The sequence below is a fragment of the Acomys russatus genome, chromosome 20, assembly GCF_903995435.1.
Source record: "Acomys russatus chromosome 20, mAcoRus1.1, whole genome shotgun sequence".
NCBI classification, from domain to species: Eukaryota; Metazoa; Chordata; class Mammalia; order Rodentia; family Muridae; genus Acomys; species Acomys russatus.
This window is the reverse complement of record NC_067156.1, coordinates 34291752-34363840: the sequence shown is the minus strand read 5'-3', so window position 1 is coordinate 34363840 and position 72089 is coordinate 34291752. Positions and strand designations below refer to the sequence as shown.

The window sequence follows — 72089 nt, the reverse complement described above, 5'->3', positions numbered from 1 at the left end:
GGGTTTGGTTTTGTATAGGGTCTCAGTATGTAGCCCTGGCTGGCTTGAAACTTGCTCTGTAGACCAGGTTGGCATCAAATTCACAGATCCACCTACCTCTGCCCTGAACAGTGCTGGGATTAAAGGTATGCTCCACCACACCCAGCTACTCAGGTTTTTTAAAGCTATGTATTTTTATAGGAACCTGTGAACAAAGATCTTTCTCCTAGTTTGGGTGTCCTCCGATTCTCGCTTCTCTGAATCCCAGGCTGCTACTGTTCATTTCCTTACAGCCACAAGCGACTGTGACCCAAAAGGGTCCCACAAGTCAGTTAGATCTTGTGTTCAAGTCCCAGGATAGGTAATTGCTTTCATGCTGTTTTTTCAACCTTCTGTGTCATGGTAACTTACTACTTACTTTTTAGTTTTAGTTAGTATCTCTTTATTTTTATTATTATTATTATTATCATCATCGTCGTCGTCATCGTCATCATCATCACCACAGTGTTTTCTATATCTCAAGTGTCATGTAATAAGAAAACATTAGCCACCTGCCCTTCACATACCTGCCAAACTCAAATTAATACTGGATGGCATTTCTTAAATAAATGTTTTTATTCTTTATGGTTAACTAAACATCATTCTCATTTCCAGTGAAGCCTATGGAAAAGTGTTCTGAGAAATCTGTGCTTCTTAGCATGGCATGGTGTCCCAGGCAACCTGGAGTTCAGCCTTTTTTTAATGATGAATAAATAAATGTTGGGTGCCGAGTGATTGTAGGTAACGAAACCAGCAAGAAATGATCATCACAATAACTAATGATAAAAAGAGGTAGGGACATGGGCCTTCCCTTGGGTCTGTGTTTATGCACATCCATAGCTTTAGGTATACACACCAACCATTCTGAGACACTTTGCCACATGCCAATGAGTTGTCACCCACATGGAGCTGCTGTAGAAGGAACTGAGGATGCCTAAGCAAACAATTCCCTGTGATCTAAACAGGTATAGTTTCACTAACTCAACAAGGCATCCCAGAAGGTATGGTGGCTTAACCAGGTCACCTAAAGCCCACCTTCTTTCATGCAGTGGGATATTATACAGACTTTAAAAATAATAAAAGTTTGACATATCCTAAAACATGAATGAACATTCTGTTTTTTAAAAAAAAAATAAATATTGAGCTGGGCACAGTGGCACACATGTGTAATCCTAGCATTCAGGGAGGCAGAGGCTGGAGGATCTCTGTGTGTTTGAGGCTAGCCTGGTCTACAAAGCAAGTCCAGGACAGCTAAGGCTACACAGAGAAACCCTGTCTCTAAAAAAATAAAAAATAAATTAAAAAAACAGATAAATATTGAATTATTTCACATGTATGAGGTACATTCATAGAGACAGTGTAGCTTGGCAGTGATGGTGCACACCTTTAATCCCAGCACTGGGGAGGCAGAGGCAAGCAAATCTCTCTGAGTTTGAGGTCAGCCTGGTCTACAGATTAAGTTCTAGAGTTCCAGGACAGCTAAGGTTACATAGAGAAACCTTGTCTCCAAAAACCAAAAAATATAAATATATAAATTAATTAATTTTAATTAAATTAAATAAAGAGAGACAGAGTAATATAAGTTGCCAGGAGCTACAAAGGAAGAAATAGCATGGAAATTTTTCAGTAGCTAAAGAGTTTGATTTGGATAATGAGCAAGTTCTGGAAAAGCCCTGGCTGTATACATTGTGAATGTACCTAATGCCCTGAAATTGTACACTTAAAAATGACTAAAACAGTATACTCCCCAGTGTGCATTTTGCCATAGTAGCTTTAAAAAGCAAAAACAAAAGGAAACAAAACAAACAAAGACACCTCCCCCAAACCAACCAACCATAAGCCCAAGGCCTTCATATCTTTTTAGCTTGGCAGGTCTCCTTTTTTTCTGTTGTGTTTCAGTTTCCCTCTGAGGGTGCTGTGGCTGCTCCAAGTAAGACCCACAGGTAGACATGACAGGACTGGCCTACTAAGTCCATGGGAGTGATCTACCCAAGGAGGAAGAATGTTTCATTACTGTGTTATTAAAAGCTGATAATATGTAGTGATATAGAAGATCTATTCTCACTTCTGGCTGATTTTATTGGTACCTTTAAATGCTTTCAACTTCTCACTGGACAAACTCTCCCTGCTATGTATCTACCTCAGCACACCCTGGGATACTGCCATGAAGTCAGACTCCCTGATCTGAATCCCAAATTGGTCCTCTAGTAATTATTTTTTTTCCCAGAAATAGCTTTATTTTAAAACAACACCTCCCCTAGTATTTTTTTAAATAAAATTTGGAACTGCAGTCATTATCAAAATGCTGCAGTTAGCAGAGCTTTGCTAAAACTAACATTAAAACATGAGTGAGGGCCAAGAAAGCTACACAGAGGACCACTGCTGGGTCCCTGGGCCACTGTAGCAGAACTCCTCAGACAGGACAGTCTGTACAGAAGAGAGCGCTCACTCTTCTGAAGCCTAAGAAGTCCAAGGTGATGGCACTAACAGATCTGGTGTCTGGTGAGGACTAGTTGGCCAGAGACAGCACCTTTTCACTGTATCCTCACATGGAGGAAGAGGAAACAGGTTCCTGAAAGCATCTTTAGTCAGGGTGAGTCCTATTCTTGAAGGCAGAGCTCCCTTCCCCAGTACTCTCTCAGGCCTGACCTCCTAACACCATCACACTGTGGGTTAAGCCTACATATTGGACTTTGGGGTGTGCATACATATAGTCAGCCATCTATAAACCTCGCTGAATCTCAATGTTCTTCTCTAAATGTAAAGATTAAAAAAAAAAAGTTACTCTGAGCATTATGAGTGGCTCACACATTGCCCTAGCTGGCTTTCTGTCGCTGTGATAAAGCACTGACTAAAGCCAACTTGAGTTTATTTCATCTTATGACTCCAAGATCAGTCCATTGCTGAGAGACATTAGGACAGGAATCCAGTGCGGAACCCTGGAGGCGGAAACTGAAGCAGAACCGCGGAGGAGCACTGCCTATGCTCTCTAGGCTCCTGTTCAGCTACTTTTCTTAGATCTCCCAGGACCACGTGCCCGGGGTGGCACCGCCCTGAGTGGGCTGGGCCCTCCCACACCAATCATTCACCAAGAAAATAATCGACAGATTTCCCTACAGGCATTTCTCAGTTGAGATTCCCTCTTCCCATATGACACTATTTGTGTCAAGTTGACAAACAAACAAACAAACAAAAACCAAACTAACCAACACACACACATACACACACACCCTTGCTACTAGCACTATCATTATTTAGCACATTTAATCGTCGACATGGGGTGGGACGAAGGAAAGAGTGTGTTCATACCTACCCAGACCCCTCTCTTGGAACCACTGTGCTTGCAGGGAACAGATTTAAAAAGAAAAGGAAGACACAGGCCCTGCTTGCAGTGAAGTATATATAGCTGCACTAGAAAGAGAGAAACCGGGAGCTGCGGGCAGTGTAGAAGCTGTTCTGATAATTAGGGGTGGCATTGTGCATGGAGGAAGTTGATGGCAAGGAGAGTGCCTCAGCAGGATCCCACATCTCTAACAAATTGGGAAAATTGGCTCATAAACTACAAAAGAGGAGAAATGGGGTATAGGAGTGCCAGCCTTGAGACCCCTGGGGGAAGAGTAGCTCAGTGGGATGCCTTAGCTCTGCCCTGTGGGTTAATTCTGCATTTGGGGAGATGGGCTATCACCTATGTGATTTAGCCTTTTATGGAGCCCAGCCCAGAGGATGTTGTCTGATTTAGGAATGGGCTGAAGTTGGACTGTTTTCAACTTCTTGTGGGAGAGCAGTGATTGGGGGTGTCCCAGAGCAAGGCAGTGCTGTTTACCTCAGCCCTTGACTTTGTCTTTACAAATCCCAAGGCCTTGGGGTGAAGCTGGACCCCTGACTGCATGGGGCTTGATGCTTCTACTTTTAAAAACAGCTTCCTTGGGCCCTTGCACAGTCTCACTGCAGTTCCAAGCCTAAACTCTGAGCCTGTTTGTTGGTGGTAGTGGTGGCCATTGTTTCAAAGCCTAAAAGAGCACAGTTGTCTCCTAGTAGCAAATTGTGGTAGCTTAATAATGGTTTAAATGGCCGTAGTCTTGGCCATTTAAATACTTGGTCCCTTGTTGATACCACTGTCTGGGGAGGCTTGGGAGATGTGACCTTGTTGGAGGATGTATGTCACTGGAACTGGGCTTTGAGAATTTAAAGACTCATACCATTTCCAGCTTGATCTCCACTCTTTTTCTTCTTCTTCTTCTTCTTCTTCTTCTTCTTCTTCTTCTTCTTTCTTCTTCTTCTTCTTCTTCTTCTTCTTCTTCTTTTTAGTTTTTCGAGACAGGGTTTCTCTGTGTAGCCTTGGCTGTCTTAGACTCACTTTGTAGACCAGGCTAGGCTTGAACTCAGTGATCTGCCTGCCTCTGCCTCCCAAGTGCTGGGATTAAAGGCATGTGCCACCACTGCCCAGCCCACACCCCCCTCTTTATGCTTGTGGCTTGAAGACGTGAGTTGTCAGTTTTCTGCTGCAGCCACCACGCCTCTGCTCTGCCCTCACGAACACTCTCTGGAACCATAAACCAAAATAAGCTCTTTCTTCCGTAAGTTGCCTTTGATGTGGTGTTTTATCACAGCAACCCAAGAGTAACTAAGACACAAATATAGGGCTTACCTGTAGACAAGATCTTGCCGAGCCATCTCCCTGCCTAAGAGTGAGTAAACTGATTTGAAGGTACTCATTGTGGAGAAGAGACCCAGAGCTGGAGGTAAAAACAATAACAAAGCTTCGTGTGGTTAATGGAATAGCAAACCACACCACTGATCTAGGCTAACCCAAGTCCAGCTTTGGGTGAAACCAGGTGACCTATGACTGAATGGGGCTTGCCCTGGGGTGTGGAGGGAGCTGTTGCCATGACTTTCTGGGAGGTGGGACCCAGTGTGTTGGCCTTGGCAGTCAATGCAGCCTCTGTGGCTCTCCTCCTCATCACAGTTGCAGGTCACCTATTGCACTAATACAACACATGACTACACCTGTCCCATGGTAGTTCAAAGAGCAAAAAGGAAACTTCAAAGTTGCCAAGTACCTGACGTCCTTAAACCAATGACCAAGGTCATAGCTAATGTTGCCCATGAACCTGGTGTTTCTTTTTATCTTATTTATTTTTTCTTTTTCTCTTCTTTCTTTTCTTTCTTTCTTTCTTTTTAGACAGGGTTAGGATTTCTCTGTGTGTAGCTTTGGCTGTCCTGGAACTCACTCTGTAGACCTGGCTGAACTCGAACTCACAGAGATCCTCCTGCCTTTGCCTCCCAAGTGCTGGGATTAAAGGTATATACCACCCCCACCCAGCAAGCCTGGTGTTTCTTATAAGAGCCAAATAAAAAGTTTATTAGATTTTGACCATTAATTTGACCACTAATTTCTGGGTAAGAACACCGCTTTACACACACACACACACACACACATTTACACACATATACACAGACATTTACACACACATATACACACATTTACACACATACACATACACACACACACACACACACACACACACACACAAGTTGTATTTGGCAACCCCTACTGCCAACTAACACATTGAGTTTAAATTCAGGCAAATACCATTTAAAGAAGCCATTAATTAATAATGTGGGTCATGAAAAATCACTGGACTAAACTCCAGTAGGTTACCTTGTGAAAGCACAAAAACAGATTGCTGCTCTCTGCTTTCCTCTGCAGTCTACGCGCTTCACAGCTGTGTGCTCCCATATCCGGACTCCTTCACACCTCCATCCTTTCTGTCCTGGGGAGAACTGTCTTCCCTTTACTTACCACAGCACTTCTGCTCTCTTCAGATACAGGGAGTTCTAAGTCATTTTACTTCAGAGTATAGGGATGCTTATTAGCAAATAACAGGAATCTGTAGGTTCCTGGACACTTAGCTTCTTAGCTGTGTTGTGAGTGAGCGCATCTAGATGTACAAAACCCTGAGTTTAATTCCCAATACAACATGGACATGGTGTTGCATGCCTGTAATCACACACTTGGGAAGTGGAGGCTGAACGATAAGACTTTCAAGGTCATTCTTGCCTATACAGCAAGTTCAGGTCCAGCCTGCGATACAAGAGACCCTGTAGAAAAGGAAGGAAGAAAAAATGTTTATGCAATTTCATATTATTACTTTTATTTTATACATTATGTATGTGACATATGTGTGCATGTGTGCAGGTATGTGACATGACACACATGTGGGAGTCAGTTGACAACTTTCAGAAGTTGGTTCTCAACTTTCATTGTGGGTTCCAGGGGGATCCATCTGGACTCATCAGGTTTGCACATCAAGTGCCGTCTTGACAGCCCAGTAGTTTCATAATCTACTTAGGACTGCTCTTCCCAGCTATTTATTCAAATTATAGGTTTAAAAATAAGGAAATTTCAATAAATCTTTCCCAGAGGATTTTTATGGATATATTGTAAAGACACAAGTCCAACTTTACATCTGTCTGTCTGTCTGTCTCTGTCTCTCTGTATGTGTATGTGATACAGTATATGCTTGTGTGTGTGCACGTGTGTGTGGAGGCCAGAGGTTGATGTCTAGTCTCTTCTTCTATCTGTCGCTACCTTAACTTTTGAGACAGGGTCTTTCACTGCACCTGAAGCTCACTGATTAGGCAAGACAATGTAGCCAGAAAATTCCAGGAATCTTCCTATGTCTGCCTCCCCAGTGCTAGGCTTACAGATAAACACCATCACGCTTGCCTTTTCACATGGGTGCTGGGGAGCCAAATACAGGACCCCATGCTTGCAGAGCAAGCACTTTACTGACTGACTGACTGCCGAGCCCTCAGCACGTTATGTGTTTGTGAATAGCACTATGACATGAAAATATTCTAAAATTAGACTGAAGTGAAATCATAACTCCACAAATACACCCAAACAATTGAGCTGTCTGCATACACAGTGAATTTTATGCTCATAATTTATATCTCAAGACAAAATCTAAGGCAGAGGATGTAGCTCAGTGGTGGAGCATTTGGTTGGCATGCCTGAAGCTATGATTTAAACCATCACTGCCACAAAAATAACATAGATTAATAACTGAGAAGATAAAAACCCCAAAGAGGACATGCTGGGTTATAACATGCATACAGAATTCATATAAATAGTCCATAAATATTGCATAATTTACATTCCTGCCAGCATATTATCACCTATTTTCCCATATTTTTCCAAATGAGAGTCCTCAAACTTTAATTCTTGGTAACCTTAATAGCCAAAAAGCAGTAAGTTGAAAAACACACACATGCACACCATTAGATGTGTGGTTTTCTTGAGACAGACACCATAACCCAAGATTTCCTGGAATTTGCTATGCAGTCCAGCCTGGTTTCAAACTCAAGCAGAGCCAGGCATGGTGGTACACGCCTTTAATCCTAGCACTTGGGAGGCAGAGGCAGGCAGATCTCTGTGAGTTCAAGGCCAGCCTGGCATACAAAAAGTCCAGGATAACCAGAGCTCTGTGTAACAGAGAAACAAAAACAAAATAAAAAGAAAAAAATCAAACTCAAGCAGAGATGAAATTGTCTCTGCCTCCCGAGTGCTAGGCTCACAGGTATGTGCCCCCATGTCTAGCTTGCCTTAAGCCTTCAGTCAGGATGTTTTAAAGTGAGATTGAAGCTTCCATGTGTGTTAGGGTCTTTGGCATTATCTTTTCCGTGAACTACTTGTGTATATTCTTTGCTTGGGGTCTGTTGGTTTCTGGTTGGTCTGTTCATACTGAAGAGCAGCAGACATAGTTATTTAAATGTTGGCTATATTGGTCTTAGTTGTTGTGTGATATGAGTTGTAAATATTCTTCTCTGGATAGATTGTGACTTTTCTTACAGTATTTTCCCATGTAGGTATTTTTCATTTTCAATTAGTAGACTTTATCAGTTTATGTTTCTCTTTCTCCCTCCTTTCTTTCCATCTTTCTTTTTTTCCGAGGGTTTCCCCCACACACACTTCTTTGTATTTTCAAGGAAGACTCATCCATGTAAAGATTATCCAGAAAGTACTCTCAGGTTTTTTTTTTCTAGGAATTTTGTGACTTTCTTGTTTCTATAAACAAACTCACATGAGATTTATTGGGCTCGTGACCAGAGATAATGATATAAAACTTTATTTTTTACTGAATATTCTAAAATCTTTTTGTGATAGAGTATCTTCCTATTAATTTAAGATTTCCCACTATTATCAGCTAAGTGTTCACAAATCTATTTTGGGTCTGCTTCTGAACTCTATATCTTTTCTATTAATCTGCCAATGTATTCTGGCATCACTCACACACACTGTGGGAATCACTGTCTTTAAGATCTTTAATATCTGAGAAAGCTAATCTTTCCTTATTGCTATTCATTTTCATAATTCTACTCTATTATACTTGTCTTTTTACTATGGCATGTGAATGCCATTAATCTAAATATAGTAATATTAAAATATGCTGATATTGCTACAAAAATACCTATATGCAGGAGCTAGAGAGATTGGCTAAGTGGTTAAGAGCTCTTGTTGCTCTTGCAGAGCATTCACAGTACCTATACAAACTATCAATCTGTCTGTAACTCCAGTCCCAAGGGATCCAGAACCATCTTCTGGCCTCTGCAGACGCTGCACGCACACGATGTACAGACATACAGACACACAGGCAAACCATCCACACAATAAAATAAAAATAAATAAAAGCTAAGGAAATAAATTAGAAAGATGTTAGATGGAGCCAGGTTTGGTGGTGCTTTCTCTTAATCCCAACACTTTGGGAGGCAGAGGCAAGAGGATCTCTGTGAGTTCAAAGCCAGTCTGGTCTACATGGTGATTTCCATACAACAGAGCCTGGCACTGTCATTTAGATGTAACTTGTCTCTTTAATCAGTACCACAGTTCAATAAAATAGGAGGCCCAACATTCCTTTCTAAATAAGGAATCAGGTCAAGGTTGAAGAGACACAGCTGGGAAAACTGGACTTGGGGTCTGAGCCCTTTGGGTGTGGATTCAACAGAGCTGAATCTCTATAGTGGCCCCTCACAGTCTGTTAGTAAAATGCTGACCCTCTGAAAGTGGCAGCGTTCTTTTTAGTGGAGGAGGGGAATAGAAATATACCTGTGAGTGATGCTGTCTGCTTCTTCCCTGATAGCTGTCCTTCTTTTCCTTCCTTACTCAAAAAGCCCACCAACTGTTACAGCAGCAGATTCCAGACCCTGATGCTCGCAGCTGACCTTGTGGCAACACAAGGCTTAGTCCTGGCCACTGGATCCCAGAGAGAGGAGCATTTCTGTTACAGGGAGAATCAGTAGGAAGAGAGACTGGAAATCCTTTTCCCTTATACAAGCTGCTCTGACACCTGATGCTATTGATCTGAAAGGACTATGTCCTGGACACTGAGGGTGGCTTCCAGAAGACAGGATTGACTGAGCTGGGATACATCGCAGAATTTGAAATGGTACATTTTCTTACTTTTAAAATCACTTTTAATCAGCCATGGAGTCACTCCTCTAGAGACCACAGATATATTACTAAGCTTGAAATTAAACTTATGGAGCATTTAGTAAGGTACTAGCTAACAGGAAGTACCTAAAAGTATGATATTGTCATCTTCATCAATGATGTCTGTGCATAATTTTTTAGTTTGTAGCTTTTGGTCATTAGAAAGGCATAGGGGTTTTTGTTCTTTTTCAAATAATCTCTTCTTACCAGGTGTGGTGGTGCATGCCTGTAATACCAGCACTCAGCAGAGAGAGGCAGGCAGAGCTCTGTGAGTTCGAGGCCAGCCTGGTCTACAAAGTGAGTCCAGGACAGCAAAGGCTACTCTGTCTCAGGAAAAAAAGTCTTCTCTTGGGCTAGAGAGTCGGTCCAAGTGTTGCTGTTCTTGGAGAGGGCTAAAATTTAAGGACCCACATCAGGAGACTAAAAAATGCTTGTAACTTTAGCTGGAGGCCCTCTTCTTGCCTCCCTGGGTACTTGCTGATGGGTGGCAAACATACACATAAGTAAAAACAAGTTACATGTAAAATAAAATAATCTAAATTTACCAAATCAAAACACTTAAGTACAGCCATGGCCCATACACTGTTAAAGGAATTGTTAGGGTCAAAGCCTGGGCCCTGACAGCCCTAAGGAGCCACGTTTAACCACTCATCTTCAACATGGCAACTATAGAGACAAGTGGTAGTGAAATGTAAAGTGATGGAGATTCAGTGCTGCCGCTCTGGGAAGAGGAGTAAATAAAGCAGTCCAGTGGCCCTGACACAAGGCCAACTTTTAGGGTCTTACTTAGCATGAGGGTTAGGTCTCAAGAGATAGCAAGATGTATGAATAATTAAGCGGTTCTGGTCAAAGTGTACACCTAGCTGTCATTGACCCATCATTGTCTCAGCTCTAATTTCTCCTTGTCGACTGTGAAATCTCTTCTCGGGAGACTCTATCTGGCACCAAGCTGCAGAGTTTTCCTTCTTCTAGCATGAGATTCCTGGGAAAATTCCAGTTCCACGGGAACCATTGTTTCAATAGTCTGATAGCTCAAGGGAGGGGTACAGTGTCTCTTTAGAATATCTCCACTCCTATCAGAAAAGTTAAAGAGTAACTTAATTTATGTAGTGATAGTGAGCCCAGAGGTAATAACAGAGGGCCAGTGAGAGGGCAAGGCAGGTGAAGGTGCTTGCTGAGCAAGCCTGACAACCTGAGTTCAAGCTCCAGAACCCTTGTGACAGGCATAAGGAGAAAACTGAGTCCACAAAGTCATATGTCACACAATCACCATGTTATGTTTGTACACACACACACACACACACACACACACACACACACACACACACACACACTTAATTAGTTAATGCAAAAGATTTGTAGTGGAACTGACAAATTCTTATTGCCTTGTGGTATGGGTTTTGTTTTTGGTTTTTTGGGTTTTGTTTATTTTTGTTTTTATTCTTGTCTGGTTTGGTTTTGTTTGGTTTTTCAAGACACGGTCTCTCTATATAGCCTTGACTATCCTAGACTCACTTTGTTGACCAGGCTGGCCTTGAACTCACAGCAATCCACCTGCCTTTGCCTCCCTGAGTGATGGAGTAAGATGTGCGCCACCATGCCCAGCTGTTTTTCAAAGAATATAACTTATTTATTTTATGTACAATAGTGTTTTTCCTGTATGTATATCTGTGTAAGGGCATCTGGTCCTCAGGAACTGGAGTTATAGACAGTTGTGAGTCACCATTTTGTTGCTGGGAATTGAATCTGGGTCCTCTAGAAGAACAGTCAGAGCTCTCAACCACTGAGCCATCTCTCCAGTTTATGTGGTATGGGGTTTTTAATACAAAGTGTCTTCCAAAAGCTCATGTGCTTCCCTGGGTAGCATTTTCAGAGATATGGCTCTGGGGAGGTCATTGGTTTGTGAGGGTTCCAATTTCATCACTAGATCAATCCATTAATGGATTCATTGCTGAATTGGCCATAGGATAGTAACAGAAATTTTAAGGAGGATTAGAGGCAGTATGTCATAGTTGCTATGAACTTAGTCTTGCTTGTCAATTTGATGGGATTTAGAATTACTATGGAAATAAACCTCTGGCCATGTCTGTAAGGAAGTTTCCAGATCAGGTTGGTTGAGAGGTAAGAAGAGACATCTTGAGTAAACATGGCACCATTCCATGGGGTAGGATCCTGGACTGAGTTTTTTTTTAAAAAGAAGCAAGCTGAATGGGAGTGCTATTGCTCTCTGCTTCCCAGAGCCTTCAATCATAGCTTCTCCAACACAGTGGGTCAGCATGCTTTTGAAGAGTCTATTTTATCTTTGGCTCCTGTCTTTATCTCCTGGTCTTCATGAGGTGAGATGTTTTCTCTCTCACATGCTTCTGCCATGACCTACTGCTTGGTCTTAAAGCAACCTGACCAAATAACTATGTACTAAACCTCTAAAACCAGGAGTCAAAATAAGTCTTTGTTGTTGTTTCAAGACTGGGTCTCATTATGCAGCTCTGGCTGTTCTGGAACACACTATGTATATCAGGCTGGCCTAGAACTCACAGAGGTCCATCTACCTCAGCTTCCTAAATGCTGGGATTAAAGGCATGAACCACTATGCCCTGCTTCATAGATTTTTAACTTTCTTTAAATTGTTCTTCTCTGGCCTCTTGTTACAGTGGGAGAAAGAGAACACACCTAGTGACATTGTGGTCATCATTGTGCAGCAACTTCTCATGCTCAGTGATGACACTGGTGAAGCCACATTTACTCTTGGGCCGGCAGCACACACAGTTACGTATGGCACGTGCTGCTTGATGGTAAGAAGCACCCATGCTATGGGTTTTGTATGCACTTATACTCCACTGTACACTCTGTGATGCTTGCACGCAGACAAAGTCACCTAATGGTTCATTCTCAGACTGTAGCTCTATCATTAACAATGTATGGCTGTGGTATATAAACCAAAGCATAACTGTTGTTTGACTCTCTAGAAAAGTCAGACATGCCAAGTAACAAAAGCTCTGCTAGCACAGGATTCAACGGTTAGATGAGCTGCTGGATCAGGCATTCATTGTCCACATCCGCTCAAGTTATTCAAGCTTTTCCGCTTCTATTAAACAATTACGAGCATCTTACATGAAAAAGGTACTCAGTCTTTGACATTGTGCTTGTAGCCTGGCAGTGGTGGTGACACACCTATAGGCAGAGGCCTGTCTTCAGAGTGAGTTCCGGATTGCCAGGACTACACAGAGAAACCTTGTCTTAAAAACAACAACAACAACAAAACAGCAGCCAGGTGCAGTGGTGCACACCTGTAAACCCAGCACTTTTGGAGGCAGAGGCAGGGGGATCCCTGTGAGTTTGAGGCCAGCCTGGTCTACAAAGCAAGTTCAAAAGAGCCAATGTTACACAGAGAAACCCTGTCTCAAGCAAAACAAAATGAAAACAAAAAACAAAACAAACAAAAAAATATGCCTATAATGGAACAAAATTGGTTTATAACTCATTGCAAGAAGGAACACACAGCATATCAGAGAAAGGGAATTAGAAAGAGCCTACTACAGGTTTAGCTGGGTCTAAGGAAACTTATTCTAGATCATCCTGGGGCTTCTTCTAGGTCATCCTAGTGCTTGTTCTAGATTATCCTAGGGCTTCTTCTAGGTCATCCTAGTGCTTGTTCTAGATTATCCTAGGGCTTCTTCTATGTCATCCTAGGGCTTGTTCTAGATCACCCTGGGGCTTATTCTAGGTCATCTGGTTTGATCCAGATTGGAAGCAGTAAGATAGCATGGATTGTTCCATGCTTGGATGGCTCAGTAAATATTATCTACAGGGAGAAGAGACTAGAAAGAGAACACATTGTTTACTAGTATACTTAGATAAAGTCATGCAAAATCACTCTTTTCTCTCTCTCTCTTTTTTCATGGTCTTGTAATCTCGTGTAAGTTGATATTCTCTTAGATAGCCTATGTCTAAAGTGAGACACTACAGCTAGCACAAAATGCGCTGACTACCACGGGCTGCCATCTTGTCTAAGTCCCATGAAGCCCCACTTAAAGCATTCAACTACTTTTCTAGTCCAAAGTCCCAAAGGCTTCCACATTCCTTTAACAAATGACATGCTCAGGCCTGTCACAGCAGTACCCAGGGGCTGGTATCAAATTTTATCTTAGTCACTGTTTATTGCTGTGAAAAACACCATAACCAAGGCAACTCTCACAAAAGAAAGCATTAAATTGAGATCTTGCTTACAGTTTCAGAGATTTATTTCATTATTATCATAATGGGGGGACATGGAGGGGCAGGGAGGGATAGAGGGATGAGGGAAGCAGGGAGAGAGAGGGAGGGAGGGGGGGAGAGAGAGAGATTGAATTAGCTTTTCAAATCTCAAAGCCCACTCCCAGTGACACACTTCTTCCTATTTCTTTTAATTCTTTCATATAGTGCCACTCCCTGTTAACTAAGTATTCAAATACTCAAATTTATGAGCCTATGCAGGCCTTTCCAACCACCACAAAGACCTTGGGTTGAAAGCTTTCATTATTACAACCCTGAATTTTAAGTCTTCAATACAAAACCTCCAATTTAGCCTTTAATCTCAGTGCTCAGGAGGCAGGAGGATCTCTGAGTTTGAGGCCAGCCTGGTCTACAAAATAAGTCCAGGACAACCAGGGCTGTTACACAGAGAAACACTGTCTCGAAAAAACAAAACCAAACAAACAAATAAAAAACCTCCAATTTCAGTTAAGTCCTCACATTGTTAACTTTTTCACGTTATTTACAGATGGACTGCTTAAAAATATAATGTAGAAACACAAACAAACAAAAAACCTCAATAGGATAATGGTAAGAACAGAGCGAGCAAAAGCTCTTGCTTCTATTGATAGTTGATTTGATTTGGTTGCAAAAATGTTTTCTTCATTCAGAAAATCCACACAAACACCCACCCACATTCTAAAACCATTTTGTCTTTCTTCTGCGAGGCCTCAATGTTCAGGTTAGAATCTCCTGCTTGGTTTGTTTGTTTGTTTGTTTGTTTTCTTTTGAATCAGGATTTAGCAAATTGCTTATAATTTATTTTCTCCTCTTCTGGGTCATATTCCACTGGGACTTGTTCCCTCAGTAATACTTTATAATCTATTTTAACCACGAATCTTAAATTCTTATTAATATATGCAACTCAGAAGTGACTTGCTAGGACACTCCTGGGATGAGAGCCAAGGTATGCAGAGCTTCAAAACTCAAGGCTGTTGCTCTAGTGGCAGGTCCTGTTTGGGAAGGCTCCCATGTGGCAATAGAGGAAGCTGGATCTTAGGGAACCTCATGACTCTGTGGCTCTCATAATGTTGATTGTCAAGTGGTTAAGTGTGAAAACACTATTTCTGTGGTTCTCAAACACTGCATAGGAAAATGACCAGGGAGGCATGTTAAAACAGTGGTTACTAAGCCACACCCTCATGGGGATTTGACACTCTAGGGCTCAGGGATTTGCCTTCCTAAGCTCCCAAGTGCTGCTGGGACAGCTAGAACTGTAACCACACTCGAGGAACTATTATGTAATAGAAAAGACATTCCTTCTTTTCTATCTGTTGAAGCCACCTAAGCTGTGTTGTATGATTCTCATCTCAAGGCTGATCTTTGAACACTCTGACATCAGCTTGCGGTGGCTAGCTGCAAGCCCTCTCTTGGGAAAGGTCATGGAAAAGAGATGTTTACTGTGCAGCACACATTCAACGTATCTTGAGGATCCATAGCACTCACACAGGAATACATAATACAGTGCAAAGCATAATATAAACCAACATTTATAAAGTCAATGAAACAGCATCTTGTTTTTTGAGCATGATAATGTTAGTCACCATATGCCACATTATGAGTAAGTCCCTTGGTCGTTGCCACAGCAGTGCTTTTATACCCATAAGAGATGACTCCCTGAGGTTTGCAACATTGGATGGCGATGATGATCTAATAGATAATTATATCAAGAAACAACTATGAGGAAAATCAGAGAACTGAAAAAAAAAATACTTAAAATAAATGTTTTAAACAAATCCTATCGGCATTTCTTTAAATCAATGTTTCTCTAGAATACTCAATCTCCTTAACAAAAATCTCAATTGCATTACCTGTCAGTTTCTAACAAGAGGAATAAGAGACTCTCCAAGTCCTGATCAAAGCACGCTGTCTAGACCGTGTAAGAGTCATCTGGGAGGTGTCAAGTCATTCAGCCTTGGAAAGTGCATCTGTGCAAGGCTCTCCCGGGTGGGCCCTGTGGCAAATTCTTGAGAAGACTGACCTGAATGAAACGGAGAGAGGGTCTTTAATGAACTGTGCCAGATGGGCAACCAAAACGTAGGACAAGCTTATGTGTCTGACTCTGATTCAAAGACAGCCTTTCAGACTTCTGAGTGGAGAGAGCAGAAGGTTAATATTGTTGGAACAGCAAGCGAGATATAACCTTGGCAATAGAACAGTAAATTGACCAGACCAGGATAATAACAAGAGACAAGGGGAGAAATTACATAATAATGTGGACATTTTGTTTTTCACACGTTAAAACAATGGTTCTGGCCTGATGTCAGCACAGAGTGTGCTCTGGGGACATTTGTGAATGGCAGTCATGGGTTTGTGCTGATGCTGTCACCATTTCTTGTTCAGACTTGCTCGTAAGCAAAAGCAAAGAATACAGTGCGCTATTGTTACAGTTACTGTCCTGGACAGGGTTGTGTACAAAGCAGATGTGTGGCAGAAGACGCACACACATTTATTGGGCATATACAGAATAAAAATGCTAGCATCTGGCCTCATTCGATAATTAGATAGGAAAGACATATTGCCTATTGCATGTTAGATGCTGTGTTTTAAGAATGTTATCTCACCCAGTTCTCAAGGCAGTCTTTTGGCAATTTGAACTTTTAACCTCATCTTAAGGTTGAGGAAGTGGGGCATCTGAGAGATGTCTTCCTGAGAGCAATTAGTAGGAAAGATGTTGTGGTCTCTGTAGCACTCTGTACTTCTCTCATGACTTACATATTAAAGTGAGTTTGTTGGGTGGGGTTGTAGCTCAGTTGGTACAGTATTGCTTGCCCAACATGTGTGAAGCTTTGGGCATGGTCCCCAGCCCATTGCTAAATACATCTTTCCTTGTATAAGTTGCCCTGGTCTTGGTGTTTTATCACAACAATGGAAATCCCAATTAAGACATAAGTCATGGCAATAGTGAGGAGCACGGGGTTGTAAGAATAGGCAGGGACCCTCCTAGATTTTCAGAGTGGTGGCAAACATCCCTGTAGAGCCCTGAGGCAGCATGGTTAGCTGGGAGTGAGCCAACGAGAGTCATGTGGGAAAGCCTGACCCTGGAGCAGAATGAGGGGACATGGAGGAGGAGAGAAAAAGAAAACAAAGTGTAGAGCAGGTTCAATCCATAGTACCACACACAAAAGTTTAAAAAGGAGCAAACAAACAAATAAACCCACATTTTTCTTAGTGCACTTATTGTAGAAGAACAGGATCTAGGAAAGAGTCAGTTCTCAACAATGATGGTGATTGGAGGACTGGAGTTCAGAATCCTAGCATCTACGTTAAAGTCTGAGCACAGGGAAGCCACCTTGAAATCACAGCACTCCTCCAGGGCACACTAGCCAGCTAGACACTCCTCCAGGATTTAGCAAGAGACTCTGCCTCAGTAAAATAAAGTAGAGCGTAATATCAGAAGACACTTGACATCAACTTCAGGCTTCCATGTGAGCACTTACATCCACCTACACCCACACACCTACACCCACACCTACCTACCTACCTACACACAGACACACACACACACACACACACACACACACACACACACACAGTGTTACCACCATCATAACTATTGCCATCGTATCATGTTGGTGATGGGAACAGTCGAATCTGAAGATTGTTGACAGGAAGTTGTAAGCAGTAAAAGCAGGGCTTCACCACTGTGCTCTCCAAGGACACGGAAGAGGGGAGCACGACTGTAGATAGTGTGGGATCCACCGGAGACTCTGGCTCTCAGCTGAAATCTTCTCATGCAAAGGAAGATTTTTGTACTTACCCAATGTATCTATCATTTCACCCAGGACTGTAGCAGCTTCGTACTTTCCCAGGAAGAGTAGGTGGGGATTTCACAGTGCAAAACAAAGGGACCCAAGCTGGTGATCTTACTAAATCAAACACCCCCTGAGCACTGCTGCTTAGCCCAGTGTCAAGATGAAGGACTGCAGCAGGCAGGGCTCTTCTAGTCAGGACAGACAGGCTGCCACTGCCACGACCTGCTTGATCCACACACTGGATTAGCTGGGTGTGTGCAGTATTGTCTTTGTCTTCTTCTTAACTTTGGAGAGGGACATTAATAATGGCAGATTACATTTTTTAAACTCTCTGACCAAAGGCAAACTTTAACACCCAGAGAAGCCTTGTGCCCTGGTGGCGGTACAGCCCAGGGCTTAGCTAGGTAGATTCCAGCATTGTGTCTTTAAGCATTGTGTCTTTAGACGAATTCCTAAGATGTTTCCTGGCCAACCTGTTTCAAAGCTCTGCCTCCAACTCCAACGACTTCCCTGGTACATTGTATTATCTAGGCAAGAGTAGCATCTCAGCTCTGGGTCTTCATTTTTGTTGTGGTTACGTGTGTGTGTGTGTGTGTGTGTGTGTGTGTGTGTGCTTTTCTATTTGAAGCAGGGTTTCGTGTGTGTGTATGTGTGCATGTGTGCATTCTTATGCATGTTTGTATGTGTTATATGTAAATGCTCTCATGTGTGCGTGTATGCTTATACCATGTATGTGTTATGTAGTTCTGTACATGTTCATGTATGTATGTGTATGTCTTATATGGTGCAGGTACATGTTCTTGGGAGCATCCGCATGTGTGTTATGTGGTACATATACATGTTCATGTGTGTATTTGTATGTGTACGCATATGTGTTATAAGGTGTATGTTGGGGGATGGTCTGATGTATTTTGATGTTAATTACAGCTTGCTGTCTCTGTGACCCAACTTTTGCTTAATAAAAAGCCATCCCACCTGTGCAGGGAGGAGATAGGTGGGGCTTAGAGAGGAAGGAATTCTGGGAAGAAGGACTGCCAAGAGGAGAAAGAAGAGAGACCCAAAGTGAAGAGAGGAAGGCCACCATGGGTTAGCTGGAGGAGAAGCACCTGGCTGGTGGTGTGGATGGAGAATCCAGGCCAGATAAAGAACATTAGCAAGTATTTGGGATTATAGATGGGAGGTAGCCTGATAGAAGTTATTGGAAACAGATGGCATGGGATTGAGACAGGGATCCCATGCCTGCCCCACTATGGGAGGTAGTTTAGAGGATTGATATCTGCCCTGCCCCAGGTTAATTAAGGCTATCTTAAAATATAACAAGTGTCAGTGTCTTAATTGATTGCTAGCTGGGCCTACAGGTAATACAGATACTTTTATAAACAATAGGTTTATGTACATGCTTTCATGTGTGTATGTCTACACTACATGTATATTATGTGGCTTATAAGTATGTTTGTATGTGTGCATGTATGTAGCCCCGAATGATCTCAAACTTAATTATGTAGGTGAGGATGGCCTGGAGGTCCTCATCCTCCTGACTCCACCTCCCAGTACTGGGCTTGCAGATGGGTGCTAATACATATGCTGAGGCTTCTTTAAATTCTTAACAGCCAGGCCCTCTCTTTCCTTGGAGTACCTCCCCTACTTCTTCATATCTCTTCCTTCTCTGTGAAAGCATCCACTTGCCCTTCAGCTTCTGCTTAGTCATCATGCTTCTGGAAGCCGTCCTCCCCTGCCCTTTGCCCAACCCATATGCAATGCTTCGAATGCCCCAGTCGAACATGCGCAACATCATCATCTTGCTCATATACGCTGTATTCCCAGGTCCCTCACTGGGTGGTACACAGAGTCAGCCATTCTGTCAATATCTATTGACTGAATGAAGTTGGGTGTGGTAGCATAGGGCTGTAATCACAGCTACTCAGGAAGCTGAGGCAAAAGGGTCACAAGTTCAAGGCCTACCTAGAATATAGTTTAGGTTTAATAGGCTTAGTATGGGCAACTTAAATCCTGTCTTAAAATAAATGTGAAAGGAGGACTGGCATTATAGTGTACTAGTAGAATACTTGCCTGCTATGTGCAAGGCACTGGGTTCAACCCTTAACACCACACACACACACACACACACACACACACACACACACACACACATGTACACAACTGCCTGACTGAATGAGTGAACAGCAAGATGCCTGACTTCCACAATGATGGATCAGAGGGCTATTTTTAATAGGGACTCAAAAGAAAAGAGGCATTTCCGGCTCTTAGATTGGCTGTCTAAAGGAAATGGAACAGTGCTTACTATTTAGAATGGCAAGAATAGTAAGCTGACTTAACCAAAATAAATCATGATAATATGATTGGACCGCGTCAAAGTAGGATGTACGCACAGCAACCCTCAGTTTCAAAGACACATCGTCCAGCCTGCTCCTGAGGATGTGATTTAGGCTTCAGGAAGGGAGACCCTTAGGACTGAATATTAGATCTCTGTAATGTCACTCTTTAGATGGCTCCTTGAGAGGCTGCACAGAGAACTGCACTCACAAGATTGACTCTCCAAATAGGAACTGGGATTTGAGACTGGACTGGAAGTATGAGAGGTTACTCTGGGCAGGAAGCAAAGCCAAGATTCGGCATGTAGTCGAGAACAGTGGGAGAACCCAGCAGGAACCAGAGCCACGGCAGCCTCAGTCTGAAAACAAATGAGAAGGGATTTTCCAATCAGAAATCATGGGATTCAAAAGATGTATTCGTGCTTGGCTTTAGCAGAGAATCAAAAGGGAGTTCTATACTATGAGGGTTGAGGTCAGGCCTGGGGTAAGAACAGGAGAAAGAAACCAGAAGCAGGTAGGATTTGGGGTGGGGGTGGAAGTGGGGGAGGGAAAGAGACCCTGATAAAGTCTTATGAGTGGTAAGCAGCAAAGCATGCTGGGTCTATGTAGGAAAAACCTAAGATGGAGTGGGAGGCACAGAGTCAGTGACTATAGTCTCTAGATCAGTGCTTTTCAACCTGTGGGCCATGACTCTCTTAGGGGGGTTGAATAACACTTTCACAAGGGTAACCTACGACCATCAGGAAACACAGATATTTACAGCTGCACAACAGTAGCAGATGTAGCAATGAAATTAATTTTATGGTTGGGGGTCACCACAACATGAGGAAGTACATTAAAGGGTCACGGCATTAGGAAGGCTGAGAAGCACTGGGGTAGATGCTCAGGAAGTCAGAGGGATTAGGGATGAGGTGGAACCGATCCAAGGTTAGAACGATCTCACCGAACTCCACACCAGGGATGCAGTGGATTCCATGGTGAGGATGGATGGCAGGGTGATCCTAGAAGCTGTGAGCACTGAGGGCACTGAAGTAGCTCTGGAATCTGGGCTAGTCATCTTGTAGGGCGCACATTGTCACTAAGGATGCATCCTAACCACATGGTGAGAAGAAGGCTTTCAAGCTGAGTACATGAGGAGGTGGCCAGGAGCTCCTGTGTGGGCATCGCATTAGTGATATGTGGGAAGACAGCTCTGTTTTTTGTCTCTTGCCTTTCTGCTTTGCCTGTCTTTGTTTCTTTCAGTGCTAGAGATGGTACCCAGGGTTTTGCCCATGTTAGGCAAGTGCTCTCCCCACACTGAGCACGTCTGCAGTTTGGGTAAGCAGCTTTGAAACTGAGTACAGTATAAACTAGTTTGTTGCAAGACGAGTTGCTCTAGAGGGCTCTGAAAGAAGCACCAGAGTCCTCCAAACATTTAGGGAATGGCAACAGGGCCTCTGCAGCAGGCACTCTCCCCAGGGTCTGAACAAGGCCTAGAGGTGCCCAAGACGCAGGTGGGGGTGGAAGGGGGGGCCGTGTAAGAATTCCCTGCTCCATGTACGACCTGATAGACTTCTGCTTATAGGAGACCTCACTCTTCTTTAACAGTCTGCTTGCAACTGATAGTAACTTGGCCCCATCTGACACCATCTGGGTAGTGATAGAAAATGCACTACCAGAGTACTGCATTTAGGGTGTCTCATCAGGCCATAGCTAACAAGCTCACTGTCTTAGTCACTGTTCTATTGTTGTAAAGAGACATGGGGGTGGGGTGGGTGGGGGGGAGAGAGAGAGAGAGAGAGAGAGAGAGAGAGAGAGAGAGAGAGAGAGAGAGAGGAGAGAGAGAGAGAGGAGAGAGGAGAGAAGAGGAGAGAGAGAGCGGGGAGGGGGAGAGAGAGAGAGAGAGAGAGAGAGAGAGAGAGAGACTGAGTCTGGCTTGGGCCTATCCCAGCGACATGCCTCCTCCAGGAAGGCCACACCTCCTAATCCTCCTTAGCTTATCACATAGTTCCACTCCATGGTGACTAATTATTCAAATATATGAACCAGCACACTCACCACACTCTCACGGGCAATCTCGAAACATTGACGGGGAAGTCTGTGAGCCATAAAACCGTGTGTCTCTGAGGACAGATCAATGAACTCCATAGCAGTCCCACATTTCCTTCTGTCAGGGTCAGGTACTAGCCTAATGAGCAGGAATCAGGACGGACACTCACAGCAGCCAGCCAGGGGCCGGGATTCACAGAAGTGATGCCTCCTCTTTAGGGAAATGGGAATAGTGATCTTACATAGGCCGTGGGACTCAAACTTAGCAGACCTAAGAATCATCTCTAGAATTTACTGATAAGGCACACTTGAACTGGTTTTATCTTATTAAAATAAGACTATTAAAATGCACATTTAGAACAAATGAGTGAATTTCCAGGGAGCAGTAAGACAGAGGCCACTTCTGCTGCAGAAAGTGGAGGCAGCTTTCACTTTATGAGGACTTGGCAAAACATCAGAAATGTGATTATAAAGAATTTGTGAGCGATGTGGTCAGTCATATATGATTAATACTTACTGAGACTAGACAATTACTTGTTCTATCTTGCCGGCTAGAATGGAACTGAGGCTATAGAATTAGCGGTAAGGTTGGGGCTAGCCCTGGTGATGGGCTAGACTTTCACATAGGCACAGAGGGTGGGTCAGGGTCACCGCAAGAGCTCAGGGTAGGAGGAAGGACTGAAGCTCCCACTGCAGCCAAGGTCATCAACGCCCAGAAATCTTTTCCTGCAGCTCTCAATGTGCTGGCAGAAGTCTGATACTGATAGTAACTTTGTACCAGCTCTGGCTGGCTCTCTCCCTGGACCTCTGCTCCCACCCCGGGTTCACTAGGCAACTCGGTTAAGCTTTGCAGGACCACAAGAACAGATCCCAGCCACCAAGTGCACCCTCGGCCCTCGGAAAAAACTTGAACTCCCACAGCAGAAAGGCTGAACAACCTTGGGGCAGGCTGCACTGAAGCTGAAGCTGACTTTTAAGACTCTTTAGATCCTTTCTAACTGCTAGAATTGGAGCTGTGACAGACTCCGTCAGTAAGACAGCAAAGGAAAGAAGCAGATACTTCTACAATGATTGAAGCTTCCTATCCTGTGATAATCAGAAAATGGTAACACTATACCAATGATAGAGTCAGTGCCAAGAAAAATTGTCAGAATTTGGTGACAATCCTGTTACCTATTTGTCTTATGTCACTTGGGGAATTAGAGAGAAAACCAAGATATAAAAGGGGAACTCAGGTTTCTCACTTTTGGTTTTTTTTTTTTTGGTTTTTCCAGACAGGGTTTCTCTGTGTAGCCTTGGCTGTCCTGAACTCGCTTTGTAGTCCAGGCTGGCCTTGAACTAACAGTGATCCACCTGCCTCTGCCTCCCGAGTGCTGGAATTAAAGGCATGTGCCATCACCACGCGGCAGATTTCTCACTTTTAAAAGAATTCTGCTCTGTATATTTCTATAATTTTAAGGTAAATTTGGGGTTCATAAGTTCATTAACCAGACTACGTTCTTAAAAGCTGCAAGGGACTCTTTTGCTGTGGTCTGGTTGTTTGTATTTAACTGCTGCACTGAAATGTTTGTTGGACCCAAATATGTGAGCACCCAAGATACGGGGAGACACAAAGCCTGTGCAGTGTGGGCCGCTGGCCATCAGCACCCCAGGCCTGTGGTGAAGGCTAACGCACTGGCCATGGCCATGCTAATACTGTATTTGATTGCGCCATGCTGAGGACTGCCACCCTGGGTTGCATGGTAATGCCTGGATTCATTGCTGCTGTTGGATGGTGGAGATGTGTTAAGGTACTGTTAAAAGTAACAGTGGCTGAGATCTTTCCAGACACCTTACAGGAAATCTTCACATTTAAATCTTCGAATTGGTATTGTGACTATTAGAACACCACTGTTTCCAATACAGTCCTGAGTTTTAGTTCATAGGTTTTTTTTTTAATAATACCAAATAAAAATTGGTTGGTGTGTAATAAAAAAAAAAAAAAAAAAAAAAAAAAAAAAACCACTTCAAGAGCGGCAGCATGGAGAGAACTGAGTCCCGGTTAAGCTGCAGAGACAAGAGATAGGTCATTAGGATGCATTTGAAGGAGGGGAGTAGGGACTTCGGTGCATGCAGAAGGCAGCTTGGGGTACCACTGTATAGAGAAGAAGTAGAGAAGGGGCCGTCTCAGGGGTTCGCTTGCACTCTGCTCTCAGAATTGTGTTTCTTTACTTCTCCTCCTGCCTTTCAGCTGGGTCTGTTCCTGCTGGTCATTTATGGTTTAGCTTAACCCTCATCTCCTTCCTAGATTTGCCTCAGTATGGTTGGAAGCTTTGTCCTTTGGACTCTCACTGTTGTTTCTGCACATGTTTTGCACTGAATAATTGTTTTATTTATTTACTCCCCCTCTCACACACACAACAGGGTATCTCTGTGTGGCCTTGGCTGTCCTGGAACTTACTATGTAGGCCAGGCTGGCCTTGAACTCACAGAGATTCTGTGGATTTTTCCTATGTTCGTTTTCTGTCAACTGGTGGCTTGCTCTACCTCTTGATTTAGGCTTAACTTTATTTAACCCTGTTTACAATTCTCAAGCAGAAAAGTCTTAGATTAAAGGTGTATGCTAGGGATGAACCACACCAAAACTAGAAACAGGTTTTTTCCCCCAGCAAACAACACAATCTCAGGTTCACAGTAGGATCAAATATTCTGTAACAGGCATGTGCTACTATGCCTAGCTTGCATCGATTTGTTTATATCTAGAAATAGCCCACAGTCTTCCCCTCTTTCCCAGCACTGTGGCTCAAAGCCAGGGCCGCATGCACGCCAGGCACACTGTTCTAGCCCTAATCTTACCCTTGGAACAATCTCAGCCTTCAAACAACCACTTTCTTGAAATCAGGAAAGTAGGCTCCTTTTATGTTTTTTTAAAAATTGGTCTGTTGCCCAGTTAGTCACTAAGAACTAAACATATTTTTGATTCATTCTATCCTTTCCTCAAACTATCCCTCCTTAAAAAGTTTACCAAGAGCATGCAGGTTGCTTCATTAAGGCTCGTGGCTCAAACAAAACCTGCTGGGGGATTGAATAAACCCCAGAATAATGTAGAAGGAATTTGCTACCAATTACAGATCATACAGACAAAAAACAAACAAACAAACAAAAAAATCAAAAGGATGATGGGTAAATTTGAGAAACTTTGTTGCATCATTTTGTGCATGATGTGATTGTAAGAATTAAAAGAAAAAAAAAAAGAATTAAAAGAAAACAAAACAAAAACATTAAGTGAAGTTTTGCTGAAGGCAGCATTCCCTTGCTGTGGTATGGCACACTGGATCTCTCTAAAGAGCAGTGTGAATACCCATTTCCTGCAGTTTATAGCATATCTTGTTGAAAGCAATTATTTGCATGTCATTTAGCAAGACAACTTATTATCCAGTTAGTAGGCATTTTCTCAGTTCAGCTCAATACTTTCAATTGATAAAAAGTGGATATAGTTCCTTGAGGTTCTTGCACTTCAAAATAATGCATCACATTATGATTCTTGGTGAGTAAAAGGTATGATTGTCTTTTTAAAAAAAATGAACTGGGAAAGATGAAGCTATTGGAAAAGAGTTGGGACTTGAACTAGCATGGTGTCGAATGCATTTCTCCAATAGGACAAAGGTTTTAGGAAAAAGTATACACATAATTGAAGGTTCAGAAATCTGAGCTGGCCTTAAACTAAGAGTATGCTTATCTCATAGGAATCCTACGGAGGCTGGGTGGCAGTGGCCCAGCACTCAGGAGGCAGAGGCAGGAGGGTCTGAGTTTGAGTCGAGCCTGGTCTATAGAGTGAGTTTCAGTACAGCCAAAGGTACACAGAGAGACCCTGTCTCAACAAACCAAAACAAAACAAAAGAACCCTATGGAAGATACGAACTCAGCAACTAGGTAAAATTTTACACTTTTGCATCATCCTATTGAATCACGCAAGAGAGGCTATTTCAAGTTAACCTTCATCCGGTGGTTGTACCCAAGACTACAAAACTGTGACCCCCTCCTCTCAATTTTTACAGGTGGATCCTTCGCTTCTCTTCTTAGTAGTATTAACCACACTTGATTGTTTTTGAGATAAGGTCTCATCTTGTAGCTCTGGCTGGCCAGGGACTTTCAATGGAGACCAGGTTGCAACTCACAGAGGTCCACCTGTATCTGCTTCCCCAGCTCTGGGCTTACAGGCCAGCACCACCAAGCTCAGCTAACTTCACACTTGAGGATCTAGTGGTAAAATCAGATTACATACTGATTCCCTGGGACAATGTGTCCCTCTTCAAAATTATAACTAAGACAGCAAAAACAAGACAAGGCATAGAACTGAATGAATCAGGAGTTGTAGGTCATCCTTAGCTATATGGGGAGTATGAGCCTGGGCTACATGAGCTCCAGTCTTACACACACACACACACACACTGTATACTCTTAGGTCCCCAAACCCAGGACAAGTCTTACTCAGTACCTGTGGCTCCTACCAGGACTTCTTACCTCACCCCTACTCTAAACTTCTCCAGCCCAGGGGCTGGGCTCGCCTTCTCGCAGCCTCTGACACCTATATAACTTACTGCATTTGGGCCACATGCTGTCTTAGTTCTTCTATCTTGGCTCCCTCTTGGCCTCTTGGTCCTCAGTTCCTCTCTTGGTCTACTTATCTTCTCTCCTCTTCTCTTCTCTTATGGCCCCCTCTACCCACCATGGCCAGGTTCAGTCTGGACTCTTCCAGATGTCTCTAGCTGTGTTCTACCTCATATTGATAATAAAATCACTCTCCCCAACCATACTTAGGTGTGGTTATGTCCTCATTTTCATTCATATACACGTATTAAAAATGTCATGAGAGAGCCAGGTGGTGGTGCCCACTTTAATCCCAGTGCTTGGGGAGGCAGAGACAGGCAGATCTCTGTGAGTTCAAGGCCAGCCTGGTGTACAAAGGGAGTCCAGGACAGCCAAGGCTGTCACAGAGAAACCTCGTCTTGAAAAACCAAAACCAGAACAAAACAAAAAATGTGTAAAAGCATGAGAAATGTTTTGAAGACGACAAATGAAAAACGCAAAGAGTACATTTGTATAAAAATCATGAGTGATCATGTGGAGGTACATAAATGTCTGGATAGCATAAGTGACTATGTAAAAACTAAGTTGACTATCTTTTAAGGATGTTTTTAGTTTTGCATAGTTTCTTGTGATGAAGTTTGCACTGTTGCTGAAGCTCAGTCTTTATACTCGAGTATTTTCTTTCACAGTGGTGCTAAGGAACTGTTTGTGTTTAAAGTCTGCCCAAATAGTGTTCCAGAAGTTGAAAGTCGGTTTCAAACCTGTTTTCTCCTGAGTCATTCCTTCTCAAAATAAAGTTGGAACACTTCTCGACCTAGTTCAATACTATAGATTCCAGGTTTTAACGTCATGAATCCTATATTTTTACTTCCTGCTGTGTGTAGCTGGTAATTTGTTTCATTCACCTAGACGTTTTGGCTTTCCCCTTTTGTATTCGAGACCTCCACCTGGTTGGTCTTTGCCAGTCTTCTTATACAGTATTCATGTTTTTCAGGGGCCGTTAAACAAACAAACCAACAAACCACGTTTGGCAATCCCCCTAAAACGAGTTTCATTTTCTGAAACGTTTGTCTGGAGTGTCTGTTTAGACAAGCTCCGTATATCTTAGGTAATCAACGGAAGGACAGAAGGGATGAGTCTGAAGTTGTTCTGGTGAGGGATTTTAAAACTAGAGCACCGAGGACAGGGTACCCAAATGATAGACACAGCCCCTACCCGTAGCACGCAGGCGCGTCCTCCTTTCTGGTCCTGGCCTCTAGCCAGGACGCCCCGCCTCTTCCTCAGTACGCAGGCGCACTCTTCTTGGCGCCCTCTCTGGGCTCCCTAGGCCCCTCCCAATAGTATGCAGGCGCCTCTTCTGAGTGGCGCTCTAAGGCCCGCCCCTTCCGTAGCACGCAGGCGCACTTCCCGGGGCGCGCTCTTAGGCCCCGCCCCTCCGTCAGCGCCTCGCACGCAGACGCAGCCTTCTTGGAGCTCACGCAGGCTCCGCCCCCTCCACGCCGCCCCGCCCACGCCGCCCCGCCCCTAGGCGGTTGCTGGCGGCCGCCGCCGCCCTCCCTCGACCCAATGGCGCGACTGCGGCGCCTGTAATGTGAAGCAGTGCACTGGCTTGTCCGGCCCCCGGGCCTGCAGCCCATTACACCATCCGCCGCGGCAGCCGCTGCATCGCGGACGGCCTGGGAGGGCGGGTGCAGGCAGCTCCGCGGGGCGGGGCGGAGCGAGCAGCGCGGCCGGATTCATTCCTGTGGGGCGCGGGGCATGGAGGAGCTGTGCGGCCGCAGGCGGAGCGGGCCATCCCGGACGACGGGGACAACGGTTTCCATTTGAAGGGGCGGCCCGAACCGGAGCAGCAGACGGCGGGAGACCAGCCCCGGGGCAGGTAGTGACGGCCGCGGCCTCGGGGGGCCGGCCCGGGGGAGGCCTGGGCGGGAGGAGGGCGGCTGGCGGCAGGCGGGGTCGTGTGGGCCGCAGGCCCCGGGGCTGGCGGGCGGCTGGGAGAGGTGGAGGCGAAGGGGACGGAGGGCGGTTGTGGCCGCGGAGCACAGGGCGGCGGGCGAAGTTAAAGGTTCGAAGGCGCCCGGATTTTCTGAGCGCCTCGCGTAGTTCGCAGGGAAGAAAAGCCGTCTTTCCGGCGAGGGTTCAGCGTGAGCGGGCCGAGGCTTGGTGTGTCTGACCTTTTTGTTCCTTCTCGAAACCCATCCTGGCCACAGTGAGGCCTTCCAGCCTCGCGCCCTTGGCGGGTTCTCTGCACATACGAGAAAGAAAACATTTCTGAACCCGCCGCGTCTCCTGCCCCTTTTCGGTTACTCGCTGGGCGTGTGCAAAGCAAAACCAGAACAAAGCTGGGCTGGCTGGAGCCGGACACGAGGAAACCAATTGCCCGTTTCATTTCCCGCACATTGGGGGAAACTGCCTCCCACCGAAACATTCTGGTCTGCATGTGAACCCTTTTGTATTTTTCTTTCGCACCTCTCCAGGCGCGTGTGTGTTGGGGGGGGGGTCGTTCCTAGTATGGCGTTTTTTTCGTTTCTTTGCACAAAACTAGAAAATAGGGACGCCCAAATCCTGTTTTTGCCTTTACTTGTATGGAAAATGCTAAAACTGCTACTTTTTTTTTTTTTTTTTAATTCTCTAGTTTGGTGCTCTCCGATGTTGGAATGCAATAGACTAGGACACACTCTCGGTTTTATATCCCGTTCTGGGGCGCAGTGACTTACATTGAACTTTGGCTCCTTTGACTTGCCTGGGTGGAGAGTTAAAGCTGGAGGAGCTTTTGCTTTGAAGGATAAATAAAGCTTAGTCTCGACATAAATGGATCTGAAGACAGCCGTGTTCAACGCAGCGCGCGATGGCAAACTCCGGCTCCTCACCAAGTTGCTGGCAAGCAAATCTAAAGAGGAGGTTTCCTCCTTGATCTCGGAAAAAACAAATGGGGCCACACCACTCTTGATGGCTGCTAGGTACGGACACCTCGACATGGTGGAATTCCTCCTAGAGCAGTGCAGTGCTTCCATAGAAGTCGGGGGCTCTGTCAATTTCGACGGGGAAACCATCGAGGGGGCCCCTCCTTTATGGGCCGCTTCCGCAGCAGGCCATCTGAAGGTTGTCCAGTCCTTGTTAAATCATGGAGCGTCTGTCAACAACACGACTTTAACCAACTCAACTCCTCTCCGAGCTGCGTGCTTCGATGGCCATTTGGAAATAGTGAAATACCTTGTAGAACACAAAGCCGATTTGGAAGTGTCCAACCGACATGGGCATACATGCTTGATGATTTCATGCTACAAAGGACACAAAGAAATTGCTCAGTATTTACTTGAAAAGGGGGCAGATGTTAATAGAAAAAGTGTTAAAGGTGAGTTCAGCTTTGATTTTTTTTTTTTTTTTTTTGTCTTCTTTTAAGTGACTGCCTCTTATTTTTAGCACTGTTGTTGAGCAGGCCTACATGGACAGAGCTGTGTTTATTAGGTAACCCCTCCAGGATTACCTTGACTCTGTCACCAGATAGTGCCTGCAACTGATGTGAGCAGCATTTTCTCTCCTTTCTCTAAAGATACAGAGCATATTGGTGGCAGATGAGCTGGGCATAGATTCTGGCTTACAGCCTGGCCTGTTGGGGAGTATAGTGAAATGCAAGACATTGTTTTGAGCCTTTTTTAGCGTCCCTTTGGAGTGGTGAGTCACTGTCTTATTTATTGTAGGTAGGCATCTTATTTGTTACTCCGTCATAGAAGGCCACAGCACACTGCCGTGAACGGATTAAATCCGAAAGGGCTGTGTTTTCCCTGATTCCACTTGTGGCCAATAGAAAATCCTTTTATGTAGAACATGTACTAAATGTAGCAGGACAGAAAATGGATTTTAAAGATCTGCTCAGGGCTTAAACAGGGACTAGGTTAAACCAATGTGGACTTGTTGGCAACAATTTAAGGATCTTTGTCAGGAAGAGCTTAGGTTTACGGTTGAGTATAACTTTCACGTTGTAAGAAGCCAAAGACAGTGATAGGTTAGGGATTCTTTCAGCCTTTAAAAGAGGCTTTCTCAGCTTCATTTTGATAACCTGAAGACCTTAAGGAAGTCTGCACAAGAGTAAAATAATTCACTACCGAGTTTTAACAGTAGCATAAATCAGGTTAAGAATTTTTCAAACAAAATAAATTGGCTTGTGTTGTTTACATTAAAAAAAAAATGTCTCCCCCCCCCCCCCCCCCCCCCCCGCATTCTATGCTCATATAGCTGTTCTCCATCATTGATAGTTTGTTTCCTGCCTCTGAGTTGATCTGTACCCTTCTCTTGTTGCTTTGCCTTTGGTGTTGGTTTGCACCCCTGCTCCTCGGGTGTGTGTGTGTGTGTGTGTGTGTGTGTGTGTGTTTGTGCAGAGGTGTATGTGCCTTTTTTTTGTTGTTGGCGTATGTGTGTTAATCCTGGGTTTTGTCATTCATTTCCAGCAAACATGGCTATCCGATTCTTGTTTGATACAATTTTTCATTGGATGTACGCAATTAATTGATCTAGGACTGTGCTAATATAAACAATGCTGCTATGAATATTCTTGAAGAAAATTGTGTATTAGCATACTTCTGTGAGAATAATTGTAGTGTGGATGGTTGTATTTGGAATTGCTGAAGCAAAGTGTATACTCTGGTAGACGGCAAACCATGCTGTAGGGCACTGTGTTGTTACTGAGCATGTTTATGACAGCTCTACTTTTTTTCTAAAAGGGGCTTATAAAAATGATACAAGATCATTGAGGGGTTTTGTTTGTTTTTCAGAGCAAATGCAAAACTCTTAAAAATATTGGTACTGACCCAGCTATTCCACTCCTTGGAATATACCCAGAAGACGCTCCAGCACACAACAAGAAAATTTGCTCAACCATGTTCATAGCAGCCTTATTCATAATAGCCAGAACATGGAAAAGCCTAAGTCCCTCAGTAGAAGAGTGGATAAAGAAACTGTGGTACATATACACTATGGAATACTACTCAGCTATTAAAAACAAGGAATTCCCGAAATTTGTGGATAAATGGATTGAGCTAGAAATGATCATAATGAGTGAGTTAACCCAGAAGCAGAAAGAATCAAATGGTATATACTCACTTATATCTGCATACTAGCCCAAGGGGCATGTCCCATGAAAGCCTTCACTTACCAGGAAACTGGGACAGAGGGGAAGGCATCCTATTGGGACTCTAAATGAGAGACGCATGGGAGAACAGCAAAACAAAAGGATCCAGAGGGTCCTAGAAATCTACAAGTAGAACAATATGATAGGCAGATTTGGGCCCAGGGGTCCCGCTCAAACTAAGGCACCAGCCAAGGACAATACAGGAGGTAAACTTTAAACCCCTTCCCAGATCTAGCCAATGGTCAGAATATTCTCCACAGTTGAGTGGAGAGTGTGATACGACTTTCTCACATACTCTGGTGCCTCACATTTGACCATGTCCCCTGGAGGGGGAGACCTGGTGGCACTCAGAGGAAGGACAGCAAGTAGCCAAGAAGAGACTTGATACCCTATGAGAATATATAGGGGGACGAATCCCCTCAGGAACAGTCATAGGGGAGGGGAATAATGGGAAAATGGGGGGGGGGGGAGATGGGAGGACAAGGGATGGGATAAACATTGAGATGTAACAAGAAGAATAAAAAAAAAAAAAAAAAAAAAAAAAAAAAAAAAAAAAAAAAAAAATATTGGTACTGAGACAATCTTTCTAAAGATACTTATAAATTTTGTACAGATGAGTATGCAGTTTTATTTTATATCTTATAACGTGTTTTTTAAATTAGTAAGTTATTTTTAAATTCTTAACCATAGCTCCTTAATTTCAATAACTGCATACATTTTTCTTTTTGTACACTAATGAGATAGATATGCTTGTTCATTTTTACAGAAGTATATCTTGGCTGGATAGTTAATACTACAGAGTATACAGTATCTTCAGTATTTTTCCTTTAAAAATTTTTCCTTTTATTGATAGTAAATTTTTTCCTCACATAGTATGTCCTGATTATGGCTTTCCTATCCAGATCCATCCACTTATTAAAGCAAACAGACTTCTAAGGGAATACAGTACACTATAATGTAATATGATAAGCTATGGTAAAACAAAAACTAACACATTGGAATTGAATAAAAATAAACAGAAGGGAAAGAACCCAAGAAAAGGCACAGAAAACATAGATAGACGCACTTGCTTGCACACTTGGGAATCCTAAAAAACTCACTAAACTGAAAGTCATAATATATATGTAGAGGAACCTGGTGAGACGTGTGTGAGTCCTGTGCACGCTGTCTCTGAGTTCATGTGCCTGTCAGTCATGCTGATTTACAAGACCTTGTTTTCTTTCTTGTCCTCCAGCCCCTTCTCTCTGCCTACTCTTCCTTGAAGTTCCCTGAGCTCTGAGTGGAAGGATTTGATGGAGCTGTGTGTTCCTAGCAAGGTCTCTCCCTCTCTGATTATTGTCTGGCTGTGGTCTCTGTATTTGTTCCCATCTGCTGCAGGAGGCAGCTTCTCTGATGACGGCTGAGCAAGGCTCTGATCTATGAGTACAGTGGACTGTCACTAGCAGTCCTTTTTTTTGAGACTACTATTTGGTTTTCCCCTAGGTCCCTGGGCCGTCTAGTCTCAGGTTCTTGGTCATCCAAGCAGTGTCGGTTATGGGTTCCATCTCATGGAGTGGGCCTTAAGGCAAATCAGATATCAGTTGGCTAGTCCCACAAACTTTGTGCCATACTGTACTAGCGTATCTTAAAGCAGGACACCATTGTAGATGAACAGTTAGTGACTGGCTACATTTCTCTCTTGGTAGAGTGCAGAGTACCTTGTACCAAAGATACTAGAACATAGGAATGGAGGCTCTGTTGGGCTCCAGCTTGACTTCTCCATATCCAGTGAGTTGTGTAGGTGTTGTCTTTCGCAGTGAGGCCTTGCCATTTGTACGTGGAGAGCAACCTGTAGTCTGGGCATGTGTTGTTTGGAGATTTCCATGAACACCCTTTGACCAGCAACTCAGATGTTATTCAGTCCCAGTACTAGAACCTTCATTTGGTGACAAGCTGGCCACTTGGGGCTCTCTCTCCCTTGTCATTTGGCTATTTCATTTAGTTCTCCTTTTTTATGTATATTTTAGCAAGCTTCACATGGCCCTTCGTTTTAGCAGTCTCTTCCCCATGTTCCTCATCCCCCTCTCCTCTCTCCTCCCCACTTTGCTCTCCCATCCATCCATGGCTATCTATTCTATTTCCCTGTCTTTCCAACATTGATTGGTTCCTCCTAGTCCTTTAGTTTATACCTAACTTTTGTGGTTGTATGGAGAGTAGCTTCGTTAGCATGGATTTAACAGCCAATATCCACATATAAGTGAATATGGACTACGTTTGTCTTTCTAGGTCTAGGTTACCTCTCTGGAGATTTATCTATCTTCTAGTTCTATCCATTTACCTACAAATTTCATGATTTGATTTAACCACTGAGTAATACTCTTTTGTGTAAATGTGCCATGTTTTCTTTATCCATTCTTCTGTGAGGGACATCTAGGTTGTTTACAGGTTCTGGCTATTATGAACAGAGCAGCACATGAGCATCTCTGGGTAGGATTAAGCATTCTTTGGGTACATACCCAAGAGTGGTATATATAGGTGGATCTTGCAGTAGGCCGTGAGGAACTGCCCCACGGATTTCTACTGTGACTCTACCAGGAATGGATTAGCATTCCCCTTGTTGCTCTGTTTCCTCATGAGCTATCACTTGTTTTATTGATCTTAGCAATTCTGACGGGTCTAAGATGAAATCTCAGAGTAGTTTTGATTTAAGAACTGTATATATGCTGACTGGTAGTGGTGCACACTTTAATCCCAGCACTGGGGAGGCAGAAGCAGGTGGATCTTGTGAGTTTGAGGCCAGCCTGATCTACAGAGCAAGTTCCAGGACAGCCAAGGCTACGTAGAGAAACCCTGTTTTGAAAAGCCAAAACCAAACCAAAACAAACCAAAACAAAAAAACCTTCAAAACAAAACAAAAAAAGGACTACATATTTTTCTAATGAGGCTTTACACTGATTTCAATGAAAAACAGTTTGATAATGATAAACAATGTTTTTGTAAGCAGTGTGCAGTATTTTGTTTGTTCCTGGTTGTCTATATAGATATGTTGATGAAATAGGCTTTAAAAAAATCCTCTAGTAAAGAGTGTTTATTTAAATTACTGTTTAATCATTTCAATAATGGGAGTGCTTCAACATAACTAAAAGAAATGGGGGATGGCTAAAAGTTATGATCCCGTGTTGAAACTTTTTGATGTTTTGTTTCTTTGATTAGGGCTCTTTTTACTTATCAGTGTAATAATGTCCATATTAGTGATATAGCCAGATGTTGAAATCAAACTGGGGTATGTTTTACATTCTTAAGTCAATGGAGAGTATTTGCCTTATATTTTCTAAAGCTTGATTTAGATACTGTAAATGCTGTATGAGAGAAATATAATTCAGATAGCCCATGTTCTCGTCAACTCTTTATCCTAGTGTGTGATTTTTAAATTTTTTAAAAGATTTATTTATTGATTGATTGATTGACTTTCGAGACACGGTTTCTCTGTGTAGCCTTGGCTGTCCTGGACAGCTTTGTAGACCAGACTGGCCTCGAATTCACAACCATTTAACTGTCTCTGCCTCCCTGAACCCTGAGATTAAAGGCATGCACCACCATACTCTACTGATAATTGATTGAACCTTAGATTCTTGAGTGAGAGCATGGAGGAGGGGGACGTCAGTGGAAACAAAAAGGAGGAACTACTTAAAACTGATGTGGGGGTGAAAGAGTATTTTCCAGCAGTGAAGACTAAGGGTAGAATCCAGCCGTTTTATATAGTGGTTGTGGGGAACCCAGGGTCTCATGCATGCTAGGTGAGTGCTCTACTTCTGAGCCACACCTTCAACCTAGTTGCTTAGAACATATTATATGTCATGTATTGGAAAATGTTCTGAAAAAGATAATACCAAGGGGTTATTCTTGGTCTGTCTTTAAAATGCGTATTAGTCCTTCATTCCTTTGCTCTTTAACAAGTAGCTGACAACTGCCTGCTACTGAAGCTTTCCCCTTTACTTTTTAATAGGCTGTTGGCATTTTTTTTTGAGTATGTTTATAAAGAAGATAGAATTTATTCATTATAGAGGGCACAATCAGTGAGACAAGGTATCTAGTTCTTGATGTTTTGATCTCAGAAAAAGGTTCATAAGCAGATAGATACTGTTATATGTATGGAAAAAATTTATCCCTAACAACAAACTCCCTAAGGGGGCAGTGGGTTCCTTCTTTTCCATCACATTCCGTAATGGGAGAAAATTCTTCAACACTCAGGAATATCTCTCTAGTTTAACATTACAACTGATTTTTAAACAATTTTTATTTTTATCTTATGCATGTTTTTGTCTGCATGTGTGCCTCTGCAGCATGTATGTGCAGTGCATGTGTAGACCAGAAGGGGCTGGAGTTAGAGTTGTGAGCTGTCATGTGTGTGCTGGGGATCAAACCCAGGTCCTGTGGGAGGGCAGCCAGTGCTCTCAACCACTGAGCCATCTCTCCAGCCCTGTAACAATTGATTTTTGAGACAGTTGGTTCCTGTTTAAACTAATGACCTTCAAATCTGAAGAGATTATATTACTCTCCAAAACGACCTCATTTGTCTTAGCATTTCACATTTACAGTCCTCTTTAGCTTTTTTGGTTCTGTTTCTCTTTTTTCTTTCTTTTTTTGAGATTGTTTTTCTTTATGCTTGGGTTTTTTGTTTTTTTTAATATTTTTAAATTTTATTATGTATACAGTATTCTGCCCCCATGTGTGTCTGCATGCCAGAAGAGGACACCATATCTCATTATAGATGGTTATGAGCCACCATGTGGTTGCTGGGAATTGAACTCAGGACTTTTGGAAAACAGATAGTGCTCTTAATCTGAGACATCTCTCCAGCCCCCTATGCTTGTGTTTTTTGTCTTGCTGCTCTCAAATGAAGTTACTTGAGCCCTTCATGTTTGCTTTTACATCCAAACTGTTGGGGATTTAGCAGTCACCTTTGTGTATTTTCAGACACATACTCTACAATATGGTCTTTGTTCCTATTGGTCAAAACTATTTTACCAGAAAAACAAATATTTTGATTGTTATTGGATTGTCTTATAGAGATCTGATTCATATATCATTCACTTACTTAAAACATACAATTCAATGGGAGAGTTTTTTGTTTGTTTGTTTAGTGTGTTTAATGAGTTGGATGGCTATTACTTAAATTATTTTCATCATCCTGCCCCAAACTTCATGTTCATTGTCTACTGCATTAGCTTTAAGTGATTACTACGTTTTTTTCTGTCCCTGTAAATATACCTGTTCTAGATTTGTATAAGTCCATGTGGAACACACAGTCTCTCATGACTTGCTTCTTTCACTTTGCATAATGTGTTCAAGGTTTGTTCACTTGTAACACGTCAGTTCCATTTTTATTACCAAATAATAACACCTTTGAATAGATCAGTGGCTCTTAGTCTGTGGGTCATGACCCCTTTGGAGTCAAATGACACTTTGACAGGGGTCACCTAAAACCATGGGACAACACAGGTGTTTATTTGCATTGGGATTCCTAGCAGGATCAAGATTACAGTGATGAAGTAGCAGTGAAAGTAAGTTTGTGGTTGGACTATATGGAAGGGTGGCAAGCAGCCTTAGGAAGGCTGAGAATCACCTTCACCCATGCAGCCAATTGATGAGTGCTTGATTGTTTCTTCTTCAGCATTATGAGTAATGCCTCTCTGGGCATTTGTATAAAAATTCTGTGGGTATATATTTTCATTTATCTCAGGCGTATGTGTTCCTAGGAATAGAAATAGGGTTACAGTGGTTACTGTTCAACTTTTGAGGAAGTTTTTCAGAGTAGGTGCATGGTTTAGAATCCGTAGAATATAGGAGGGGCCTGATTTTTCTGCACTCACCAGCACTCTTTTTAAATATTGCATTCACGAGCACTCACTCTTTTTAAAAATACCTATCCTAGGATTGTGATTTTTCCTCATATATTCCTATGTATAATAATATTTAGTATCTAGTTTTATGCTTAATTCATATATTTGTTTGCCATTTATGTATCTTAGTGTCTTCATATTTTTATATGTTTTATAATTGAGCTATTTATTGTTTTATTTACTTCATTTTAAGAGTTGTTTATCTATTTGTTATACAAGTCTTTTGCCAGATATATATTTACAAGTATTTTTTACTTTTTTTGTTTTGTTTGTTTGTTTTTTGAGACAAAATTTTTCTGTATAGTCTTGCCTGGTGTAGACTCGCTTTGTAGACCAGGCTGGCCTTGAACTCACAGAGATGCGCCTGCCTGCCTCCCTGAGTTCTGGGATTACAGGCATGCACCACCGTGCCCAGCTTTTTCCCCCATTCTATAGATCTTTTTTTTTTTTTTTTTAATAGATCATTTTTGATGGTATTTGAATTTATAGCAATTTGAATTATTTTGCAGGTTTAAAAAATTTGCATTGTAGATCAGTTGCATAATATCTGACTTAAACAAGATAATTGTTTATTATATTTTTATTTATTTTGCATTAGTGTATATGTATATAGGCACACATAATCCCATAGCACACATGTGGTGGTCAGAGATAAAGTTACAGGGTTTATTGACAAGTGTTTATGGCTTAAGAACTTTTCCAAGGATGAAAATTGTGACCTAATTGTAATATATACCATATTCTTACTCTGGGTCATCCAGATTTTGAGTAAATAGCAGAGCATAGTGGGACACACACGTCTGTATCCCATTATTTTGATTTAGGATGTTTGATAGCATTTATGCTTAAACATTGTATTCTATTCAAGTAGGGAAATTATAGGTCTGTACTACCAGTCAGGACTGAATACAGAGAATTATTGAGCCTCCAACTAGTTCTTGCTCAGATATGGGTATATTTTGGATTACTGACTTTGAGAAACACACTGAATTCATTGTTTGGCTCAAACTTTCATACATCAGCATGAATTCTTTTATGTTCTTCCTGCAAAGAATGTACAAGAGTTTTTAACATTGCTATCAGTGAAAATGCTCCCTCCAAGTACTTGTTAAGGAATATTTTCATTCTTCAATACTGGAGCACATTGTAGGCTCCTAGTCTTAATTAATATCTATCCCAGAAGCATTCCACTGAAGATGGCTGCTATTCATTCTGGTAAATTTTCTTTGCTCTGTGTTTGAAGTTACATAGCTGGCGATTAACATAGTCACACTATATTAGCTTCCTACAGAAAGTCTTAGCGTTGATGTTTAATGTGCCATTAGCTAGCTAGCTTGAATTTTAAATGGATGCCCACTTAATAGAAATTTTTTGAGAAATCATAAAAAGTTTCCATTATGAATTTGGTACAGGAAAGTTGTTTTTCTTAAATGAATTTGCTCAGGTATTGAAAGGTATGTAATACAAAGTGCTCCCCCCCCCTTAAAGGTAAATTCATGAATTTTCACTGTCAAACAATTTTATTTTGATTTAGGATGCTTGGTAGCATTTATGTTTAAGCATTGCATTCTATTTTTCATAGTTTACTTTGAAAGTAGAAGGTGTGATAAAGTAACCCTGTTAAATCTTTTGCAAGTACAACCATTGTATTGTGAGAGTGTTTTAAGAGCCATAAAGCTGCAGTAAATTCTTCAGCTGAATGGTAATAATTGGCATATAAATCAGTGATGATAGCTTTCAGTAACATGGTCTTTGGCATATAATTTAACACAGATGACTAGAAAGAACATACCTATTTTCCAGCATATAAGATGACTTTTTAACCCTGAAAAATCCATGCAAAAGTCAGAGGTTATCTTATATGCTGGGTACTTACCTTGATATATTTGGCACATATAGTGGGGGGGGGGGAGGTACCACGGCCAATTCCCTGCTCTGTGCAGGGGAGTATGAACCAGGGAGGAGCAAGCTGCACACATCTTCCTGTACCTCGAGGAGGAGGAGAACGTGAGTGTGCATTGACTCTCCACTAGAACCCACCCATTTGACTCAGAGAGCTGCTGTCTTTGGGTTGAGTGTGGAGCATGCCTTAAAGGGGCAGTGTAGGTTGGTACTGGCTGTCTTCTGGCATTTAATAAAGCGCCTGGCTGTCTGTGCCCTGGCTGCAAATAGACACAGGCCACTACTCTGGTTTTCATTATTCTTTGAAAAGTTTGTAAGAAGAGAGAAAATGTTCATTAATTAGGAATTGAAATCATACATTAAAAATGATTCTAATACACTACAAAAGTGGAACTTACTATTATTTCCTTTCTCTTCCAAATTTTAGTCTTTTTATACAATATATGTTGATCATATCTATCCTAATTCTTGGGCAACCTCTAACAGTCCCCTTCATCCTTTCATGTCTTTTTTCTCTTCCTCTCTCCATAACCAACTGAGTTTAGTTTAGTTAGTGCTGTCTGCTGGAGTGTTTTGTTGAATTGGTCTTGTGCAAGTAATCGGAACTGTGGTGAGTTCATGAATGTAATGGCCGTGCCATGTCCAGAAATCAGCATTTTGCAACACTCCTCTGGCTCAGATGTTTTCTGAACCTTGTGAAGTTATAGATTTCTCATTTAGGGCTGAGCACCCAATTTGACCAGTAGTTAAATTTCTGCGTTAAGTGCTGACTACTGCAGAGAGAAGCTTCTTTGACCAAGGGTCAGGGCAACACTAATCTATGTGTATAAACATACTTCGTCATCTTCTTTTTTTGTTTTGTTTTGTTTTTCAACACAGTATTTCTCTGTGTAGCCTTGGCCATCCTAGACTCACTTTGTAGACCAGGCTGGCCTTGAACTCACAGGAAACCACCTGCCGCTGCCTCCCAAGGGCTGGGATTAAAGGTGTGCGCCACTACGCCCGGCTAAACATATGTCTTTAGAAGGCAGTTTGACAACATTTAATGAAACAACAGTAGTAGGTTCCCCCCAGGCCATATGACCTCATGAGTCATGGGCATATGACCAGCTTTTGCAGTATGTGGCATAAATTCCCTCCTGTAGAGCAGGTTTCATATCTAAACAGAAAGCAGTTGGTTATACCCATAAGAATGATGCCACTGTTGCACCAGTGTGCACATTTGCCTGGCAAGTCAGTGTGGTAACATGCAGGTTACACTGCTGGATAAGTTAGTCCATTGATGACGTTTCTCTCCCAGTAGGCTAATGGTACTTTCTGACACTCAGAAAGCTAGCCACTGGGGAGAAAGTTTTCAAATCAGTTCCAGCTCTATTTCTCTGTGTTGAGCAGTAGGGTCTTACTATCTAGCTATGGTGGGCAGCCGAGAGCTATGGCAATTGTCTGTATTGTTTTGGGAGTCCTCGAACCTCCCTAACTTGTAAGGAAGACACCAGAGATTTCCATTTACTAGCCTATGTCTTGTAGGAGAAACATTATCAATACATGCAGGATATCTATCTTTAAAAGTTTTTTTTTTTTTTTAACTTAGCTTTTAATTAGCTTATGAAGTGCTAAGTTTCCATAGTTGTTTGCCTATATCTTTAGGTTTGGTTAACCCAGTTCCCCACTACCTCTCTTCTGTCTCCTCTAATTCATTCCCTGCCTAAATCTTTTTTCCCCCCCAAGACAGGGGTTTCTTTGTGTAGTCTTTGCTGTCCTAGACCCGCTTTGTAGACCAGGCTGGCCTCGAACTCACAGAGATCCACCTGCCTCTACTTCCGGAGTGCTGGGATTAAAGGCGCGCGCTACCATGTCCGGCTCCTGCTTAAATCTTTAACCCCCCAGTATTCTACCCCTCTTTACTTTGATTTCATGCGTTCTACTATCCTCTTAACCCTTAAGAAGATGCTAATTTTTGGCACTTGTTTATTGAGGTATAATTTACATAAAATAAAGTTGATCTAGCCGGGCGTGGTGGCGCACACTTTTAATCCCAGCACTTGGGAGGCAGAGGCAGGTGGATCGTTGTGAGTTCAAGGCCTGCTGGTCTACAAAGTGAGTCCAGGACAGCCAAGGCTATACAGAGAAACCCTGTCTCGGAAAACCAAAAAATAAATAAAAAGGTGATCTTTTCCAGTATATATTTCTGTAATTTTTGGCAGGCATTGTTAAATGCCATATAAATGTAAGAACAGAAAGTTTTTCTCTTTTCCCTCTGTAGTTAATTGTTTCAGACCCCAGCCTCTGGCCGTCATTGTTCTGCTACCTGTCATTACTGTGTTTTAGGCACTATTTTAGTAATAAAAAATGTAAAGCAAATGCCTACTGATAAGGAAATGTTTAATTACAGCATATCTCCTTACTTTGACTTTCATTGTAAAACCATTAATAATTAGGCAGTATCAATGTGATCTATAGAGACTACGTAGACTTGAAATTTGGACAGATACAGGTGAGCAGCTTGAATAGCTGTTATGTATACCAACTATGACTGTTAGTCTATATATAAAAAGCTTTATGGAAGCAGTACAAAATTTATAGTTGCTTTCAATTCTTTCGTTTTTTACATCTTCAGTAGTTGAGGAAAATCAAGTAAAATCTTTTAGGCCTTTTTATTTGCTTTGTGTACATTTAAAAACATGCATTACTCTGAGCACAGTTTTGGCTATAGCCCTAAGGTTATTATTTAGTACTTTCATTGCCAGTCAATTGCCTTTCAACTACCTTTTGAGTTTCTTCCTTGACCGAGGAATTATTTGTTAAGATGAGTTTTAAAATTTGAAATATATAGAATTTTTAAAGTTACTGATTTTGATTTTGTATTTTGTTTTTTGAGATGGTGTTTCTCTGGGTATCCCTGGGTGTTTTGGAACTCTCTGTGTAGACCAGGCTGGCTTCAAACTCAGTCCACCTGCCTCTGCCTCCTGAGTGCTGGCATTAAAGGCATGAGCCATCACTACCTGGCTTTGTCTGTCTTTTGGTACTCTTTAAAACTTACTTTATGGCCTATATTATGATCAGTATTTGTATACTCCATGTATCTTTGGGGAAAATATTTTCTCCCATTGTTCCTACGTTTATGTTTAGGTTGTGTATTCTATGATACAGCTTGTCTTGGATTTTTATTTACTTTTTTGTCAGTTTTTTTTTATTTTTATTCTAGTAGGATCATTTAATTCATTTCCACTTAATAGAATATGTTTTTATAGTTGGATTTTCATCTGGTTCCCTTTAGGTTCTACCAGTTTGTGTTTGTTTCTGGTTTCTTTGTTTTGTTTTGTTTTTTGTGAGAATTTTCTTTTTTTGGATGTGGTTTTTGTCCTTTGGGTTATCCATCCATCTATCCATCCTTCATTCCTTCCATCCATCCTTTCTTCCTTCCTATTTTAGGTTTTTTGAAACAAGGTTTCACTGTGTAGCCTTAGCTGACTAACTTTGTAGACCAGAATGTCCTTGAACTCACAAAGGTCCACTTGCCTGTGCTTTCCCAAGTGCTGGGATTACAGACGTGCGCCACTGTGCCTGGCTTCCTTCATTTCTGATTATTCCTCTGTATTTTGGAGAAAGTATGTAATTGTGTGTATATCCTTGAACTATTTTTGTAGTTGTTATCCTTGTTTAGTATGACTTGGACATTTCTTTCTGCTTACTTCCCAACAGTGAGCCCTTAGGACAGTCTAGCTGCAGTTGTTCTCCTTGCTTTCTACAGTATTTCTGCCAAGTAGTTCACTTCCGTGTGTAGTATTTTTAAGCCCACATGATATTGTTGAGAATATTATGTCTATTTAGATTTACCCCCAGATTTTCCCATCTTATGTATCTATGTCCATGTCTCCTGGTTTCCATGTACTTACTTTTTCTGCTAAAAAACACTCCAAGATAGGGTCCATGAACCCCACAAGGAGACCATCAAGGCTGGCAGATCTGGACCCAGGGGGTCTGCTCAAACTGCTGTACCAACCAAGGACAATGCATGCAGTAAGCCTAGACCCCTTATTCAGATTTGGCTAATGGACAGTGCATTCTCCACAGTTGTGTGAAGAGCAGAGATTGACTGACGTGAACTCTGGTGCCCCATATTTGACCTCTTCCCCTTGGTGGGGAGGCCTGGTGGCACTCAGAGGAAGGGGAAGCAGGCTATCCTGATGAGACCTGATAGGCTGTGGCCTTACGGTCAGGGAGGGCCTCCCCTTCTGTCATAGGTCTAGGGGAGGGGAGTAGGGTGAAAGAGGGAGGAAGGGGGGAACAGGAAGACACAAGTGAGGGGATAACAATCGGGATGTAATCTGAATAAATTATAGATAATTCTTAAAAAAATACTGCAAGAAAATCATATCACACTCTCCACTCAACTGTGGAGAATATTCTGACCATTGGCTAGATCTGGGAAGGGGTTTAAAGTTTACCTCCTGTATTGTCCTTGGCTGGTGCCTTAGTTTGAGCGGGACCCCTGGGCCCAAATCTGCCTATCATATTGTTCTACTTGTAGATTTCTAGGACCCTCTGTATCCTTTTATTTTGCTATTCTCCCCTGCATCTCTCATTTAGAGTCCCAATAGGATGCCTTTCCCTTCTCACGTACTCTGGTGCCTCACATTTGACCATGTCCCCTGGAGGGGGAGACCTGGTGGCACTCAGAGGAAGGACAGCAGGTAGCCAAGAAGAGACTTGATACCCTATGAGAATATACAGGGGGAGGTAATCCCCCCCAGGAACAGTCATAGGGGAGGGGAATAATGGGAAAATGGGGGGGGGGGAGGAATGGGAGGATACAAGGGATGGGATAAACATTGAGATGTAACAAGAATAAATTAATAAAAAAAATGATAATAATAAAAAAAATACTGCAAGATATTTAGGCTTTCCCTACTAATAAATATGTTAGTTTTCTTTTTTATCTGACAATGTTTGTTATTTTTATTTATCTATGATGTGAGTCTGGAATTCCAACCTGGGAGCCCTTTTCTGTTAAGGTCTTCCCTGAGATTCCATGTCTCAGCTTCTGTTCATAGTGACTCTTTGCTACTGCTGACCCTGTTGCTTTCTAATGGAGAATGGATGGGAACCTTTCTTTAGTTTAATGCTTCTCTCTCTCTCTCTCTCTCTCTCTCTCTCTCTCTCTCTCTCTCTCTCTCTCTCTCTTCCCCCACCCCCCTCCCTCTCTCTCCCTTTCTCCCTCCCCCCTCCCTCCCTCCCTCCCTCCCTCCCTCCCTCCCTCCCTCTCTCCCTTATTGGACCCTAATACAGGTGCCTTCCACTTATTTTTGGAGATAAGGTCTCTCCTTAGCTTTGATGATGCCTAGTAGACTAGGCTAGGCTGGCTGGCTACCTGTCTCCCTAGTGCTGGCTTTGCAAGTGAGTGCCACCACACCCAGCCTTCTCTATGTAAGGCTCTGGAATCAAACCTATTTCCTTGCTTGCAAGGCAAGAACTTTACCAACTGAGCATTCTTCCTAGCTCCCTCAGATCATTGTTTGAAGTCATCGTATAATACACAGAAGAGAAAACAGAACATACAAACTAGGAGAGCCAGTGAAAAAGCCCAGTAAGACATTCAATGAATACAATTTCCAAGTTCGGTTTAGCATATTCAGAGTTTTAAAAAAATTGAATATTCAAGGGAAAGCCGAAAACTACAAAAAAACCAAATAGACATTATAGAACTAAAAAAATTCAGTAGGTGCCTTTAAAAAATGGATTACTCATAGCAGACTAGAGAATTCATGAACTAGAAGGTGGGTCAGATGAAAATAGAGAGAGAAATCACAGATGGAAAAGGACTACAAGAGAAAGGGGAAACAGTGCCCAAAGGTCAGCATGTGTAAAGCCATAATTCCAAAGCAGGAAAATGAGCCACAAGTAGTATTTTGAGACATTTCTCAAGCTAAGAAAGATCATCCTATAACATAAAAACACCTTACAAAAGCCAAGAAGGATAAAGAAAGAAAACCACATAAAGGGTGCTGACTCATCAGATTGGCTTACACAGCACAGCCTTAGTGTGAAGAGCAGTAAGCAGCTGCTCAGTCCAGGAAGCTACATTGCCTCTGGAGTTCTCTTCTGGGAATGAAAACCTGGAGAATTCCTGGAGAGCCGCTGGTCTTCAGTCCATAAGAAACTAGGTTCTGGTATCAGCGCAGGCTGACAATAACAGTGGTAGTAACAAGATAGATGTACTCACGGGCAAGGGGTGGAAATAAGCAGCAAAAACAGCCTGCTCTGCCCTGCCCCTTCTTATAGTTGGGGTGCCCCCAGAAGGTGCTCTCCACTCAGGAGTGGTATGGGGATCCTGACTCCTTCATGTAGACGTTCCAGAATACCTAAAGAGACATGCCCAGAGGCAAGTTGATTCCAGGTCCAGCCAAAGTGACAAACAAGATTAGCCATCACAGTACCTGAAGGATGGCCCCTCTGGCTCCCACAGCCCCCCCTCCCCCCACACACTTTTGCACACACTGAACACACATGATCTGAGCTGTATTACAACAGTTTCATCGCCAAATAGTACCCATATTTGGTACAGATATCAAACATATATTTCAGTACAGGTAGTAACTTCCTCAGTTACTTTATTAAATTTGATTTCCTTTTCTGTGATGGCTTGGTTATTTGTAGTTCACCTTTGCCCTGTGGAAATGTAACTGAAGTAGAGTTTCCAAAGTTCCCTTCCCAATAGATCGTGGCTGCCATTTTCTCCAGTCTGCAGTGCAAGGCTGTTGAGAAACCTGCTTCACCTGTTGTTGTCTTCTCCTTTTTGTTTTTCAAGACAGGGTTTCTCTAACAGCCCTGGCTGTCCTAGGCTCGCTTTTGTAGACCAGGCTAGTCTCAGACTCACAGAGATATACCTGCCTCTGCCTCCCCGAGGGCCAGGATTAAAGGTGTGCACCACCACGCCCAGTTCTTACCTGTCTTCTAAAGCCAGTGAAGACCATTGGGAAAGTTGTGTTCTATTCTAAATTTTTCTATTTTTCTTTCTTATCGTGGATCACTTTGTTGGCTCTTAAGTGCTTTCAAGCAAAATTTTAGATTTGTATTTATTTGTTGCTAGGTATGATGGCAGTACATGCACATGCCTATAACCCCCAAACTCAGGAAGAACAGTCAGAAGAGATCAACAGTTTGAGAAAAGCCCTGGCCTGTATAAAAACAGAAACAAAACTGAAGGAACAATAGATGGACTGGAGAAAGTGAAAAGAAGTTTGTTGGTTTGTTTGGTTGTTTTGAGTTAGTATGTTGTTTTTCACCTCTACCTTCCAAGTGGTGATTAGAGGTGTGCAGTGATGCCTGGCTCTGAGATCTTAGTCTTTAGTGATAGAACTGCTAAGTCACTGCCATTGCTAGTTAAAAAGCCTCCTTTTTTCTTTCTTTAAGCCAGATTTTTCTTTTTGGCCTGTACATATATGTATTCAGATTACACATATTCTAATTTTTCAATAGAGAATTTTAGTTAATTTAAAACTGACTTGCTGTATCCCTGTTTTTTGATTTTATGTTACTTTAATGTTAAGAATGACATCTAAGACTTTTCTTTTGGTTCAGATTTTTGTTTTGTTTTCTTTTAACTTATCTGGATTTTTAAACTATTTTTGGGGAAAGGAAAGTAGGGATTCTCACTTCAGAATAATTTGAAGTGTTTTTGAATGTACTTGGCATAGTAGTCATACTTAGCTGAAATTTGAAACAAGTGACAGTCAGTAACCAGAACCTCTGAGTCCTTGGGTGCTTGGCCATACTTTGTTGTAGATCACTGATATCTGGGGTAGAATAAGCAGATATTAAGTAGTCATATAGTACTTAGGAAATGTTTCACAGTCCCTGTGTATAACAGTTTTTAAAAAATCGTTTTAAATGACATTTATGTGCTTACTAGTTGGAGTGGTGGGTTGTGTGTACATGACATGTGTAGAGGTGAGAGGACAACTAGGAAGCCAGTTCTCTTCTTCCACCCTGTAGGACTCAGGAACAAAACTCATCAGGATTGGCGGCAAGTACCCATTACTTGGAAAGCCATCTTTTTGTGTTTTTCTGTTTTTTTGTTTTTTTTGTTTTTTTTTTGAGACAAGTTTTTTCTGTAACAGTCCTGGCTGTCCTGGAACATGTTCTGTTTACCAGGCTGTCCTCTAACTCACAGAGATCCACCATCCTCTGCCTCCTGAGCACTGGGATAAAGGGCATATGTGCCACCACGCCCGGTGCAAAGCCCTAGTGATGGCCCATGTTTTTTCTTTCTGTGTGTGTATATCATAGCTCATGTGTTTGCAGGGTCTCTGTGGTATTGGGGTGTGTGTGTGTCTGCGTGTGTGTCTGCTGTATATGCCAGGTCTACAAGCTTTTTGGAATTCTGTTTCTACCTTCCATCTTGGTGTAGAAATATGGGATTTCAGGCTTAGACTACTGTGCCCAGATATATGTGGTTTCTGAGAATTCAAACTCGGATCTTCATGCATATATGGGAAGCACTTTACTTACTCAGCCACCTCTATGGCTTTCCTCCTCAACCTCCAATTTTAATTCTAAAGTAGATTTGTTATTTAAAGTATCCATCTTCAAACCACTTCCTGGTGTACACACTATGTTGGAAGTACCCAAAAGCACTCTCATGTTTGAAGACAACTCATTGTACAATAGTACTCACAGGTAAGATTTATTAAAGTGCTACCATAGGAGACACCAGTAGATTGTAAAGGGAAAGTCAAGGTGAGGTCTAGAGGAGCATGGGCAGGCTTCTTTATGCTTTTTCCCTTTCATGAAGAGCACTCTTTCTCAATAATGAAAAAACACACAGTATTTTGGCATGGGGAAACTCATGACGGATTCAGTACTCAGAGTTGTTATAGAGGACTGGGTCACAGAGGCACCCTTTGCCTAACCATATCCCAAATTTCAGACTCCTAAACAGAAACTAATTGTTTAACATAAACTTTATAAACTGTGGTTTGTCCAGTTTGGCACACTATCATTTAGGGAAAGTTTTATGCTGGTGTAGAGAGCAAGTTTCTAAATGCCAATCTGAGGCTTAACTGTGTGGGTAGTTCTTTCTAAGAGTGGCAATTTTAGCTTGCTGGTTAAATTTCTATAGATGCCCAAAGTGATACATCGTGAACACTTTGTGCAAACAGTGTATATACATATCAAAGAGCTGAGTGATGCCTTTGCTTCTGATCATCAATGAAATAGTTACTTTTACCCTTAGATATAGCATCTGATGTCTGTGTCATACTGTTCCTATAGGCTGTAAGTGCCAGTGCCTTTTGTCAGTTTTAATCCGTTTGCAGGTTGAGAAGACAATGTTAGGACATTTAGTGCATTTAAAAAGGTTTAAAGACTTAAATTATAACAAGAAATAACTCATTATGAAAGGGTTTTTATATATCTTCTTTGAAAGTTTATATTGAACCACCTACTTATTTTTCAGGGCTTAGTGGACTTATTTTTCCGCTGAGAGCCATGTTTTGAAGAGTGTGTAACAAATTTTGGCTTTAACAGTTAAAACTCTCAGGAACTTTGAAAAGATTTTGTCCACTGCTAAAGTTAAATGGAAGAATCTTAGATCTTAGACTAGATTCTCCATTTATAAATGGAGAAACTGACCCAGAAATCTGCAAATGGCTTGTGAACTTTATTTCACCCATTTTTGTTCAGAGAATATGCTTTAGAGTCACAGGATATTTATTCACTTTCATTTGAATATGATTGAAAACTGCCAAGGGACCACTGATTAAGGAGCTTAAAAAATATTTATTAAAAAAAAAAAAAAAAAAGAAGGAGCTTTATCGGCGACTTTGGATGTTGCTTTGTTTTTCTTTTTGTACTTGTCAAGTTATTTGTTTAAGAAGTTTAATAAGTATTTTGGCAACTGCTGTGTATCAGACACTAATATTAGGTGCTGATGATACTTGTTTTATCCTTTGTAATTATGTCATACTTATAGTTGGCTTGGAGTTGCCTGCAGTTTTTCTAGGTTATATTGTATCCTGGCCCTGGTTTTCAAAATGTGTTCTTTCTCCTCTCTTTAAGGCAATACTGCATTGCATGATTGTGCAGAGTCTGGAAGTTTGGACATCATGAAGATGCTTCTTATGTATTGTGCCAAGATGGAAAAAGATGGCTACGGAATGACTCCTCTTCTCTCAGCAAGTGTGACTGGTCACACCAATATTGTGGATTTTCTTACACACCATGCTCAGACCAGCAAGACAGAACGTATTAATGCTCTAGAGCTTCTGGGAGCTACGTTTGTAGATAAAAAAAGAGACTTACTTGGGGCTCTGAAATATTGGAAAAAGGCAATGAATATGAGGTACAGTGATAGGACTAATATAATCAGTAAACCAGTTCCACAGACACTAATAATGGCTTATGATTATGCCAAGGAGGTAAACAGTGCAGAAGAGTTAGAAGGTCTTATTGCTGATCCCGATGAGATGCGAATGCAAGCACTGTTAATTAGAGAGCGTATTCTTGGTCCTTCTCATCCTGATACTTCTTACTACATTAGATATAGGGGTGCTGTCTACGCTGACTCTGGAAATTTTAAGCGATGCATCAACCTGTGGAAGTATGCTTTGGATATGCAACAGAGCAATTTGGACCCTTTAAGCCCAATGACTGCCAGCAGCTTACTGTCTTTTGCAGAACTGTTCTCCTTTATGCTACAAGACAGGGCCAAAGGCTTGCTGGGTACTACTGTTACATTTGATGATCTCATGGGCATACTGTGCAAAAGTGTCCTTGAAATTGAGCGAGCTATCAAACAAACTCAGTGTCCAGCTGACCCATTGCAGTTAAATAAGGCTCTTTCCATCATTTTGCACTTAATTTGCTTATTAGAAAAAGTTCCTTGTACTCTAGAACAAGACCATTTCAAAAAGCAGACCATCTACAGGTTTCTTAAGCTGCATCCAAGAGGAAAGAATAACTTCAGCCCTCTGCATCTGGCTGTGGACAAGAATACTACATGTGTGGGGCGGTACCCTGTTTGTAAGTTTCCATCTCTGCAAGTCACTGCGATACTGATAGAATGTGGTGCTGATGTGAACGTCAGAGACTCTGATGACAATGGTCCCCTACATATCGCTGCTCTGAACAACCATCCAGACATTATGAATCTCCTTATTAAATCAGGTGCACATTTTGATGCCACAAACTTACACAAACAAACTGCTAGTGACTTGCTGGATGAGAAGGAGATAGCTAAAAATTTGATCCAGCCCATAAATCATACCACACTGCAGTGTCTTGCTGCTCGTGTTATTGTGAATCATAGAATATATTATAAAGGGAATATTCCAGAAAAGCTAGAGACCTTTGTTTCACTTCATAGATGATAGTGCGACTATTTCAGCACAGTTAAAGCACGAATTGGTAACAGTTGTTTGATAAATGAGCACTGCTGTGATAACACCAGCATTCATTTAGCTTGATGTCATCGTGCTCTCATTGGCTGAAGCGTTGTAAAGCATCAAATCTGCAGGATTGGTTTCCCAGTATTTAATATAAATATACCGTATAATATATTGTTTGTGAATTATTGAGAAATGTAATGTCATATTCAAATTTCTAAAATTGTCTGCCAAAGGCCATTCTGATTTTGTTTGCTGTTGGGTGTTTGGGACAGAGTTAACTGTTTTTCAGTGATATCTTTATACTTTACTAGTTTGTGAATTTTATACAATTGAAAGTCATCCTCCCTTGGCTCCCACTTCTTCCGTCTTCTAGTTTTGCCCATTTCCACTTTTTTTCTCCCTAACCATTTCTGCTACAGTGTTCCCTGAACCTTTGGATCCATACTAGGTCATAAACCTTATGGACTTGTTCACCATTTGCAGTTACCATAAGTGCTTTATCTTCTCTATGCACCGGCTTAAACTGGACTGTGTGTTGGCATATTCTCTATGCAGCAGTTGGTCAGCTTCAACCCCAGACTGTCTCCTTAGGTTATGAAGTTCATTTCACAGAAGTGCTCACAGAGCACGTCACTTTCTAGGGCTGCCGGTGAGCTGCTTGAGCTCAAGCTTTTTAGTCTTATGTTTTGTTTGTTTTTGCTTTGTTTCTTCACATCTGAGATTTTTCTTCATCCACAGAAAGTTTTGTATGCTAAATTTGGGAAACAAATCTATTACAGCTCATTAACCCAGTTGAAATTTAGGTCTGTCATCTTAGTATATCATGCAATAAAGGAAGACCTCTCTAGAGTGACCTGCCTTTCATGCCGCTCAGCGTTGTCCTGCTTGTGCTGATGGTGTGACTAGGTGTAGAGAATTTACTTCTAATTAACCTCAGAATTTATCATACAGCTTAATGAGTCACATTGAGCTCTTCAGTCATTGAACTGCAGGCCACTTTTAGTTACAAAAGGCTAAAGCATGTCAGTGGCATGATGCTTGCCAAGCCAGATCTAGGCATCTAAGATAATTAAGGTATTTTTAGTATGCAATTTACTGCCATAGTATCAAAGGTCAGTAACAGTGTTCTTTCTTTCTTCAAGCTTATGTATATCTTTTAAAGATAGCGTGCATGAATTACTTTGATCTCAATTATTTGTCACCCTATTAAACACAAAAGATTGCAGTGATTTCTGTCACCTTAATGAAAGCGCCTCCCTCCCTTCCTCTTTTCCCTTCCTGCCATCTCCCCTCTCCCAGATCTTTCTCCCTGCTCCTATTATTATTATTATTATTATTATTATTATTATTGTTATTATTTTTACCTATCATAGATTTGTTAATGCCACAGAAAGGGCTCTTTTGACTTAAGAAAAGATAAGTGAAAATTAAAAAGATTCAGGTAATCACTCAGCACTTTACCATTACTCAATAGAACTTACAAGGAATGGTACATTGCCCTGCAAATGCCATAAAGAAATTGTTGTGAATGAAATGCTTCTTATTGATTCTAGAAAAAAGTCAGTTGTATGTGAACTTCATGATCTAGGTCACTTGGATTTAGGGGATGACATTTTATTCTGAGGGTTGATGTAATGCTATTTAAAGAATTGTCATTGCAAACAATCACATTTATCTTTATTCAGTAAAAAATTGTAATGGGTAGTAAATAAAGAACATTAGACTTCGTCATTAAACAGTTGAGGTTTAATTTTTTTAAAGGTATCTTTACTCATTTTACTACATCTTAAATTATATTTTACAATTGGAAAATGGATTAATTATCAATGGGCTCTGTAAACCCTTCAATGAAGAGGTTTTATTGTCTTACTATGGACAAGTCTGATAAAATATTTGAGCTGCTATATATAAGAATAATATCATTTAGATAGATATTCTGGAAATATCAGACAATATTTTGAAATCATCTTCCTCTCACTTGGTGGTATGAGAATTATATATGCATGAGCCTTTTTTTTTTTTTTTAAGAAAAGAAAACTTGGCCGTTTTTGGTGAATCATCGTTGATTGATCTCACTTTTTGCATAAAATATGGCAATTTGGTTTTAAGGGATTTAATATCTGCCTCCCCACTTTTCCCAGAAGAGTCTGGCTTACATGTTCTTAGAGCAAGGCACATCTTGACCCTGTTCTGTGGGTGGGCTATGAAACAAGGGTATTTTTAATAGTGGCTTCCTTCACTAAGAAAAAAAAAAAAACAACTTTAGACTTGGTCTTTAGTCTTGAAAACCGCAGGGCTGTATTGCAGCCAGGATGCGGCTCTCCCTTTTCTCTTTGCCTTCTCCAGAAAGGCCACTGGGAGCTCTTGAAAAAGCAGTTAAGTAGCTCAGAATTAGCCATGATTTTATTTTAGCATAAATTGGTTCAGGAGTGCAACCTCAGATAACAGAAGATCGTGAGACTGAGTAAAGTAAAATTCTTAAGTTCGTGGGTTGGTTTTTGTCAAATCATACTTATTTGAATCAGACTAAATTGGACACTGTAGCATGGTAATACTGGCTGGGATTAATGTGCAGTGTTTCTCCAGAAAGGCTTCTGAATTTCAGATGTTCTATAATCAAATGGTTATTTTATTCAGATACCAGTCTCCTTTCCAAAGGCAAATGAATTAATAGGTTTTAAAATGTCATCCCCACTCCCCCACCCTTTCCTTAAATCTGACAAGCATTAGCCTGGGTCAGCAAGGTAACTTGGTATTCTTTATGATTTTGAAGTCAAGTGATTGCTCACTTGTATCTTTTAAAACCCCATATACTGTAAGTTGAGAAATTGAGTTATTTTTGGAAATCTAGCTTCTTAAAATCAAACTGCCCAGCAAATCCCTCAGCTGAAAGCATAGGTGCGCTAATCCCTGTAAGTAGTTCCCAGCAGGGCCTGCGGGTGGAATAATGCTCTGAACCCTGTGTAGCAGCACCGTTGCTTGGAACTTGAACCACTTTAAAGTAAGATACTAAAGAAACTTGAATTGCTTGTCGCCTTCCCTCCCCCCTTGTGTATCACTAAACAACTAGTTCCTCTTCCTTTTGTTGGTTCCCATTGTCTATTTTTTTTTAAAAGAAGTACTGTATTCAGATGCCAGCCAATAATTGTCTCACAATGGAAAAACGATGTGCCGCAGCATTGTAAGGTTTAATAAAATTAAATTTGCACCAAACTTAAGTGTGCTCTTATTGACTCTTCTGGATGGGTGTTACCTTGAAATATATTTCAATGGGTTCTTTCCTGATAGAGCAGCTACTTGATAACTTACAGCCAGTCAGAACTTACGCATGCTATTTATTACTGATTCTGTTGTGTAAATAAGATGACTTGTGTGCAGTTTATTGTCGGTTTTTTCTAGTAAATACCATAGGCACTAAAGACTGGCAAGACTTGATGAAAACCACAGAAGGACTGCTTTTAACTTGCTCTTTAATATTTGGTATTATTAGAAGCATGTGCAGCAATACGCATATAATGAAGGTAAGTATTCCATACTTATGAGCAATAAAAGGTAAGTTCATTCCCTATGTCTTAAGTTATCTTATACAAGATTTTAACTGACCCAGAAAGTTGGACATAATTCTATCCTCATGTGTATAAACAATAATCCAGTGTCCTAGCTTTTCGCCTTTAGGCCATTGGTGTGCCTTATCCATGACAGATGAGTATGCGTTGTTGGTTGTCTGTCTTCATTCCCAGCTGTGTGTTGACTGGTTGTCCCCAGCACCACCACACATATTTAGAAGAAAATCTTACCAAGCTTACAAGGAAAAGAATATTCTTTTTCTAACCGCTTGAACAACAAAATGGACATGTCAAGATGCGCTGCTACCTCACAGTGCCATTTTTCATGATTTTACCTCTGCACTGTTGGGTACAATAGTAATGTTGAAGTTTGGGTTTGGGGAGTTAAGAGGAGTAATTGGTTCCTAGGTGCCATGTTACTTTATATTTATCATAAAGGGTCCATTAAATAAGATTTCCTCTTTAAATTGCAGCTTTACATTATTAGTATGCGAGTTTAATGGTTTTCTTTGTAAGTTCCTTTAAAGAAGGATTTGATGACAATGGTTCTGTTAGTGCAGTTGGGGTGTCCTGCACTATATTGTATGCCGTGGGTGTAAACTGAGAGGTACCCAGGATTTACATAATGCTAAAACTAAAAATGGAAAGATCAGATATTTATGAATCATAAAATTTCTCTGTTACCAATCTTTGGTGAAGAGAGTTCTACTAATACAAGACCTTAGAGTTAGTTTCTTGTGTACCTGTTTCCTTTTTCCAGTGCTGGGATTGCAGAAATGAACCCTATTAAGTCTACTACCTTCAGTACACAGTTTCTGTTTATCTTTCTGGTAGCTAATGTTAAAATATCTGTGGATTATGTGACTTTAACATTGTAAAGAAGTTGTAGATACTTACAAAATACAAACTTGTAACTTGTCTATGGTTGTAAATTAACAACTAGAGTGTTTTAGTACTTAGCAGAAGATATACCTTACACTGTATATTTCCATTAACTAAATTATGAACACTCAGATTTCACCAGTTTTCCATTAATGTCCTTGTATCTGGGCCCATTCTAAGATCATTGGAATGTATTCATCTTGTTGTCTTAACCAAGCAGTCTCTCTGTCTTTCCTTTTCTATAATAGTGGTTTAATTTTTTTTTTTTTTTTTTTTTTGACAGGGTAGCCTTGCCTGTCCTAGACTCACTTTGTAGACCAGGCTGGCCTTGAACTCACAGAAATCCGAGTGCCTCTACCTCCCTGAGGGGTGTGCTACTGCGCTTAGCTGATTTAAAATTCCTTAATTCAGGTTTATTTGGTATTGCACCAGGCCTGGAGTTGTCTAGGGAGCTGTGAGTTACCCTCCTTGTTTTCTCTGTGTATATACACTTTCAGCCTGACATCACTGATGATGTGAACATTGAGCATTTAGCGTGTCTACCAGGTCTCTGTATACTTTAAAGTTACTGGGTTTTTTTTGTTGTTGTTTGTTTGTTTGTTTGTTTTTGTTTTTTTCCCACATTCTGTTCTCTGGAAGCAAGTCACTAAGTTCAAACAGTGCTCAAGGGAAAAAGTTAACTCTTAGTTTCTAGAAAGGGCCATTTCACATGTTACTTGGAATTCTAATGTAAAGATTTGAGCCTCATTTATTCAGCCATGTTTCCATGTAAGTTATTAGTACTTTTTGTTGTAACTCAACTCAAATGCGGTATTTTATTGCATAAATTGTCCCAGCTTTTGTTAAAATGAGGCAGTATAAGATGCTCAAGGCTGGGGTTGTGCTCAATGGTAGAATACATATTTAACCCTGGGTTCAAGCCCTCCCCTCCTTTAATACCAGACAGTGGGGTCTCATGGTGTGGAGGCATTAGAAATGAAACCAAGCCATATACTGTGAACCAGAGAGGCAGGGATTCACCTTTCTTACAGAAAGGGGCCTGCTCCTTTTCTCCAAGTTTTTATTGGGGATAAGGGCTGGGATTAAGGTTTGGTAAGTTTTCGTTATCCACGGGCAGCTTGAAAGGATGTTTTCGTTCCTCTGTAAGTATTCTGGCCTTGCACTTTGTAGACTAAAATGTGGCTGACAACCTACGAACTGCTGAGTTGCCCCTGCAGCCGTGTCATCATCTTGCATAAGCACCTTAGCCTTTGTTTGGTCTGGGTACATTGTATTTGTGATTGGTTTGCTGTGAGTGTGCTTGTATATGTGCCACCATGTGCATGTGGAAGTCAGGATACCTTGGTAGAAGTTGGTTCTCTCATTCCATCAGGTGGGTCTCAAGGAATACAGCTTGGCTGCGAGTACCTTGACTCACTGAGCCGTTTTGCTGACTTTGTTAATGACTTTTTAAAAAATACTTTATTATTATGTATACTTTGCTCTGCCTGCACATACACCTGCAGGCCAGAAGAGGGCATCATACTTCATTAAAGATGGTTGTGAGCCGCCATCTGGTTCCTGGGAATTGAACCCAGGACCTCTAGAAGAGCAGTCAGTGCTCTTAACCTCCGAGCCATCTCTCCAGCTCTAATGACTGATTTTAAATAGGCACCACAGGAATCAAAGTAACTTAAGTGATGTAAGATTCTCACTACCAGCTATACCTCATCATAAGAAACAAGGAAGCATGTTACAGACAACTGAAATAGAAGCCTGATTCTTAAAAATGATTCTCTTTCTCAGCTGGGTCTCATGTGTCTTCCAACTTCTGTGAACAGTGCATAGTCTATTTATTGGCTTCTGTTCCTTTTTCAGACATTATCATTATGCTTAATGATGCTTTATGTTTTATTTTGCAATTTGTATTTTGTCTTAGGTAAAATTGTAAGCCAGGCTTGATGGTATGTGCCTGTAATCACAGCAATTAAGAGATGAGAGCAGGAGGATCAGAGTTGAAGGGCATCCTCCATTACACAGCAAGTTCAAGGCCAGCCCGAACTACATGAAACCTTGTTTCAAAGACCAACAAAATCATAGAGCTATCCTTTGTATGCATATGTGTTTGCAAATGACTTTAAAAAAATCAACTCATTAAAATGGGTCCATCCTGTGTTCACCAAGACAGTTGAAAACTCAGATCTGTTTGTTTTTTGCAGTCAGGGATTTCAAGGATTTTATTATTAAGGTGTGGAATTGGCTAAAGAATAAAGATGAGATCAAAAACAAATCTTAAAAGTTTTAAAGTTTTGTTAATCTTTTATACCATCTAGAAGTAATTGAAACTTTTTTATTCTTTGAAATTACACAGGAAGAAAGAGCTCTCTAGTCACTGCTTATAAAAGATTTTAGCTTAAAGAAGAATGTGTTTCCTCTTGTAAAAATTAATTTTAAACTTTTATTCTGTAATCTCTATATAGTCTGGTCTCAATATTGTCACACATTGTGTTACTTTTGCCATTTGAAGGATGTGTTTGGGCTCTTGATTTGAGGGCACAGTCTAGTGAGGGAGGTATAAAGAGAGGCTGCCTGCTCATAGCAGGGCAGACCCTGAAGCAGAGAGCAGGGACTGCTGGCATTCAGCGAGTTCTTCCTTTTCCTCTAAGTATTCAGTTGGAGCCTTTTCAGTTGATCATTCTTCTGAACAGAGGTGTACACTTTAGTCTGAGGCCATCATGCAGGAAGGTGATTTGAGTGCCTTTGTCAGTACATTACAGCCAGGGCATTGGGGAAGGTATTAAAGAGATTGAGACCAAAGCCTGTGACTATTGAAAGTAGCATGTGCATTATTTTGCTTTGTTTTTAATCTAATCTGACACTGTCTTTCAATAATTATCTTAACATTTCAAGCAATTTTTAATTTGTTTATAATCACTGCCACTATTACCTGCTTTAACTTAGTTTTCATTTCCTCTTTTCTACCTTTAAGGAGATTGCTGTCTGTGGATATTTTTCCTCCTCCATTTACTTAGAACTTACACATTCTACTGTTTAGGTTTCTTACCTGGCTACCTTTATATTTTTAACATGAGTACTGGGTTGAATTGTGTTTGGACCCCAAAGATTTGTCCACCTAGAACTTCAGAGCATGAATGTATTTGGAGCAAGGCTCTTTGCAGACATAGTTAAGGTAAAGATCCCAAGATGGTATCATTTGGTCTAGGATGATCCTAAATGCAGCACCATGTTCTTAAGAGAAGATGCAAGGAGAGAAGGACACAAGGTGGTGACATAGCTACCAGCCATCAAAACCTAAGAGAGGAGTGGCTTCTTGAGAGCCTCTGAGAGAGACCAGTGTCTACAACGGAATTTCCTATTTCTGATCTCCATGACAGATAATAAGTTTCTAGAGTTTTAAGCTCTGAGGAAGTTACAGGACCCTTAGGGAACAAGAAGTGTGTAAGGGGCTCATTGTTGTAAGTGCATGATTCAATAAGTCAGTTTCTCTAATCTCAGTTTCTCATTTTAAAATAATTAAAAGTTACAGTGTTTTATATTCCGAGACCAATGAAACATGAGCTCCGCTGGTGTAGAGAGACATACAGGTTTACTAGCATACATACACATTAACACTATGTTATAATCCGACTGGGAACACCCAGATATGAATATTTGTCATAAACAAGAACATAACATGAAAGTGACAGTGTGCAGATTCTGATACACAAGGCAGTTTATGGCAATGTCAGAAATATAAAAAAGAAGCCTGACCAAAAAGAAGCCATACTGAATACAAAGTGCCAAAGATAATGGGTAGTGAAGCTGGCCCCTCACCTGCCCCCCCCCACCCACCTTGGTTTGGGACTTAGGGCTTCATGACTGTGGGGAAGCATTGCTATTGTTTTAAACTATTGAGGTAGAGGTTGTTACAATGGTCCTTGGGACTTAAGCACCAAGCATACTGGCTTAGCAAAGCTATGCACTGCACCAAAAATGGCTTGACCTAGTCATGCCACACTCACTTTTCAAGTGGTTATAAGTCTAAAATGTTTGCCTACCCTGTTAAACTTCTGCCCCTGGAAGGGTCTTGTTGAGGTTTGTTGGTTTGCAATTTGTTGACAGCAGTATCCATGACTGGAATTCTGTCCCCATGGTGAGATTTTCTCACTTTTAAACTACCCTAAATGTTCTAGAGGAAGGGGAACAGAAAAGAGTGAGTTACACTGTTTTGGCCTCTTTGTGGCTGCTTTTTCTCAGCACTTCCAAGTTGTGAATCCATTCATTGTCTTTCGCCTCTTTGTTTCATTGGGGGTGATTCTTTTTTCTCATTTCATCTTAAGTTGACTCCATCTTGGGCATTTTGCGGTTGTGTTGTGATATGACCACGGTTAGGTTTATTTCTCCTGCTTTTCACCTCTGGGTATTTTTCTTTGGTTTTAGATAACAGCACTTAACTCTTCGGTCTCTTTACTCTGCCTGTCTGGAAGTCCTACCAGACACATTGCTAGACATCCTAGTCTTAGCTTTTTTCGTGTCTTCCACCTTTGTTTACTGGACTTGTGATTTTCTATAGTCTGTTGTACTTTTCACAAATTCTAATGTATGCTATCTGGACTTCTGTCTGGCATACTATGTTTCTAAATTTCATTGCTTTTGTTTTTATTTCCAGAAATGTTGCTTCCTCCCCAATTTACCTATTCTTTTTTGCAGCTTCTAAGTATCTTGCTTTCAACACCCCTCTGCATGGCCTCTGCCCAGCCTAGCTTCTCAGAGTCCTTACTAATCCTTCCGTTAGTTCCATGCTCACTGTGATAGAGAACAGGAGGATGCTGGGTCCTTTCTTGTATTGGTTATATGTTTTTCTCACTGTATTCAGTTAATTTTCCCCAGGTAGAAAAATGTTCTGTGTTCACAGGGATTTGGGAGTGTATATACAAATCCACCAGAGCCTAGGGGTTCCTAGAATCAAAGCCTGTGTTTTGTGGGTTCGTTTTGCTTTGTTTTTGAGATAGGGTCTCAAGTTGCCAAGCCTGGTCTGAAATTTGATACATAGCCAAGGGATGACCTTCAAGTCTTGTCTCTTCCTCCTGAGTGCTGAGTTTACAGGCCTGGTTTATGTGGTACTGGGCATTGAATGCAGGCCTTCCTGCATGCTAGTAAGCACTCTAGCAACTGAACTATAGTGCCAATCACCAGAATCAGGTTTTCAAAAAAGTGTCCATCTTGTATCCTGTATCAAGCAAGAAAAAAAAACCAAAACAAAACCCAAACAAAACCAAACAAACAAAAAACCAAACCAAAACAACAACAACAACACACCATTTTGGATTCTATCAAAGTGCAGGCCCATAGTTCCAGTTTGCCATGGGAGCAGTTTTGGTTTTGACATAGCCTGGGTAGGCACTTTGGTTACTGCTCTCTCACTAGAAGGCCAAAGTGTTCTTGGCCTCCTTTGCTGAGTCTCTTTCCTAATATGGTATGTAGATTTCCACTTCAGCTTCTTGTCAAATGGACTCAAGGAGATTCCTCTTGTAAACACTAAACCAACAACCCTGCCGTCCATTTGCTTCTCCTCTGGTCCTGCTGGTGAGGCTGTTAGTATATGCACTTAGGTCCCTGGCTTTGAATTCTTTTCAAATTCTATAAGGATTTTTCTTTCAAGATTAGTTACACGATTAAACTTTTTTGTGTATTTATTATTTTTATACCTGCTTATCTGCGATTCTCATCTGAAACTCTGGTGGGTTATTACTATTGAAGTCATTAAGGCATTTACCATACTATAAATCAGAGCTGACTCAAAGCCATTCTTATACTTGCACTCACATTCTTGCTAGAATTTGATTCTATCTTGTGAACATAAAAGTGTAAAATGGGGGCTGGAGAGATGGCTCAGTGGTTAAGAGCATTGCCTGTTCTTCCAAAGGACCTGGGTTCTACTCCCAGCACCCACATGGCAGCTCACAACTGTCTGTAACTCCAAGACCTGACACTTTCACACTAATGCACATAGATTAAAATTAAATAAAATAATTTTTTTAAAGTGTAAAATGATAATTCTGCTCAGAATCAGTGCATACCTTGGGATACACCCATGGCATTGGTCCTAACTGTAATCATTGTATTTCCTCTGCCATAACAGAAAACAGAGTTGCTTGGAGCAGCCCATATTGAAGCCAGTATTTGGTACTGAAACTTTTTGAAACATGGAAACCTGTCTGCATTTTGTGGTCACAGATGTAGGCCCAGCTCAGCTAGACCTTCCCATGCAAGGTCCGGGGTAAGAGGGAGAGTGGGGAGAATTTGCACAATGCTTTTCCTTTAATTTGCTAGGAAAACTCACACCTATTTTCAGGTACAGAGTGTATCTTTATTCTTTTTTTTTTTTTTTTTTTTTAACAGATTTATTAATTATGTATACAGTGCTCTGCCTGCATGTACACCTGTGGGCCAGAAGAGGGCATTAGATCACATTATAGATAGTTGTGAGCCACTATGTGGTTGCTAGGAATTGAACTCAGGACCTCTGGAGGAGCAGCCAGTGCTCTTAACCTCTGAGCTATCTCTCCAGTCCCTATCTTGATTCTTAACTTATTTGGGAAGGTGAAAATATTTAAGGTAATGCTCTCTTTCTATTGGTGAGTTAATGTTGCAACGCAACTAAAAGAAGAGGCATGCCTTAAGTATGCCCTGCCATAACTATCCAATACATCGACCTCTAATCCATTCCATGTATATATAATCAAATATACGTATATGTGCATATATATTTACCCTATATACAGATATACCTTCTGAAGCCACCATTTTATATAGATGTAATGGTAATGTTGGTTGAGCCAACAGCATCACTGACAGTGCATTTGCTGGGGTACTCATGTTGTTGTTAATTCATAATGGCAAGACTTCTTTTAGTCATCGAAAGTGTAAGCAGTTGAGTGACAGGTGTCTAGGAGATTTGGATCCCTCAGATGGGAACACACTTTAAATAATTGTGGCCACATTAGTTTTGTTTGCTAGGTACCTAGTAACCCACTGGGAGGGCACAACAGAGTTGCAGTCATGGAGAAGGTATGATCAATTACTCTGATTATCAAATAGCTGGAAAAAAATAGATTGGCCCTGGTTGGTAAGAAATAGCTCGCAGCTCAGAGGTTCATTTTTACTTGATTGAATTCTTTCAACCTATCTTTGAAAACATTAAAGGATTAAGTGTTAATTCTTGAAAACATTAAAGGATTAAGTGTTAATTCTGTGTGTGTTCAAGTTTGCTTGGATACTGTTAAAGGATGTATTTTCTTTTTCTTTTTTAGCATTTTTTTTCTTTTTTTTTTTTTATTAATTTATTCTTGTTACATCTCAATGTTTATCCCATCCCTTGTATCCTCCCATTCCTCCCTCCCCCCATTTTCCCATAATTCCCCTCCCCTATGACTGTTCCTGAGGGGGATTACGTCCCCCTATATATTCTCATAGGGTATCAAGTCTCTTCTTGGCTACTTGCTGTCCTTCCTCTGAGTGCCACCAGGTCTCCCCCTCCAGGGGACATGGTCAAATGTGAGGCAAAAATATGGAATGCTTCACGAATTTGCGTGTCATCCTTGCGCAGGGGCCATGCTAATCTTCTCTGTATCGTTCCAATTTTAGTATATGTGCTGCCGAAGCGAGCACAAGGATGTATTTTCTAGAAGCTCAAACTTCTGTAATTTTAGCTATTTGTTTAATTAGAATCAACAAATGAAGTCAAAGGCAGTTACAAGTTGAATGCAGCACCAAAATGTTAAGCTAACTAATGGATAATGTATGAGAAAACAAATGAGAAATCTTGTCTACTACCTGTATGACCTTGAAGTCTCAATTTCATGTTGATGAGAATTAATGTTTTTTGAAGTATAAATAACATAGCTAAGCTGAGTACCTGGCACATAAAATCTTAAGTGTAGTAGCCAGCAGGAAAATAGATCACTAAAATGCTTAGATGCTAGAAATTTTTTTGGCTTTTTTTTCCCTTTTTTTTTTTTCATTTTATTTTATTCATATTACATCTCGATTGTTAGCCCTTCCCCTGTTTCCTCCCATTCTTCCCTCCCTCCCACTTCCCCCCTTCTCCCCTCCCCTATGTCTGTGATTGAGGGAGACCTCCTCCCCCTATATATGCTCTTAGAATATTGAGTCTCTTCTTGGTAACTTGCTATCCTTCCTCTGAGTGCCGCCAGGTCTCCCCATCCAGGGGACGTGGTCAGAAAAGGGGCACCAGAGTTTGTGGACCTTGCATTTATAATGAGCTCATTTTATATTAGGAAAAACATAAAATTCTTTATGTAGTTTAGAATATCAAACTGAAGAGCGCAGCTGGTATTTGAAACAAGTGATTGATATGCTTTCTTTGAAAGATGAAGTAGGGAGGTGGTGGGAGGACATAGCTTAGAATTAGAAAAGCTTCATTCTTAGTTTTGAGTTATGACAGTCACGGCCATGCGACATCGAGATTTAGCAGTATTTTTAAAATGTCTCTTGAAACAGCATAACCTGGAATGGGAATGCGTCAGACTCCTCAAAGGTTTGCACTGGCAGGGTCTTAATTGTGGTCTCTTATAGGTAGAGAACTGATTTCTCATTCTGGATCTAAGGGAAAACGGGCCACATTTTCAGTATTATGAGCAGATTTTTAATGCCCAAAGGGAATTATGTTCTGTCTTCTATTGCCTGTGGGAAGGGTGTTGCTAAGAAACAGGATTCCTGATCCATTCTGAGGAAAGCAGCTTGTCATTTATCAGAGCACAGACAATGAAATGCCGCAAAGGCAGTGTGTTTTCAAAAAGTAAGGCTTAGTGGCCAGGACATTCTTGTTGGTTAGACATAGATCATCTGATCATGAGCCTGTGTGTTACACAACTGTAACATGCAAACCATTCATTAGTGTTTGGGAGCTCCAAGGAAAAGAAGGCTGGAAGGAGATGTGCCGCGGACCCGACCCCAAGGACCTATACCCGACTGAGATGGTCCAAGGCAGTAATGCATAAGCTATGAGTGTTTCCTTATAAGCCCTGGGCCAGGCCCACAACAGCCACATCTTGAGGACTGTCCACTTTAACCTGTGAAGTAGGCGTGGGATTCAGATGACCAAATGAGTTCATCAGAAACCTAACCAAAGTTACAGGACTAGAAGTGCCAGACGTCATAAATTCAAGCCTGTATTTTCTGAACCCAAATGCTGAGTTCTAAACCCTTCACTTAGCAGGCATCTAAGCAGGCATCTACTTCTGATGTCAGAGGTCAGATGAGGAGCCAAGTGAGATCACCGCTGCCAGGAGATGAAGCAGATTCCATAACATCCAGACACAGGCCTAGAGTACGCCTATTTCTGCTTTCTTGTTTGCTAAAGAACAGGAGTTTCTTTGTTTTTGTTTTGTTGTTTGTTTTTGTTTAGACATAAAGATACTATATGTTCAATTGAATAAGCAGTATTGCTTAAGATCTGTAAGATACCAAATGTGGGGGTGATGTTGCAGTCTGGCATCATGGTGGGGGCTGCCTCCAGAAACTGGGGTTCCAGAGTTCTTATTTTGCTGCTCTGCTACCCGCTTTGTTCTGCCTTCATGGTCATATCGACTCTCCATTATGATAACTGGCTTTATAAATAACTTGTGGGAATCAGTATTGTATTCAGAAGTAGTAAGATTCATTCATTTATTGGTTTTTTGAGACAGGATTTGTGTGTGTGTGTGTGTGTGTGTGTGTGTGTGTGTGTGTGTGTGTGTAGCTTTGGCTGTCCTGTACTCGCTTTGTAGACCAGGCTGGTCTTGAACTCACAGCAATCACCTGCCTCTGCCTCCCTGAGTGCTGGGATTAAAGGTGTGTACCACCACATCCAGTTAGATTCATTTTTTTTTTTTAAAAAAAAACAAGAATCAGTTGAGAGGATATTATGTGATAGACAGCATTGTAGGAGATGAAAATTCAGCAGCAACTAAGACATGACTGTTCTGATGGAGCTTGTTCTCCCATGGGACAGAGACACAAGACACATTTAGCTTGGTGCTCTGTAGTTGGTTCCATGTGCAGTGGAGAGGGATGGAGAGTGAGTAGGAAAGGATTTGTAGAAATGGTGATGAGTCACTGAAGGCCCTCTAGAGACATACCACTTAAGCTGAGACCTGAAGGAGGTAGGAAGAAGCAAGCTGTACAGCCTTGTGTAGGCTGAGAGTGGGCAGCAGAAGCTGGAGAAGGGCCCTGAGGCAGGCTCCAGTCAGAAAGTCCAGGAATGGGAAGACCATAGCTCAAAGAGGGGGAGAGGCTGACGGCATTAGCAGGCTTTGCTGGCTGTGTGGAAGAGTGTGCATTTTATTTTGGGTGTGTCAGGAAGCCATGAGCCCTGACCTGAAAGGGGCATGTTCTGTATTACTTAAAGATACGTCTGACTGCAGGCTGAAGAATGCATTGTTGTGAATGAAAGCTGGGAAATCTCAGGAGAGGCTCGTACTGTGTCCTGTACAGAAGATGAAGGAGGCTGAGGTTAGGGATGCTGACAAGAGTAAAAGGATGTACAGGGCATAGGCTGACTTTTAGCAGGGACTCCTGAAAGCTGCCTGGAGGATGGAGGAATCAGGGATGCTGGACAAATGTCACTTTTTTAAGATTTATTTTTATTTTATGAGTATTTAGTTGAATGTCTGTCTGTGCAGCACTGGCCAGAGGAGGCCATAAAGTGCCATCAAATCCTCTAGAACTGAAGTTACTGACTGTTGTTTGCTGCCATGTGGGTGCTGGGAACTGAACCCAAGTCCTCTGCAAGAGCAGCAAGTGCTCTTAACCACTGGGTTGTCTTTCTAGCCCCTGGATGTCATTTTATTAATAAAGGAAAATGTGCTTCTCTGGAGCACAGTAGCCATGACCAGCAGTGTATAGACAAACTAAGAGTGCTAAGAGTTAAATTTCATTTAATTTTGAATTTCATTTTAGTTTTTCCTTAAAAAGCAAATACCATAAATCATAAGGTGAAGGATTTAAAAAAAAAAAAAGCTTCGGTGAGTGAGCTCTGTGTGATTGTTAGCTCACATGGAACATGGAAGTCAGCCTCATGATGAAAGATGGGGGCATTTAGGCACCCGCAGGTGCATATGCTCCTCCCTGACATGACAGCAGTGGCTCTGGGGAAGATGATAGCGGAACAGAGGCTACGTGTTAAAGTACAGCATAAAGTATGGGCTGATGACTACAGAAGAACTATATGGCATGTGCGTTGAGAGACTGCTGTAAATGAAGGGAACAGAATTTACCATGGTGAATGCACTATAGTGGACAGTGTTTCTCCTATCCCTGTGCTGCGCTATTTTGTCAGCATAATTAATTTTGTGTTGATTACATAATTATGTATTATCAGTGTTATGACATTAATATATAAGATATAGAGTGAAGATGGAAACCACCTTTCTCAACAAGTCACCTGATAACGAGGATGGGCATCTATCCACTACCTTAACCATCACCCAGGATCATTTGCTTTGTGATAACAGCTTCCTGATTCTGTCTGGGAGATGGTGGCTACAACCCTAGTTGGATTGTCTTGCCCACATTGACAGTGGTAAAGCAATTAGATATACAATCCTTGGGATTTGAACCTGAATTTAACATGAACATTAATAAATGGTCAGAGCACCCAAAATCTGGCATTAATAATTTTAGGAGACTACTGTGGGTTCTCCTACCTCAGATGCCAGAGCAGCCTGATTCCTGGGCTTCTTTATTCCTCAGCCATTTCCCAGCAAATTATCACTGACTGTACTCTCCTAATAACTCCTGCCACCCTTTTCCTGGTAAATTGGCAGATGTTAGTTTCTGTTGCTTACAAATGGAGAGCAGAAACAGTTAAATTATCTCTTTTTCATTAAAATCCTGTTCTTAATAAAAGCTGTGTGTAAGCAGATGGGTGTCAGAGCGCTCTTGTGTGCTCTTTGAGTATCTAATTCTAGCTATGACTTGAGGGTGATTGTGTCAAGCATCTGTGCATTTGTAGGTTGCACATCAGTTCTCATAACTTTCACGGAGAGACTTTCTGTGGAGTTGCTCATTTAAAGCAGTGCTGTTCTCATGCTCCAGGCTGCCTGTATGTAGGCGTCTAAAGCAACAGCTGTAGGTCGTAACCTGTCTCTTAAACGCCCATGCGCAGCTTGCGCTGTCCTTATGGCTTTGCATTCGCTCCTGATTCACTGTCATTCTGTTCTCTACGTCTCTGTTTAGAAGGCACATGGAGAGGAATAGGACATACAGATGTGGTTGTTTGGCAGGGCATGAATAGGGCTTGTCCTAGCATCCAACGTGTGGGGAATGGGGCGGGTTTATTCTGAAAGGTGGGGAAGGCAAAGGGTTTTTACGCTCCTCTTTCATTTTTAAAGTGTGTCACTCTGCAAGGTAAGCCTGTTACTTCCGTGATGCTGTCTTGATTGGAACAAAGGATCTAGATGCAATTTAAGGATGGTAGTCACCAGAGGTAGACAGAAAATAACACCATCAAACGGAAGAACAACTTAATCTGTAAATGACATGAAAGACAGGAGAAGTAGGAAGATAATTTACTTATGCAACCTAGCTCATGCAGAAGAGGTGTTGGGGAGTCAATGTGTACTTGACACATCATAAGCAAGGTACTAGTAAGGTGTGAGAAGTATTCTAGATGAAAAGTGAGGTGTCAGATGTGGTTGCTAAGACAGCATTGAGTTGTGCTTGGAAGACAGTCCATGAGGAAGATACCAGGCAATCCTTGTACCTCAGCTAGTTGTCTCAAACTTTTTTGTAATGACAGATAGAGGGATCCCTGCTACCTTGACTAGTCTCTTTACCAAGGATTTCCACTGTCAGCCTCTTCTGCATGCCTCAAATTGAAGGACTGTCTGATTGCAGAGGATGGAGATCTTGCCCACATTTTCCTTTGGTCTGGCAGCTTTCAGAACAGATACACCCTCCATCCATTGTGCCTGCATACAGTGTGCATTGCTGTTTCAGGCCTAGATCCCACAGGTACTCCAGGAGGCCTGTGTCTTTTTGTCCTTGCTCTCTGGGCTAACCAGGACTGAGGGGCAACAGGTCTAGACCTACAAAATTAATGGTAGAATTCCATTGGGAGGCAACTTGGCTCAAGCCAGCAGTGAACATTGTGCAGAAATCAAAGAAACATTAGCAGATGGAAGGGAAGGGGTTAAAGGAATAGACAGTATAGTTAGGAGAGCCTCTCAGAGGAGATGACATTGAAACTGAGACGACCTTGGTCGGATTTAAGGCCAACTCCATGAGATAGAACCCATACCTGACATTGCTGAAGTGTCTTAAGAACCTGAGACTAGATAGGTTATAGACCCAAGGGGAAACCTGTTACCATTATTCAGCTAAAGGACATAGCAATGAAATGAACCCCAATGACATTTGCTCCATCTCGTCAGAGAAGCAGCTTCTTGTAGTCGATAATAATTTACAGAGACCCTAACAGGCTAGTGTGCTGACTGTGAGAGACTTTGGAGTACTCAGCCCTAAATGACTATGAAACCCCTCCTTTCAGGGCTCAGGGAGCTATGCAAGAGGAGGCAGGAAGATTCCAAGAGCCAGAGGTGGTAGGTAGATGACTCCAGGGTAACTGTCTTCAGAACAAAAGAGGGTTGCTGTGTATATATAAACTCACAGAGACGGTGACAGAACACACAAGGCCTACATAAGCTCAGACCAGACAGAATGCCAGCATGGAGGAAGGGGGAGTATTGTTCAGTCTCTGCCTACATACTTCCAGTTCCAGAGAACTTACTGGTTTTTATAATTATATTATTCTAGCACTCAGGAAGTGGAGATAGGAGGATTAGGAGTTCAGGGCCACCCTCCTCTACATAGTGAATTCAAGGCCAGTCTCAAAAAAAAAGTTATGTAAGTATGACTTTCTATCTCCTGGGAGGAGAGGGGGTGAGGGGTGAGGGGAGGGAGGGAGAGAGGAAAGGAAGGAAGGAAGGAAATAGTGAATGAGTGTCTCATCATCCTTTCTGGACTATAAAGTAAGAATAAGTTCCATTGGTGATTTAGGTCAGTGGTAAAGTGCTCACCAAGCATATTCAAGGTCCCAATAACATATCAAGCAATAAATATAAATGAATAAAAAATTTCATTAATATGGATTCTGGATCACTGCAGCTTGGGGGCAGCTTTATCAGTCCTACACCTAAAGAGTACAGGATGGATTTAAATATTCATCTGAAACCACTTAGATAAGGAAGCCTTGCTACAGCTCTACCAGGTTGTTCCCAAATAATGCTAGAAGTCCCATGAGCCCATTACCTGGCTTCTGTCAGAGGCTTGAAGATTGCCAGCCTGTGCATGGCTGAACCTGACTTCTGATGCATTCCTGTCCTGCCTCCATTTAGGTCAATAGACATAAATAGGTATGAGGAGAGAAGACTGTGGCCCAATTCCAAATACCTATGCAAATATCAGCTTCACTCTGCCCTGGAACACTTAATTTGGGATGACCACACACGTTGGTTCTAATTCTATCCCTTGGTGACACCTCCCTTATTACGCTATAACTACTAAACCCAGCTTTGTCCTAATACTAACATTTTTATGAAATTGTGATTAAACTACCACTAGACACTGATGCACAAGACTGCTTAAAAATGTTTCTAAATAAAATTTACATCCTGGAGGTCTACACATAATGTCTTTAATGTTGGCAGAGAAGGTCTCAGGACACTATAGAGGAGGCACTAAAGCAGCTAATTGGCGGCTGAGGTTGGTGTCTTAATCCCATCACTTGGGAGACAAAGGCAGGTCCATCTTTGATTTCGACTAGCCTCGCTGACCTAATGAGTTCCAGGCCAGTCATGGCTACAGAACGATACCGTCTTTAAACAAACAAACAAACAAACAAACACTTTGATTGGAAATTGACCATGAGTCCTAGAAAAGAATAAAAACATTAATCCAATAAAGTGTTTAGTGTAGGGCTTGCTCCAGCCTCTTCAGAGCCTTGGTTTTTAGTGTTATAAGTGAGACATGTAACAGAAGTAGTCAAAGAGGGGGCGGAGTCCACTACTCAGAACACCTAGTTATCCAGGATCTTTTGTCTTATCCTGCTACTGTAGACTGAACATCTGTGTGCCCCAGCCATTCCTGAAATTCATGATTTGAAACCTGGTCCTAGTAGGATGGTAATAGGAGGTCGGACTTTGTTTTTGTTTGTTTGTTTTGTTTGTTTTTGTTTTTGTTTTTTGGTGGGGCTGATGAGGGTGGCCTATTATGAATGGTATTAGTTTTCTTTTGAAACACCCCAGAGAACTCCCCTGATCCACGTATGAGGACACAATAAGAGGACAGTAGCTATGAGCTAAGTCATGGGTCCTCCGGACTTACCATTTCATCAGTGCCTCGACCTCCAGCGTGCAGAACACATGAGAAATATATTTTGTTTGCCCAGGCTATCTGGCCTATGGTATTTTTGTTAGCATTGACAGTGGACACCGACATTTAACATTGCAAGTGCTTGAATGTAACATCTTTTGTTCTGATTTATTTTATTCGAAAATTCAATGGCCATGACTTTTAAATTTATTTTTAGCCAAGGAAAGAACTGGTTACATAAACATACCCAGATGATATTTTTGGTCATTTGGGTTTTATTGAGAAATGGGAGACACAGCTGAACTCGGATTTTCAGCAAACACTAGCACTGTGTGCACGTGTGTTTTTCTTCTCTGTAAGATAGTGAACTCCCTTCAGCTTTCACCGATTCCTGCTTCCCCCTCACAGAAAACCAAGCATCATGTATACACAGTGGCCGCATCTCTTCAGAGAATGAGCACATTCTATTCTTAAGTATTTCCAAGAATCCTTGGGCTTTTGGGAGTATTTATAGCATCGTTTGTTAGTAAGTATTGTGCACTAAGTATTGTGGTCAACTTCATGAGAAATATATCAAATAGACTCATTTTAAAAACTACCCTGTACTTAATAAACTATAAATATACAATTAAGGGGTAATAATAAATGAATTCTATCTATATGTGGGCATATTGTTTGGAAGTAAGTTGTTCTCTTTTTAAAAGGGGTTATCATAGATGTAGTAGACACACTCCTGTGTATGTGTGTGCGTGTGTGTGTGTGTGTGTGTTTGTGTATGTGCATATGTGTATATATGAGAAGAATGAGCACCATTTCAATCCTATTATTTCGACATGGCCACTGCTGAAATTTTGTTGTTTCCTCACTCTCTGATGATGGAAACTTCACAGCCAACAACTCTCAGAATAAGGTAGAATTCTGGTAAAAATTGTGTTTACAGCTTTTATCTCACAGAAATGACACTCAACAGATAAGAAGTGGATGTGGTTTATTTAAAGAGAATCTGTGGCAACTGCAGCAAGTGGCTACATTGCCATTCTTTGGATTTCCAGGGTACGTGGATCCTCATCTCTTCAAGTGATCTTACCATACTCTATTGAATTTTGGAGTTCAAGGATCTGTTTGAAAGTGGACAAAATAATGACTTCTCGGTTATTTGAATGATGCCTGTCTATTTCTTAGTACGTGACTTCATCAGGAAGGCTTTCTAAACTGCATGTTTATCAGAGTTTCTTCTCTGTTTTCTCTAATTGGCTGCAACTGTTCATCTTTTCAGATACTGCCTTTTCTAAAAAAAAAAGGGGGGGGGTTAGGGGTGGCACTAGTTAAGCTGCAAAAGCCTAAGGCTGAGGTTCTCTTGCCCCAGAGCTGAAGCTCAAGGGACCTCAGCTCTTTCTAGAAGATGCTGCATGTGTGTTTCTGAGCACTTGCTTTTCCGCTCCTCTGCACGCAGGTTCTGTCCAGGTCTCAGCTATGTAGACAGGTCTGTGGAAGAGGAAAAT

At 41.6% G+C, this 72089-nt stretch overlaps 1 protein-coding gene and 1 non-coding gene across 2 annotated transcripts; one reads left to right on the top strand and one right to left on the bottom strand.

Moving 5' to 3' along the window:
• Window positions 1-29005: 29005 nt before the first annotated feature.
• Fem1c (fem-1 homolog C) lies at window positions 29006-52701 on the top strand. Its single transcript, XM_051163070.1, has 2 exons — window positions 29006-29841; window positions 49458-52701. Exons 1-2 carry the CDS (start codon window positions 29298-29300, stop codon window positions 50765-50767), a joined length of 1854 nt encoding a protein of 617 aa, XP_051019027.1. The 5' UTR covers window positions 29006-29297; the 3' UTR covers window positions 50768-52701.
• Window positions 52702-62776: 10075 nt separating this feature from the next.
• Window positions 62777-62883, bottom strand: LOC127204846 (U6 spliceosomal RNA). Its single transcript, XR_007832534.1, has one exon. It is a non-coding gene; the product is annotated as a U6 spliceosomal RNA (small nuclear RNA).
• Window positions 62884-72089: the final 9206 nt, after the last annotated feature.

Coding starts and splice junctions, on each gene's coding strand:
- Fem1c (XM_051163070.1), top strand. CDS start 29,298: ATGGATCTGAAGACAGCCGTGTTCAACGCAGCGCGCGATGGCAAACTC. Junction 29,842..49,457: donor TAATAGAAAAAGTGTTAAAG/GTGAGTTCAGCT, acceptor CCTCTCTTTAAG/GCAATACTGCATTGCATGAT.